The sequence below is a fragment of the Balaenoptera borealis genome (assembly GCF_965194805.1).
Source record: "Balaenoptera borealis genome assembly, chromosome: 13".
Lineage (NCBI taxonomy): Eukaryota > Metazoa > Chordata > Mammalia > Artiodactyla > Balaenopteridae > Balaenoptera > Balaenoptera borealis.
In genome coordinates this window covers 62,022,297-62,094,385 of record NC_138870.1, presented here as the reverse complement: position 1 = coordinate 62,094,385, position 72,089 = coordinate 62,022,297, and positions in this window count along the sequence as shown.

Genomic DNA, 72,089 nt, shown 5'->3' with positions numbered 1-72,089 from the left:
GTGTCCCTTTCTTATTTAAACTGAAAGTTATGAAGCTCCCATAGTAAGAAGACATCTATGATTCAAATCAGTCCATTTATCTTATTACCAAATTCTTTAGAATTATTTTAAACTATTTCTAATATTCAACAACGGAATAACTTTGGTAATTACATATATTTTCCATAAAATTAAAGAAAATTACACTGCTGCTTCATATCTTCTTAAAACAATTTGGTACAAATCATAAGCTTAGTAATAATATAAATTTGTATTTTACTTCTACTGAAATTAACCTTTTGGAATATCTACATTATCTAAAGCTTAGGATCAATTTCTTTAATACTCATACCAAATTTTAATCCAATACAAATTAAATATAATAAGAGACAGACTGTTTTAATCTATTTGTTTGAATAGTAGTAGCTCAGTGCTGATAAAAGCTTTTTTATATGATTATGTACATATATAACAATTAGCTTGTACCTATTAGTGTGGTTGTGGACACTTTTGAGCAGAGATGCATTGGACATTGGCATTTCCACAATTGTTGAGTCTAAAAATACTAAATGAGAATTTCTCTGTAACAAATTCTTAGAGAATATTTATTTCTACTCTGATATATTTTTCTCTGAAATCTGAGAAATTGAACCATTCTTGGTAACTGAGTTTAAAATGACTTAAATTTAAATATAATTTGAATTCATCTAAGAGAACACTCTCCACCACACAAAATGGTATGTTCTCAATAAATGTATGCCCAGCCATTGAATATGTGGGTTCAAATGAGATATGACTGGTTAATTGATTTGAAAGTTGCGAAACTCAAATATGAGGCAATTTTTTTCTCATACGTGCTTCAAAAACATTCATTTATTTTTAGACAATAGATTGCCATTTTATTCTTCTACCCTATAGATATAAGGGAGCTCTTTCAGTCTCTTGAATGTGTCTATTACATCCTACCTCACAGTCTGAATATATTTTCCCCATTCTTCACTTGTCCAATGTTTAGCTATTATTCAAGTCGAACATGGATATGGCTTTCTCAGGGGATTCTTCTTCTGACCTGAATATCAAGTTAACTCCCTCATTATACCTTCTTATGCACTCACCCATGACACTGACCATAATTTTGTGATTATTAAAATAATACATGTTTATTCCACAAGATATTACTCCATTTTGTACAAAGCTCCTAGTATACTACTTGACACACAGTGAGTGCACAGAAAGAGTTAATAGATAAGTTAATGAAAAGAATCACTCAAAAACACAATGAAGCTGAAGTGTATCATAAATAACTGAAATTACTGTAGACAAATGAAGTCTATATTTTGTTCTGTTCTAGCCCATCAAGTATAGACTGTCTTTAAATGTTTTTGTCGTCTATTTCATACGGAGATTTTGTGAATCCTCAGTAAGTTTTTCCTAAAATTGCAAAGGAAATCCAGAAGATTGAACTTTTTATGCCCAAAATTAATCATAATGTTCAATGAAGCATTGCACGTTATACTTGTGCTCATTGATATATTATTCTTGAGGTTAACCTTGGCAGGACGAGTTTTGGTATCTCAATTTGCCATTCTTAATTTTTCAAAGGGTAGACTAAAGAAAAGGTTAAATTAGTAAGATTAACTGTGATGACACTTTTATTTATTGAGGGAAAAGAAAATATTTGTATATAGAGCAGATGGATAAATATTTTATGATGTAATGAAAACATGCATGTTCATAATATTTATTCCAAGTTATCAAAATTGTGTGATATGTGTCTGTGTATAACCTTAGAATAAAACTGTGACATGGGTCATATATTTTAGAGATTATTTATCAAAATCATTTAAATAATAAAATATTTTAAAACATCTATTTAAAAATACCTTCTACTTGTGATAGAATTGTTCTCTAAACTGTGGTGATGGTAGTCATATGCATCTACACATGTGCTAAAACTGCATAGAATTAAATACACCTATTGCATGTAAAACTGGTGAAATCTGAGGTAAGGTCAATTTCCTGGTTTTGGTACAACAGTCATACAAAACATTACCACTGAGTGAAGTTATGAGATCTCTCTGTATTATTTCTTACAACTGCATATGACTCTACAATTATCTCAAAATTTAAAAGTTAAAAAAATTAAAACATTCTCCACCCACCATCCACTATAAATTCCTTGAGGGCATGGACTCTGTCTTTTTCACCATTGTATCCTAACATCTAACAAAGTACCTTGTAGTTTGTAGCCAATAAATAAATAAATAGCTGTTTAATAAATACATGAATTCCTGTGAAATAAGCATGTGTGAAGGGGGAAGCTTCAATACTGGAAAATTTAATCATATAGCATACTTCATTCCCTAAAAATGACCAATGTATATTCAAAGTTCATATTATTTAGTTCTGCTTTTTGAAATTATTAGGATTAGAATTGGATATAAAATAAAAGCTCTAGTTTTGAGACAAAAATATTTCTCTCTCATTTTTAAATTAATATTTCTTTTCTTTCAAAACGTGTAATAAAAAGAGAAAACATTTTATGTACCCCTAAAATTCTTAGGTGGGATATATATATATATATAAAACCAATAAAATACATTTTACATATTATAAAAATTTTATGTATTAATTTATAAATATATTTATATTTATAAGCCTAACATGGATATGGCTTCCTCAAGGAAACCTTCTTCTGATGGTTAAATTATTTATAATTTAATTTACATTTAATTTTATATACATTATTGGTTTTATATATAACCAATTATATATATATCTCTCTCCAATAAAAAAGCAAAACAAGACTCCAATGCTGTTTTACAACTTTAAATATAAACTGTCACATTTTGCTAAAGTAGAGCTCCTATTTTACTGGTGGTAGAATGTATTCATAAAAACTCCAAACTCCATGTACATCAAAATGCAAAGCCCTTAGCTATCTTTCTGTTATTTTTTACCAATTATTATTTTATCTGTTATTATCACTATTAAATTTTATCATATAAAGTGTTCCCTTAAATTTTTTACACTAATTGTCTTTCTATAACAGCAGAATAATTTTGCTATTCTATATACTATTTAAGATATTAATAAGTGATAACATCAGCCATCAGATTTCTGAACTTCAATATCAAACATGAGATCATGTCCCCTGGTATGAATCTTTTCTTCTGTAAACTTTTTACCTCTTTACAACAAAGATTATCCAAATTTGTCCAATGTTTCAATTTCATGTAAATATCAAAATGCTATTACATTTCTAGGAATCATTTTTCAAAGTTTTATTTCCTTTTAAGGTCCTTCATATTTAAAAGTTACATAATCTCTACACAGAAGTAAAACCATAAAGAAAAATATAAAACCATTTACCAGAACCCTGTTTATTTATCATACCCCCACTGTAAGCATTCTTATACCATGTTGATTTATTCATTTCCGATAATTTTTTCTGCTAACCTAAAGGTGACCTATATTTGTTCTTTTTTATGCATTGATGTTGCCTAATTTAAAAAGTAGTTAATAATCCAAGAATACAGATGTTAGATAAGCATTACAACATATCCATAATAAATTTCTGTGCTATTATTTAAAATGACCATTAACAGGCCTTGAAAAATACAATTTTGTATATGTTTTACGAAGTGAATAAGAAGAACACAATACCAAATGTGTTCTAAATTCTCTGTAGCATTAAAATGAGGAGGGATAGTCTATGTAGTGGGCTAAGGGCAGAGAACATTTGGCAATTTCACCCACAGAAAAAATATATATACAATATTTATATACTATATAATATGTATTTGCATATTTAATACCTGTTTGCATATTAATGTTTGCACATACATGTATAGTTACTTAAATATGTTTATACATTTAAATATGGGTATATAATACATAGAGAGTGAGAATTAACTTTTTGCAATCACATACCAGACTGCAAAAAATTTTTAAGTTAATTTTTAATTTACTAAAATTTCAAAAAATTTTAATCAAAATCAGTGTCCTATTATTAGAATAGACATTTAAAATATGAAGTCAATATAAAATCATATTGCTACAAATACTGTTGGCATATGGTGGAACAGTTTTAGTAAATTTCACATATTTAACTCAAGTAAGGGCGTCAATATTTTCTTCAAGCACCAAGCTATGTCACACATAAACACATTTATACAGACAAATAGAAGCTGCCACCCGTTGAGAATGGTCATTATAACTATTTCAATAAGGTTATATATGTGTTCTGGCTTGCTTACTTGATAAACACCCTTATTAAAAATGGAGGCAATACAAAGAAGATGAATCTTTGATTATGGCTTGTGTCTAGTGGAAGACAAATTATGTTTAAGTTGTGAAACAATATCTACTCTGGTTATAATTTAAAAACTTTTAAAAATTACTTAAAGAAGACCAAAGTGAAAAAAACAATTTGTTTGACAAGGTCGACAGCTGTATCACTTTGATAAGCACTGAAAAAGAGAAATCACAACACAGGCATCTTGCTGTTTTTGCCTTGATACTCCAAGTGGAGAAATTCATTTTGTGTCAATAAGAACCACAGAAACCTTACTCAGATTCTCTGCCAATATGACAATTCGTATAACATTACCCACAATGCCTCACATTGTGATTTTTGCCTTGAAAACAGATTTAACTGAGCCTTGCTGAGCTCCATTAATGTGTCCGTTTAAACTGAACAAACCTAATTATCTCACATGAAAGTTATGCCACCTCTGGTGCAGCAAAGCTAATGCAATTAAAGTCAGCCAGATGTAATAACTGAGTATTGTAAACACAGTCTATCTGGTAAAGAACAGTTCATTATACATTAGTACTGGGCAGTCTGTAACATATCCACACCAACTACAATATACCTTTCTAATGCAACATTATCTTTGGTATAAAATCCATAAACTCCAGAATGAGAGGGCCACCATGTCTTAGGAGTAAATATCTAGGTGGATTTAAGATGCTCTATCTCATACATTTTGGTTCTGTACTTTGAAAACCAAATTTCCTGAAGTATTCATAAAATATGTATTTTAACTCTTCATATTCTTTAAAGGAATTAAATCAAAAGAAACTATGATTTCTCATTTCTGTTGCACATGTAAGGAGCTTAGAAGCTATGACTCTACCCTAACAAGTAAAAAGTTAAACTGATGGGAAAATCAACAATTTTTCTAGGATCTCTAAGAGAGGGAAGGACACAGGACATCTGCTGCCCCAAGGTTTGAGAGGTAGACGTATAAGGAGTGAGCTTACAGAAGCAGAGACTCACAATTGGAAATCACTGTAGGAAGAAGCACCAGGATAGGAAAACCTGAACAGTAATCAATGAATTATTGGAGGTTCAATATGGATAAATCTGAGAGTTAAATACTCCAGAGACACCCAGTCATAGAGGGACCCCCACAATTTTGTGAGACTTAACTCAAGGAAGTCAACCATGTCCTCAAAGTAAATTATCTGAGAAAAATCCCCTCCTGCCTGGGTAGAATGAGGAAAAAAGAATCATTTTTGAAATAATACCATTTCACTCTATTCTTCTAATAAGAAATGTCTTCCAGAGGAACTAGCTAACCAGAGCCTAACCTGCTGGTGTCTTATCAGAGCCAAATACACCTGGAAGAAGAGGTATATTCAACTCCAGCTCACTCTAACCATCATGCCCCACCTGAGGAGAAAAAAAAAAATACGGGAAACACTTGTGAAGTTCACCATCCAGACATGCAGGCTTACTAGAAGACTGAGACCTAATCATAGGACTATAGAACACTTCCTCTCTCCCAACACCTCACATCCACATTACTAAAGACCTATTTGCACTTCCTTTTACTTGGCAGATCATGTCCAGCTACCAAGAAAAAATAACACGGTATGTCAAAAAAGCAAAAAACACAATTTGAAGAGACAGAGAAAACATCAGAACCAGACATGACAGGGATGTTGGAATTAGACTGGGAATTTAAAACAACTATGATTAATATACTAAGAGCTCTAAACAACAGAGTAAACAGCATGCAATAAGAGATGGACAATGTAAGCAGAGAGATGAATATCCTAGGACAGAACCAAAAATAAATGCTAGATATCATAAATACTTTTATAAAAATGAAGAATGTCTTTAATGCAGTTTATTAGTAGACTGGACACAGTGGAGGAAAAAAATTCTGTGCTTAAAGATATGTCGATTGGAACCTCCAAAACTGAAAAAACAAAGTGAAGAGAATTAAAAAAAAAACAAAACAAAACTAAAAACCCCCAGGATATCAAGGACTGTGTGACAACTATAAAAGATATGCACACCATGAGAGTACAAGGAGAGAAAAAAGACAAAGAACTGAAGAAATATTTAAAATATAGGAATAATTTTTCCCCAAATTGATGTCAGACAATAAACCACAAGTCCAGAAAGCTAAGAGAACACTAAACAGAATAAATGCCAAATAGCTAAATGTGGGCATATCATTCTCAAACTACAGAAAATTGAAGGTCAAGAAAAAATACTAAAAAAACAGAGGAGAAAATACACTATATAGAGGAATAAAGATAAGATTGCATCTGCCTTCTACTCAGAAATTAAGACATCAGGAAGAGACTGAAGTGAAATATTTAAAGTGTTGAGAGAAAAAAACCCCAAAAACCTAGAATTCTATATCCTGCAAAATTATCCTTCAAAAGTAAAGGAGAAATAAAGGACAAATTTGAACTTAACAACACCATCAATCGACTGGATATAACTGACATCCATAGAATACTTCATCCCGTAACAGGAGAATACACAATCTTATTAAGCTCAAATGGGACACTCACCAAGACAGACCACATTCTGAGCTATAAAACGCTGTTTTAGCAAATTTAAAAAAATAGAAGTAATATAATGTCTGTTCTCAGATCACAACAGAATTAAACTAGAAATCAATAACAGAAAGATAATTTGAATATTCCAAAATACATGGAGATTAAACAACACACTTTCAAATAACGCACAAGTCAAAGAAAAAAACTCAAGATAAATTTTAAAATATTTTGAACTAAATAAAAATGAAAGCAAAATTTATAAAAATATGTTGGGTGTAGTGAAAGAAGTGCTTAGAGGGAAAATTGTAGCACTGGATGCAAATATTAGAAAAGAAGATAAATCTGAAGTCAATATACCTCAGTTCTTACCTTAAGAAACTAGATAAAGAAGAGTAAGTTAAGTGAAAAATAAAGCAGAAGAAAAGAAATAATAAGACTTAGAGGGCTTCCCTGGTGGCACAGTGGTTAAGAATCTGCCTGCCAATGCAGGGGACACGGGTTGGAGCCCAGGTCCAGGAAGATCCCATGTGCCACAGAGCAACTAAGCCCGTGATCCACAATTACTGAGCCCGTGCGCCTAGAGCCCGTGCTCCGCAACAAGAGAAGCCACCGCAATGAGAAGCCCATATACCACAACAAAGAGTAGCCCCCGCTTGCCTCAACTAGAGAAAGACTGCGCGCAGCAATGAAGACCCAATGCAGCCAAAATTAAATTAATTAAATAAATTAATTTTAAAAAAAAAGCAGAAATCAATGAAATTGAAAACAGGAAATCAACAGAGAATATCAACAAAACCAGAAGCTGTTTTCTTGAAAATATTAATAATATCAATAAGCCTCCATCTAGGCTAAATAAGAAAAAGAGAAAATAGAAACTACTAATATCAGAAATGAGAGTGGGGCATCACTACGTATCCCATGGACACTAAAAGGATAAAAAAGAAATACTATGAACAGCTGTATGCCCACAAATTTGATAACTTAGATGAAACAGACAAATTCCTTGAAAGACACAGTTGCCAATAGTCACCCAAGAAAAAATAAGCTGTCTGAATAGGCTTGTATCAATTAAAGAAATTTAATAAAAAATTAATAACCTTCCAAAACAAAAAGTACCAGTCCCAGATAGTTTCACAGTAAATGTTATTTCTAATGTAGGAGAAAACCAAGATGACCTTAGGTATAGTGTTAACTTTTTAGATATAACACCAATGGAATGACCCATGAAAGAAATAATTGATAAGCTGCACTTCATTAAAATTAAAAGCGGCTGCTCTGTAAAAGGCGATGTCAAGAGAATGAGATGACTGGGAAAAATTATTTCTAAAAGGCACACCTAATAAAATATTGTTATCCAAAATATACAAAGAAATCTTGAAACTGAAAAATAATAAATTGATAAAATAGAGAAAAGCAAATTTAAATAGCAATGCATATTTATTCAACCTTTAGCTATTGTCAGATTTAATACATTTGACAATATAAAATGTTTGCACAGATGTGAGAAAGTTATTAGGCACTCTATCCTTCAAACAGTACTTGGGGGAAAAGTATGATGTATTTCATTTAGGGACAGTTTAGCAATATGTAATTCTACCAAAAATGTACCTATCTCATAATAAAGCAATGTGACATTTAGGAATTTACAAAGAAACATCTGGATCAGGGCTTTGAAGTACATTATTGAGCATTGTTTGAAAGAGCAAAAGTGAGTAACAACCCAAAATGTCCCTCAGAAGGTGAAGTGGTCAGTAAAGTACAGTATACGTGTACTATGGAATGTTAAAAGAAATGAAATAGATATATCAACATGGTTACATCTCCAAAACATAATGTGGAATGAAAAAAAAAGAAACAGAATAAATCAGACAATGTGTCCATACATTACTGAAAAACAATATTAAGTATAAACATAACTTAATAGGTTCAAGGCTGGAAGAATTCACCACAAACTCATGACTGAGTTTGCTTCTATAAAAAGTATCAGCAGGTGTGCGAGAGGCTAGGGAACCTCTGATTATATGAGCAAATGCATGAGCAAATGCAGTACTCTACTTGCCAAAGAGTACTTGGTTTTCAGGCATAAGGAAGATACTATGCACATATTTTTTGGTTCATTTTTTAGAATAGACTATTCATAAGAAAATTACCAGAAGAATGGATGTTAAACTATTAACAGATGTTACTAGTAGATGGGGGAAATTCATGATTATAATCTATTTTATTTTTCATATATTTAATTTTTTCACTTATATATATTCTGAACTAGATGTATATAAATTTAATTCTAAAAATTCTGAAGCTTTACATTTTTAATACTTAAAGACCTACCAATGACTTTGAAAAAGAAAAATTTGAATGTAACATACTTATCTAATAACTGGAGTTACTATTTCAGAAGGAAATTGGAGTGCAGAGTAAATGGAAATGTCCCTCTTTACTGAACATACCTCTGTATTTTTTTAACATGAGAGTGGATTGATATATAAATATATAATATGTATAATTAAAAATGCAATAAAACTATAATAAAGAAGAAAAACCACTTAAATTATGGCAAAAATGTACAACAAGGACAGAAATAGCTAGCGCTTCCAGAAATGAGGATAATACTGCTTGACATAATTTTATACCTATTTGCTGTGGGAAAGCCCTATTTCTGGCAATGTGAACTTTAAAAAAGATAAGGTGATCAATTGTATGGCTAACAATGCCTAATAAGCTAAAACCAAATCTAACTGCTTATGAGTACATCTTTTCTTTGTTAAAAAAACTGAGCTGAAAATAATCTTGCAAGAATTCTCATACAGAGGACTATTTGTTTTGTACCAAGCCTAGAAATCTGCATTTAACAAACATCTTACCTGATATATTTGAAGGTCATTGATTTTGAAGAACTGAAAGTGAATGAATGGCATAACTTTCACAAAATCCTATGTGAATGGTAACAATGTTGTAAGCTCTACTAATCAGATGTCCTCTCAAGATAAAATATATGTCAATAAATCAATAATAGGTACTACATATGATCAATGTTTCTATATACAGATTTCAAGATAAATAGATATACCTTGTGATAAATAAATGAGTTAATTTATAAATGAAATATAGTTGTATCATGTCTACATAAAATAATTTTGTCTTAGAAATGATAATATTGATATAAAGTCTTTCATGCAGACAATAATTACATATCAATTCCATCTGGTTATTCAATCTATTGTTAATGTGAATAAAAACTACTACTTACAAATAAAGATTATTTATATTCCTCTACTCTACAGCAAAATTAGTTTCAAGTCATGACAAGTGGTAACTTTTTAAAGGTTTGTTTCAGTGTGGAATGTGAAAGCATAGCCATGAACTTTTCATAGTCTATTTCATTATTTTGATATTTTATATTTTGAATGGGCCTGGTACTCATGCATGGTTTTGTACCTTGATGCTTTCTTTATTTGGAAAATATTGATATACTAAGTTACACAGGCATTCCAATGATTGAGGCATTTCTTATCAAATACTATTAGTTATTTTCCTTGAAATGACAGGCTCTCATTATTCACTTTAGAGAAAATGTCCACCAAATACCCTATCTGAATAACCACAGTGTGTCTGTTGGTCTCTTTCTACTAAAATGGTGTTCCATGCATAAAGCAGCTAGTCAGCCTGTAACTCAAAAAACAAACTGTATAAGTGATTTTCATCAAGACAAACATGGTAGTGTGGTATGTTGCAAACCTGCTTTCTGCACATTTCCTATTTTTTACACAGAATATTAAATGCATATACAATGAATGAATTTTAATAAAATTATATTTTTAATGCTTCAAGGGCATTTTAAAGGCAGGTTTTTAAAAAAATTGCAATTATATAGCAGTAAAAAATAGGACTAAGTACTAGTACCACTATGTTGATTCCCACTAGAGCCAGCATTTTTACTATTGCTTTTGTACCATTAGTGCAAATGTCAACCCAGAGAAAGAGGTAATTAACATCTTAATATTACTATGAGAATAATTTTGACTTCATGAACCTCCTGAAAGTGTCTCAGAGAACCCAAATATCCTGCAAATCACGCTTTGAGAAATCATGTCAGAGGGCAGCCACAATTAAGCTCCGCTTGCTGCCTTGAAGTAATGCTGGCAAAAAATGGCCAGATCTTTAGCTTATAGAAAAATTGGGATTTAAAAAAAAAAATAATGACACTTCTACAATACTATTGGCAACTAATTGAACTTACATAGGAGGTTTGTCTTCAGCAGCTGTAAGATGAGTAGATCTTCTGCACCCACCTGCCACGTGACCCCAGACAGTATCCTCAAATTTTATATGGAGGCATTAACTGGGTTCAGTCAAGTATTTGGTCCAGATGGTCTCAACCACACCTTATTATCTCAAGGCTATGTCCTTAAAACACCTCCAGCAATGGAAATGGTGGGTCTCAACCACACCTTATTGTCTCAAGGCTATGTCCTTAAAACACCTCCAGCAATGGAAATGGTGGGCAGAAGTTATAATCCAAGGACAGGGGAGGGAGTAAAGAGCCTCCATTGCCCAGGTCCAGCTCTCAGATCAACTGATAGTCACATCTTCTTGATGACTTCCTCCTACAAAATAAAGTACGGTATTGTAAAACAGGTCAGGATATTTGAAATCAGATTTGAACTAGTGCCCCTGATGGCACCTATTAACATTTGTATCTTTTTAGGTAAGTTGCTAATCCTTTATGCCTTGATTGTTCCACCTATGAAATGGAAAATGGGCCACAGAAAAAGGTAAATTATTAAACTGCAGGGTTTAAAAAAAATTTTTTTTTCCATCATCATTATGAAATTTGCATTATTTTCATGAATTCTTGAGTTAAGAAATGGTGGAGCAGAGTTTAAATCAGAATTTTTAAGTGGTGGAGTCAAGCCTAGATCTGAAATTTATCAGAATTTGCCTAGAATTATATAAAGGAAAAGAGCAATAAATGCTAGAAACCACCATAAAGTGTCTTTCCTCTGCTGTGTGTTTCTGCCTGAGATATGTATTCCTGAGTATTTCCTTAGTTGAATGTTTTTCTAGCTAAACTTGGTACTGAGAGTTTCTCAGAAAATATCTCTTCTCTTAGCAGGAGTTATTGCCCATGAAATATGCTCTTTGGTATGTTTATAAGCACAGCTATCTTTGATCACAAAAGACAACTGTATCATGATTTATTTTCAAAGTGTTTCATTACCATTAATTATTTTATGTAGACCTTTTGCAGAAACAAAGCTGTCTGAAAAATGGCAATGTCTTTGCTCGGTTGCCTTTATGATAATTTACTAAGTCAAAACAAAACAAAACCTAAACTAAACTACAAATAATCTTTCTTTTCCACATTTTCATCCTTCTAAAGTCATCAGAAACTTTAATTACAACATTTAGGATCAGAATATATGGGAAAAACGAGGATTTTTCCACAATTTATATTCCTCTTCTAGTCACAGTGTATGAAATAGGTGACATTCTTCTGAACCACCTGTACCATTTGTTTGCTCACTACCTTACTTCAGCAGTTTCCAATTTTTTTTTTCAGCGTTTCTTTATACTCTTAAAAGTAATTGAAGACTCCGAAGAACTTTTGTCTAGATGGATTATATCTTTTGATATTTACTGTATTGGAAATTAAAACTCAGATCATTTAAACATATTAACTAATTAAACATAGTAATAAAAACATATTTATATGAAAAATAAATGTCTTTTATGATACTGTTACACATTTTTAAAACCATTGTTTTACATTTTTGCAAATCTCTTTAATATATGGATTAATAGAAGTCATCAGGGTTCTTATGTATTCTTATATCTGCTCCTGTATTAATCTGTGGTGATATCACATGTTGGGAAGCCTTTGGAAAATCCCACTGTATGCTTGTTAAAGAGTAAAAAAGGCAAATTACATCTTTGTCTTATTTTAACAGCTTTATTGAGATAGAATTTACATACCATAAAGTTAACCTGTCTTAAATGTACAATTCAATGTTTTGTAGTATACTTTCAAAATTATGCAAGTCAATATACTCTAATTTCAGAACACTTTCACCTTGGCAATTAAGGTCATCTATACCATTTTTCTAGATTCCACAAATATACGTTAATATACGGTATTTATTTTTTTCTTTCTGACTTACTTCACTCTGTATCACACTCTCTAGTCCATCCACGTCTCTACAAATGACCCAATTTCAGAAATATTGACACCGACGTAGAGAACAAATGTATGGATACCAAGGGGGAAAGGGGCAGGGTGGGAGGAAATGGGAGACTGGGATTGACACATATACACTATTGATACTATGTATAAAATAGACAACTGATGGGAACATACTATATAGCACAGGGAACTCTACTTAATGCACCGTAGTGTCCTAAATGGAGGGGATATATGTATATGTATGGCTGATTCATTTTGCTGTGAAGCAGAAGTTAACACAACATTGTAAAGCAATTATACTCCAATAAAAATTAATTAAAACAAAACATATGAACAAAAAAACCCACTTTCATCAATGCAAAAAGAAATCCTATACCCATTATCTGTCCTTCTTCATTTTTCTCCCCATAGTACTTTGCAACCACTCATTTTATTTCTGTCTCTATAGAATTGCCTATTCTGGACATTCTATATAAATAGCATCATAAGATATATAGCATTTTTGCGATCAACTTCTTTCACTTGTCATACTGTATTAGAGGTTCACCCATGTTTCAACACATGTCAGTACTTCATTTCTTTTTATTGCTAAATAATATTCCATCTACACTACATTGTGTTTATATATTCATTATTTGAAAGGTATTAGAGTTTTTTCCCACTTTTTGGCTATTATAAATAACTCTGCTGTGACCATTAGTGTACAAGATCTTCTTCGGACATATGCTTCTATTTCTCTTAGTTAAGATACCTAGAAGTGGAATTGCTGGGTCTTTGGTAACTACATACAACATTTTGAAAAATTGTCAAGCTGTTTTCCATAGCAGCTTTACCATTTTACATTCCTACTATCAATGTATGAAGATTAGTTTATCTATATTCTCACCAACACTGTTATTATCTATTTTTATTTTAGCCAGTCTAGTGTGTGTGACATCTCATAGTTTTGATTTATATTTTCATAATGACTAATTATGTTGATCATCTTTAAATGTACTTATTGTCCATTCATATATCTTCTTTAGAGAAATGTGTATTTCAACTCTTTACCTATTTTTCACTTGAGTTATTTGCCTTTTTATTGTTGAGTTGTAAGAGTTCTTTATATATTCTGGACATAAGTCCTTGTGATGGTTAATTTAATGTAACTAGGCTGGGTCACCATGCCCAGATTTGGTCAAACATAATTCTAGGTGAAAATGTTTCATTAGATGATATTAACATTGAGTTGGTGGACCTTGAATTAAGCAGAGTACTCTTCATAATGTGAATGGACCTCATCCAATCAGATAAAGCTATAATAGAACAAAGACTGACCTCTCCTAAGCAAGAAATAATCCTGTCAGCAGATTCTGTCAGGATTTCAGTCTTTAAATCAGAAATAAGATTGACATTTTACTTGGAACACCATTACTAGTGAAGTAACTCCCTTTCCCTCTAAATGTCTATGATCTTCTAACTTTGTAGTCCTATTATTATGTCAACATTATAGTTTACTGCCTATTGCACTTCATTTTCTGTAAAATAACACATATGAAAAATATTTTCTTTCCAGACTTTCTTAGGGTCATGTAAACTGTGACCTCATTTTAGGCTTATCAAGCAACAACAACAAAAAACTCCTGAAAGGGCACAAATAAAGCCATCAATTTTAAATACTTACCTGACATACCAAGCATTCAGATAGGTACTAAGATGCACATTATTTTAATTATACCTGAGAGTAACCTGTGTAATCAATATTTTCCCCCTTAAAAAAAAAGGCTTTAAGCTATTATTTCTAGAAAGCTATTGTACTAAAACTAAAATATTGACCAGAGAATAATTCCAGCTAAAGACAACCTAAAAGTGAAAGAACTACACTGAGAAAGAAATGAGAAGAGATAAGACCCATTAATATGCTTTGTTTCAAGTAAATATGCCTAAAATTGTGTTAAATGAGATAGGCTTTGTCATTGATATAAGAAAACATTTTCTGAGATAGGGGTTTAGGGAAAGTTAGAACACTTGAAAACCAGAATGCTTTAGATTCTCATACATTTCCTTTCCTATCACTGCTGATTACAAAGATATTTGCATGTAAATAGAAATTTTCTTCTGTGTAATCAACAGGCTGTTCCTTCAGTTTGCTATGCATGCTCTCACCATGGATCCTTTTTTTCCTCAGTAATCAATTCAAATATCACAGACACTGTACTATGACATCATCAAATAATCCACAATTAGAAACAGTTATGAGATCAAAAAGGAGAAAACACTTTTTGTACAAAAGTCTCAGAAGTCTGCAATAACGGTCACCCTAAAATATGGGAAATTCTAATAGTTTAATGAGGCTTAGTCTATGCGGCTTAGTCTATCATAAGATGTGCAATCAGAATATTGATATTAATATTAATATGTGGATCTGTGCCTTACACAAGTCAAATAACTGCACTATTACTCTCAATGAATAGTTTATTCACATTTACCCTTCCTCTTCAGACCTCTTATAGGACTTAAATGAACTTTCCTATGGAATTTCTCCCTTTGGAAGAATATATCTGTGTCAGTCTCTTGCTCTAGTAAACTAGTGAGATAGCTTAATTAGTATAATGTAAGAGTAGTTATGTTTTAATACTCCAAGGCATCTAGTTGAGTATCTGGCCCATAACACATGGTAAATAATTACTTGCAGATTAAGTTAACAGAACTGTGTAATGTCAAACAGCTCAGTGGCTCAGTCCAATTTAATGTGATACCTGTTTTCTCATATAAAACAATGTATAAGCCATTAAAAACTAGTTATTCCATAGATAGCTAGTGGGAAGCAGTCACACTGCACAGGGAGATCAGCTCGGTGCTTTGTGTCCACCTAGAGGGGTGGGATAGGGAGGGTGGGAGGGAGACGCAAGAGGGAGGAGATATGGGGATATATGTATATGTATAGCTGATTCACTTTGCTATAAAGCAGAAACTAACACACCATTGTAAAGCAGTTATACTCCAATAAAGATGTTAAAAAAAAAAAAGAAAAAATAAAACAAAAAAAACTAGTTATTTCACAAATAAAATGTGCCTTCAGGAACAAAGAGGAAAATAATTCTGGCAAATTAACTTCATATGAATATCTGAATACACACATACTATTTTTTTAATATCAAAGCAGAAATTTTCAGAATAGACAGAATAAGGCATTAGCACTCAAAAATAATCAATTGTATTTTTTAAAAAATTTTCAGAACTATAAAATAAGAGATTGCCAGATGAACATTTTATGTTATAAAAAAGAAACTGAATGAATGATAGCCTCCTCCTAAATTTTAAGAAACCAAATTCTCATATTTGAGCAACCTCAAAAACAAAATATTATTTTGAATTACCTCCCACCAATTTTAAATACCCAGCCCTGATCCTTCTACCTTTGACTATCAGTTTACACAACCAACTACTTACTTGACATCTTGACTTGAATATATAATAGGCACTTCAAATATAAGCTATCCTCTCCCAAAACAGAATTCTTGACATGTCCCCAAACTTGTTTCTCCTCCTAAAAAGAAATTACCACCAAAAGCTCAGCTGCTCATACAAAAAACCATAAGAGTTATTGTTGATTCTTGTCCTACCTTTCATTTCTAATTCATCACAGTATTCTTCAGTATATGAAAAAAAAAAAAAAAAAAAAAATATATATATATATATATATATATATATATATATATATATATATATATATATATTCTATCCATTTTTCTGTCTCTACTGCCAGCCCTTTAATCACTGCAACAGAATCCTGAGAGTTTCCTCATTTGAACTATTTTGGGTAGTCTTGGCTTTCTTTTCATTTGTATGTTATAAATTTCATAAAATAACTATGAATTTTTGTGAAAATTTATATTAAAATAAGTTATGCCCCTAGAAAAGTATACACAGATGCATAACAGGAAAAGAGATTTGCAAATGCACATGTGAGTAGGCATCATGTTTGCATAGGATGTGTCACTGGCTATAGAGAAGTAGTCTGACTTTTAAAATAAAACACTTTGTGTAGTATATGTGGATGAAGGGGTGTGAGAGAAGCATCTTCTTTGGATTTTTTAAAGTAACTTCCTTATACATCTTTTATGAAACCCACTTATGTTGATTGCTGTGTAATTTACATGGAAAAAGGAAATGATTCATAGTCTTCATGACTGCTTGCGTTCATTTTTGTTTTTTTAAATCTTAATTGTCAGCAGAATTGGGTATTCTCTGCAGCTGGCTCTTAGTCCTGTGATGGTAGACACTGCAACCTAAAATGAAACCATGGCTTTGAGATCAGACAATCATGGAGACAAATCTGACTATTGGCTAATCTCTCTCTCTCTTGCTCTCCTCTTCTTCCCCATTTCACTCCCTTCCTTTTTTATCCCTTCCTTCTTCCCTTGTTTCTTTCTTTTTTTTAAAATAAGTATCGACCTCATTAGGTGATAAGACTTATGCCAGGAACCAAGTATAGGGACAAATAAGAACATTCCCCATGACCTCAAGGATTTCTAGTTTAGCAGGAAAATCAGATAGTTAGGGGAATATTCAACATGTCAGGAGATAAATAAGATTAACTCTGCTTATAAAATGTCAGAGAAAGCGTCAAAGGAAGAGGAAGAATTTGAACTCAATTTGACCCATCAAAGGAGGTTATCTCCCTGAGATACATGGCAGGATTTCATAAATATTATTTTCTTAATTATTACTTTTCCTCTCTAAGTAACATATTATCCTGGGAGATTTTCAATATTTCTTTCATGAGAATCAGGTTTCAAATTAAATCTAAGAATATCATGTTTCAGAAATTTAATTCAGCATACATTCCTGTGTCTACGTTTTTAGGTAATGATGGTGATACAAAGACTAATAACATATGTGCCGTACAATCTAAAAACTTTCAGTTTCTCATGTAAAAAAAAATGGGGAAACATGCAAATAACTCCATTAGCTGGCAGACTGGAATAAATTCTATTACAAAATTAGAAACAGTGCTATGTAAACACAGGAAAGGAAAAACTAATTCCAAATGAAGGATCATAGAAAGTTTTCCAGAAATGATGATCAGTTTAGTTCTTGATATATTGGTCGTACTTTGGTGAGTAAAAATGTGGGGACAAAAACTTATCAAGCCCTGAGTGCATGTTGAATAAAGATATAGAGATAAGCATAAACCAAATATATTCTTAGATACTTGACAGTACGGCAAAGAACAAGAGGAAAACTGAATCCAGTTTTGGGGAGTCTGGCGCTTATAGAACCAGGAAATGGGATCCTTAAGAAAAAACAAAATAAAACTTACAAATACAAGTTAGGTACAAATGTGAATTTTTATTTAGAAGGAGAAGAAAATTGTAACAAATTATATATTTTTAAAATAACCGACAAATATCACTTTTAAAGAAAAATCACTCTGGAGACTTGTTAAAAATTAAAAAAAAGAAGATTTTCTCAAGACTATTGCAATAGGGGAGAGAGACTGAACCCACTCTGCTGGGGAGAAAAAAAGGCAGGAGGATTATTAAATTCTGAGTTGAGCTAGTAAAATAATACAGGAGGACATTAGTAGGGAGGTTGGTCAGTGTGATAGGTCAATGTGTTTGCTAATTGTTGCTTATGGCAGTTAGGCTCCTACATTCCCATAAGGACAGGGAGACAGGAACCCTATCTTTCTTGATTTCCACATTCCAAATGCATGACTCCCATTTCTCCTTAAGGCATTTCTGGATGTAGAGGATTTATACCTCAAGGAAGCAGAGAAAAAGTTTACAGTTTTCTAAAGTAAATGCTCCAAGAAAAGGGAGACGGGAAGAAACCTGTCTAAAGTTTAGTCAAGAGTAGGGAATGGTAAGGCTGTCTTGTTCACTAAAAAAAAAAAAATCATCAAATCCAGAAAAATAAATTAACAGTTATTTTAGTTAAATTTCTTACAAGTTGTATATTACCTTTCTTTTCTATAATCATTAGATACATTATCTTTGATTATATATTCATGTGGGAACAATTTAGTGATACCATTTCTTATAGAAAAATTTCACTTTCCTTCCAGCAAGATTGGCTAAAATAAATTATTATTAATAGTTTAAAGAAGTTTATCTTATATTTAGAACTCATTTTTGGTAATATCAAGAAAATTTTAGGATGGTTGCCAAATTTAAAGAAATTGCTGTCAAATTTCTTTCATATATGTGCTATAAAATTTCATAGAATTTCAGGGTTTTTTGTGCAATAACTAATCCTAAATACTCTCTGAACTAATTACATTCATTCATTAATCTGCCAACAATGTCCTTGTTGTAGTTGTATACTTTGAGTTTTATATCATTTTTGCCAATGTTACTATTTCCTGTCAAATAAACAAGAAGTTAATAAGAATCTGAATAGTGTGATTAGGCAAGTCCAACTCAGGCCAGTGGAAAAAGCACGAGCAAGTCATGGTCTGGTATTGTCCACTTTGGCTATTGTATGGTGCGTAACCTGAGCACCAGTTTACAGAACACTGGTGAAGTATTAGGAAAACTTGGCAGACAAGGACCAGGAATGGTTAGTTGACAGAAATGTGTACAGTATGTTCACAAAGCTAAACTTAAAAACTCCCTCTACCTTTGAAATCACTCAACTGAGGAACCGAATATCAGCTGGCTATTTATGTAGGGACAGTGATCTTTTTTATTTAGTTATTTTTTCAAATAAATTACCAAATGGAAATAATAAGTCTGGAAATTTTTTTTAGAAAGACTAATTTTGTAACTGAAATTTTTTTTTTTTAATGTCATCAGAGAAATTGTTACAAATATATGCAGGGTAGATAATATTCTTGCCTTGCTGAGCAAATAGAAGAAAAGACTCAAATAGAAGAAACAAAAAAGTTAACTGAAAGCTAATCTAGGAGTTAGTTTGAACAGAGTCCCATTACCAGCTCTATAACTATGCCTTTGCTATGTATAGGGAAAAAATTTCAAGAACAGTATAGAGCAAAATGTGCATTACATGCTGTCTAAAGTAAGTTCCATTTCAGTGCTTGAATGGATAAAATGCTGCAAATTGAACGCAGTAGGAAAAGACCTACAGAAAGACATGAAATGATATTTAAAAAAGGCCTTTAATGTCACTGAGGTAATTACTTTTCTTATGAAATAAGTGCTATACTTTGCTAGTAAAAGGAAAGGATGACACTGTTTGTCTTGTTCATTGTTGAAACATGATTTATCACAGTTCATTTATGAGAGCCTCATATTTTCTTGTCATATTTTGACCATGATTTTTTTGGGCAAAAAATGATTTCACTTTTCAATTTAAAAGTAGTGTACAATCAGACTAGTCTGTAAATATGTTGAATACCACAACAACAAACTTGAAAAAAATTAACGTTCAGCTTGCCTTTTTTTTTTTTAACCAAACTACACAAGGGAAAATGAGAAGCTAAGACTGAAATGTCTTCACCTCGTCTGGAAAGAGTCATACACATTTAGAAAAAGGAATGATAGTATTTTAACCATACCAAATTCATAATGGCCTGATTTATCAAATCAATGTAGCTTATAATGTTATAATCTTAGTATTATATGGAAAATTAAAATCATTCTTTCCAAAACTATGTTCATACATAAAAGAAATTGCATTTCTAATCAAATAAGGAATAAGCTCCTCAAATATGTAAAAGAAAGATGACTTTAGGTTAGTATGTACCCTTTGAAATCACTGGCTGTTCTAGTCTTCAGGCATATCCTTTCACAGTTATATAGTTAGTTTGAGGTTGTTTATAAGTTTATTCAAGAAGGTTTTAGGTCTGTCACTTCTGTGTTACATTTTAAAGCACATTTTCTATTCAAGTGCACAGAGTCTAGAATATTCCTAATATTTTGCAAGTTAAGATGATTTACAATATAAAACTAATTAAAATCACATGTTGCATAAAAATACATCAACTGTAAAATCAAATTTAGCCAAGTCCTTTTCAACAAGAAGTTCCATCAAGTATTAATAGTACCACTGGGTCTATAGGTTGGTAGAACTTTCCTAGAGGGCCAATTTGGCTCCATATATCTACAATTAAAATGTACTTACTTTGTATCCTAGCAATCTCATTTCTATGAATTTATCACAAGGCAACAATTAGATGCACTTGCCAAATATGTGTACAAAACTTCATTCCAACATTTTAAACATATCAGAATATTGGATGAAACCAAAATGTTAAACAATGGTTAATATTCCAAAGTTTGGTGTTATTTGGCAATAATTAAAAATGATATTAATGATATATATAGAAAAATATGTCCATAATATTTAAAGTGAGTTATACATAAGTTATCAAATGTTATATTTCATTAGCTTATTTTTTGGATATGTTTTAAATGCACATAGAAAGTTTTTGGAAAGGACAGAAACCAAAATATCCACCAATGATTGACATATTACTTAGCAGTAAAACCCAAAATTCATTTCCAAATACATTATATGCACTGAAAAATATTTGTGACAGAATGAATAAATCAATGAATACAATAAAGACAATAATTAGACAAGGATGTGTATTCCCACCCGTAATGTCATTTTTCAATGATATTCCTGCAAATGCAGTAAATAAAATATTGCAGTAAGGAAATAGAAAAAAAAAAAAGAAACAAAAATTAGAAAGGAGTAAAACTATAATGATTTGTAAATGATAGTATTTCATACAGAGAAAACACAAGAGAATTAATTAAAAACTTAAAACTCTGTATACATTTTGAAGAGTGTGACTAGGATTAAATTTATGGAAACTTATAGCTTTGTATATAATACAAATTATGTACAAATACTACATACAGCAATAAAAGAAAATTAATGGGAAAAAAAGATGCTTACACTCAAAATGGTAATAAAATAAAGAATGAAATGCCTAACACATCTTACAAGTTGAGTCTAGGGCATATATAATTGCAACCACATAATTTTTTACAATACATAAAAGGAGATGAACAAGTTAAGCAATCTATCATTACTATGAATGAGAAGACTTGATATTTAAATACATCAATTCTCAAGCTGATCAAAATATTTAAAACAATTATAATATTTCCAATGGTGACATTTTTGGATTTGAACATAAGGTCAGTATACAGGAATCAAGTCAAAATAGTAAAGACAATTTAGGATAGAAAGAAAATGAATGGGACCTTAAACAATTAGTTTGTTACATTATACTTCAAACCTAAAATTATTTTAAAAGCACAGTACAAATTCAAGAGTAGGCAGATATATAAATAAAGAGAACATGTAGAGAACCAATTAATATAAAATGTGGTATGTAACAAAGTTAGCATTTTTAATATTAGAGAGATAATGGATTATTCAGTAAGGCAGATGGGATAGTAATTTTTAAAGATATGAGGTTAAATTATCCCACACATATATAACAAGAAATGCTAAATGGATGAACAGAATTTTAAAAAATAAACCAGAAACCAAAATGGCACTAGAAAAAAATATAACTCAATAATATACATACTATCGAAACCAACACAGAATATTTTAACATCACAGAGGACGTTAAACTATACATAAATATATATATATATATACACACATGTGAACAAATAAATTGTTAAATAACAATAAAAAAATCTTCAAAAGATAAAATGCAAACAACAGGGAATTCCCTGGCTGTCCAGTGGTTAGGACTCCACGCTTTCACTGATGAGGGCCTGGATACCATCCCCCGTCAGGGACCTAATATCCCACAAGACGCACAGTGTGGCCAATAAAAAAGCAAACAACAAGCTAGAAAATATTTAAAAGATATATGGCATGATAGGGTGCTGGAGCTGGCTCCAAAGGCTCATAAGCGGCCATTGTGCTCATCTTTTCCCAACTCTGCTTTCACAAGTGATGAGAGGTTGATAGCTTGAAATTGACTACAGTGGGATTGATTGTACCATAGAAACTAGCAAACACTACAAATCAGGGCCCACCTGATCAGGGCCCAAGCCTGTTAAACATTTACCAGTATACTACTACATATACATTAATATAAACATGCATAGCATAGCATGTGGTAGTGGTAGACAGGGGAAAACAAAAAGATTAGGAGGGGAGAGAGAGAGATAGAAAGAGAAAGAGAGAGAGACTGAATTACTTAATGTTAAAATAATTATGTCATTATCACATAGTATTTAGAATTTATTGTCTTTTTTTAATTATGAAAGAAAAAAGCAGTCGCCTTTCTGTATTTTCTAAAAATGTACAATTTGTGTCAGAAGAAGAAGAAATAATAACTAATTTCACTTTTAAAAAGTGCATATTTGTTCTGTCAGCTTTATTTCTAGCCAAATTCACCCTACATAAATTGTTACAGAGATGAGAAAACTATGTATGTATACATGTATATATCATATTTTTTTCAGGAAAGTTTATTCCAGCCATATTTATAACAATAAACTGTTAATGCAATCTGAATATAACACACTAGGGCATTTGTTGATATGGAAAAACATCCATACTCTATGGTTAAGTGAAATTAAGGCCAATTAAATATTTTCAATTAAATATATTTGATTGATTATCTGCCCTCATTGTACTTCCTTCCCCAAACTCTACTAATGACCATAGAGAGACTTGTTTTAATATTAAAATATATGAATAGAGAAAATAGTGGAGATAAAAAGTTGGAACACAAATTAACATAGCCTACTGTAAAATGAAGAATTATAGTAAGCCCAGAAAGACTCAGGAATTAGAGGAATTATGTAGGAAGCCAAGAAACAGGAAAATAGGGTTCCAGGGTGAGGATAGAGCACAGGAGGAAAATGGGGGAAATTTCCAGGAAAATATTGAAAGGATATTCGAAGATGATAACTTGGTGAGGAGCCAGTCCAAATTGGATTAGAAAGACATAGGGGCCTGGCGTGTGGGGTGTGGGGAGAAAATAAAGAATTTAATGGATTAATTATTACTTGAATGTGCTGAGAAGAGTTTCACTCTTCAACAGAGAGTTTGGGAATTAATTAATGATAGATCCATAAAAACTTAAGCATATAAACATATTAGACAGCTTTGGGAAGATAAAAATAGTGTACAAGAAAGGAAGTGAAACCCAGTCTTAGTGTATTACATGACTGAGTGGAAAATAATTAATAGAGTTACAAGAATATAAATACTGAATATTGGTCTAACCAAATCTGAAAATATGGGTAGAATTGGCTAATGGGAAGTATGTTTATGGGCATACGTGTATTGTGTGTCTGTGTGTATAGAAGAGGTAAGAAAGCTAAATCTTCATTTTTCATGGTAAGATGCCAAATGATAGTACACAAAATCAAAAAGTAAAGTGTGTTAAAAAACACATTACCTGGAAAACAGGGAGCTAAACATAGTGGGTGTGGGAGGGGAGTACAACTGAAAGACCTGAAAGTGGTTGCCACTGAGAAACGAACAGAGTGAGATAAAGAGGCTTCTATGTATTCGTTCTGAACCTTAAAGATCTAGTTGGCATTTAAAACCAAGGATGTTTATCTTTAATAAAAATTTTAAAACTAAAAACCTTAAATAATAAATGTTTAATAAACTTAGCCATCATTGACATGTCTAGATAATTGCCAAAGCCTCTTCACTGTTGCCCTGCTTTTGCTCTTGCCCTCTTTGAGTTTATTTTCAAAAGGGATCTAGAGTGATTCTGTAAATATATGTCAGATCATAACTCTCTAATGGCTCCCAAGCTATTCGGAGCCAAGGTCAAGAAGTGTAAAATGGTTTGCAAGGATCCAGCCACCTTTTACATCCCCAGCTTCATCCCTGCCACTTTCTCTCTGGCTCCCTCTCCTCCAGTTACACTGACCGCTCCTATTAAATGTGTAACACACTTACACTTGACACTTGTTCTTCCACTGATAGCCGCAGAGCTCGCTCCTTCACTCCCTCAGTTTTGTCCTGACACTTTCTCAGTTAAGTCCCTCCCACCTCTATTGCATCTTGTAAACTGCCACCACTCCAGGACTCTTGATACGCCTTCCTTGCTTTATTTTTCTTCACTAAACTTCTAATGGTACAGTTCATCTGTTAATTTTTTCATATCCCTTCCAGATAAAATGTACTCTCTACAAGAGCAAGGATTTTTCATTGCTTTATCCTCAGTGGCCAGAGCGGTGTCTTATATATACAATTCAATAAATAGTTTTTAATCAATGAATAATTGCAATAGCTATAGATTTAAGAATAAAGTTATTCAGCAATGTATAAGAAGTAGCTATTTCTGCTTATTTCTCTTATAGAATTTTAAGCATTTTTTTCTATTATCTTATTTTTAAATGTGTGTACAAATAACATACATTGTAATAAAGAGGTATATAAAATTAACTTTAAGAATAAACCTACATCAGCAAAGTGCTAAAAAAGAGTTCATACTGATATATGGTTTAGGTACAATGTGAAGAACAAATACAGAACAAATGAAATTTTTTAACGAGAGTTAAAAACTACATTACAATACTAATTTTAAAAAGAAAAAAGGAAAAGCTTTCCAACACTAGTATAACAATTTACATTATGTTGCCATCTGTTTTTTCTCCCTTATCCACAGACATAGATGAACACAATAATGGTATTATTATTATTGTTTTAGTCATACTTATTGATCACTATCTGTTTTCTTGGTCTCTTGCTATGTCTCTTATGTGCATCCTATGACTTAATTGTTATGACACGTTGTAGGCTCTATTAATTTTACATTTTATAGATAAAAATTTTGATAAAAATCTGTTTTCTTCTAGTTAAACTACATTTCATTAAGTCTAATTACTGTATCATCATTAAATTTTTCTCTTTGAATCCACTTAGTTGTGAAATATGTTTCAACCTTCATACGTATAGGCCCAAAGTCTTCAACCTTCCCCCAAATCTGCTTCCCCCACCTCTGTCACCAGCAAAGTCCATTAACAATTCCCGAGAACTGAAAATAGAATCTGGGTAATAAAATAAAGTCTAACCTTTTTTTTTTTTTCCTTTGCGCTTCACCTGGTTTCTCTTTCTCAAAGGGCGCGGAGCTCAGACGCCTGACCCCAGGCACTTCAGACCGGAGCTCCTCCCGTGAAAGGGCGGTGCCGACCTCTTACGGCTGAACTCCCGCCTCAGCTCGGAGGGCCGTGCGCAGAAGCGTTGCGCACCGCACAGCAATTCAAGATGGCGGCGGCGGGCTGTGCGCAGAGACGCTGTGGCCGGCACTTCCATCTGGGGCCCGAGCAGCACAGCTGTGCAAGACCCACCAGAACTCTGCCCTCTTCCGGCTGACAAGAAACCTATAAAGCAGCCTGTTGGGGAGAGCGAGTAGACTAGAGCGACTAACTAGAGCAGGAGCTCACACCTCTGCCGTCTCTGACCAAAGAATCAAGCTTTCCTTTGCTCCTGAACTGAGTTTGGTCTATTGGCGCGAGCAACACGGAGCAGTAGGACCCTTGCTGGGGACCAACTCAGGAGGGTAGGTAATACCACCTGAATCTTTTTTCCTCAGTAAATGTCAATGAATATTTGCAATTGCTCAGGCAAAAATCCTGGAGTCGCTTTTTTTTTTTTTTAATTTTTATTTATTTATTTGTTTATTTATTTATTTATGGCTGTGTTGGGTCTTCGTTTCTGTGCGAGGGCTTTCTCTAGTTGTGGCGAGCGGGGGCCACTCTTCATCGCGGTGCACGGGCCTCTCACTATCGCGGCCTCTCTTGTTGCGGAACACAGGCTCCAGACGCGCAGGCTCAGTAATTGTGGCTCACGGGCCTAGTTACTCCGCGGCATGTGGGATCTTCCCAGACCAGGGCTCGAACCCGTGTCCCCTGCATTGGCAGGGAGACTCTCAACCGCTGCGCCACCAGGGAAGCCCCTGGAGTCACTTTTGACTCCTCTTTATTTCTACTCCCACATCAATCCTGTTGCCCCTACCCTCAAAATATAGCCACAGTCTAACCACTTCTCAGTATTCCCCTGAACCACCAGAGTCCAATCACCAGAATCTCTTGACTAATTCTGATTTCAAATACCCTGACCTGTTTTTCAGTAAGTCCTGTTCTTTATTTTGTTGAAGGAGGTCATGGAGAGGACGTCAGCTGTGGTTGAATTGCCAGCTGGATGGGACAGTCTGAGGCTCCTCTCCCCCTCGCCTGTCCTTGGAATGTACCACCGGCTTACTCTTCCTGCACAAGGAGCTTTTCCAAGGATGTGGCCTTGAGAGAGTGAGTCAGTGTTGAGACCATCGGCACTGAATATGCGACTGAAACCCAGTTAAAGCGTCTATATAGACTTTTAAGATTCTGGCGGGCAGGTGCAGAGAACTACTCGTCTTAACAGCTGGAGGAGACAAGTCTCTTACGTAAGTTCCCTTGCTTATTTTTTTTATTTAAAATTTTTTTCGAAACACAGAGCTATTCCTTAACCACAAGGCTTTCTCTTGTGGCTCTTTTGAAACTTCACTCACCTCCCTCCCATTCCTACTGTTACCGACCCTTTCGGATCAGGTGGACCCTCAAGTGGGCACCCTTCCTTGCAGGGTGCCTCTCATGTCAATCGAAAGAGACCAGGTTCTGCAAAGCAGAGCAGAAAGCTTATTTGTGTATCAAGGAATGGGGAAGGGAGAACCGGAGCTGTAAAGAAGCCTTCTTGCAGAGGGAGGGAAGCGGGAAACTTTTAAGGGGTAAGAGGAGGGTGGGGCCATCTGAATTCGAGGAAAGGGAGGAGATTTTCATAAACAGCTGGAGCATGCGCAGTCCTTCCGGCTCCCTTGCACGAAGCGCTAGTTGTGCCTAGAAAAGTGCAAGTCCCTCTTTTGGGCAGAGATCCTAGCATGTGATGAAGCAATGGCAACTTATGGACACTTTGGGTCTCATCTATGCAGGGGCTGCCCTCGTGGTCAGGCTGGAACCGGTTCAGGGCGGTTGACTGTCCCCATCTTGGGCCTCTCTGTCTCGGGCTGGTTCTGTGGTTTTACTTACATGGCGTCTGCTTTCGTCTTAGTTTCTGTTAGGCAAGCACAGCTGTGGGAATAGACTAACAGATGTGGTGTGGGAATAAAAGGAAAGTAGGTGTGGGTCCTTTCCCAGTAACACTACCTCCTCCTCCTTAACCCTGGCAACGATTAATCTGTTCTCTATTTCCATAATTTTATTTAAAAAATATTATATAAATGGAATCATACAATATGTAACCATTAGGATTTACTTTTTTTCGTTCAACATAATTCCCTGAAGACAACTAAGTTGTTGTGTGTAGTAATAGTTTGTTCCTTTTTATTGCTGAGTAGTATTCCATGATATGTATGTACCATAAATTTGTTTAATCGTTCACCCATTGAAAGGTATCTGGGTTGTTTTCAGTTTTCATTTATTAGGAACAAAGCTTCTATGAATATTTGTGTACAGGTTTTTATGTGATTTGTTTTCATTATTCTGAGATAAATGAATACTCAAGAGTGCAATTTATGGGTGGTATGGAGGTTTCATATTTATTTTTATAAGAAATTACCAAACTGCTTTCCAGTGTGGCTGTATCAGTTTGCATTTTCACCAGCAGTGTATGTATAATCTAGTCTTTCTGCATCGTTGTCCGCATTTGGTGCTTCACTAATTTTTATTTTAGCTATTCTGATAAGTGTGTAGTGATATCTTACTGTGGTTTTAATTTGCATTTACCTAATGGCTAATGATGTGCTTTTTTGCCACCTGTATATCCTTTTTGGTGAAATGCCTATACACCTCTCTTTCCCATTTTCTAATTGAATTGCTTTTTTTTTTTTAACTGTTGAGTTTTGAGAGTTCCGTTTATATTCTAAATATTTGTCTTTTGTCAGCTATGTGGTTTGCAAATATTGTCTGCAAGTCTACAGCTTGTCTTTTCATTATCTTAATAGGGTCTTTCATAGAACATTTTAAAACTTTCTTTCCCCAGCTTTATTGAGATATAAGTGATATATGGCCTTGGTAAGTTTAAGGTGTACAGTGTGATGATTTTTTACATGTATATATTGGGGACTTTTTTTTTAACTTTGATGAGGTTCAATTTATGTGTTTTGTTTTGTTTTCCTTAATGGATCATGCTTTTGGTGTTACTTCTAAGAACACATTGCTTAACCTCTGGTCATGAGGACTATCTTCTAAATTTTTTATAGTTTTACATTTTACATTTATATCTATGGTACAATTTGAGTTAACTTTGTATATAATGTGAGGTTTAGGTTGAGGTTCATTTGGGGGCATATGGATATCCAGTTGATTCAAGATTATTTGTTGATCACTGTTCTTTCTCCATTGACTTGCCCTTGCAACCTTGTCAGAAATCATGTGGCCATTTTTTGGTGTGGGATCTAGTTTTGTATTTTCTATTTAATTTCATTGATCTATGTGTCTGCAATCTATCCTTTCATCAATACTACGTTGTCTTTATTACTGTAGCTATATAGTGAGTCATAAAATTGGTTAATATGATTCCCTCAGTGTATTCTTGTTTTTCAAAATTGATTTAGATATCCTAGGTCCTTTACTTTTCCAAACAAATTATAGAATCAACTTTTCTATACCTAAAAAAAAAAAAAAAAAGAAAGAAAAGAAAACTTGCTGCAATTTTGACTGAAATTTCATTAAATCTCTAGATTAGGGGAGAATTGACATTGTTAATACATTTACAGACTAGTACAAATAATACATTTACTAACTAAAATGATTGTATTTATGTAAGAATAAATATAGTAAACAATGTCAGTTCTCACTTGCTTATGAAACCTGCTACCTACAATCTGAAGTGGTCTGCCTCTTTCTTTGATCTCTCTGTTCCTCATTGTATGGGGGCCAGTTTCGAATTTTACCAGGTGAATACCTGTGGTTGCGAACCAACAGTCCCCCTTTCCTCTCTAATGATTTTTCTGTCTCAAGGTAAACACCAAGATTTGATTTGCCCCTTCCTCTCCTAGTTACCCTTCAACCTCATCTGCTACTATTTTTTTTTTCTTTGCTCATTCCACACAGCAAAATTGGCTTAATGGATGAATAAAATATTGAGATTATTTAAATTTAATTTATACTAATTTAACAAGTATTAAAAAACTTTAGTTTTATATATCTGACTAGTAGTGAGTTCAACATTTTTAATGATGTGCATTCCTCAGTGTTTGCTTATGAGAAATATCTGCATATAGTTGTTCCCCTTTATGTCTGTTAGAAGCCCATATATATCTTGCCATTTGTGTAAGTTCAGTTTTTAATAATAGCCCTTTGTCATATTTCTATTTCTTAAAATGAATTAATTTATATATTTATTTTTGGCTGCGTCGGGTCTTCATTGCTGCATGCGGGCTTTCTCTAGTTGCAGCTAGTGGGGGCTTCTCTTCGTTGCGGTGCGTGGGCTTCTCATTGCAGTGGCTTCTCTTGTGGAGCACGGGCTCTAGGCGTGTGGGCTTCAGTAGTTGTGGCATGCAGGCTTAGTAGTTGTGGCTCGTGAGCTCTAGAGCGCAGGCTCAGTAGGTATGGCACATGGGCTTAGTTGCTCTGCAGCATGTGGGGTCTTCCCGGACCAGGGTTTGGACCCGTGTCCCCTGCATTGGCAGGTGGATTCTTAACCACTGTGCTACCAGGGAAGTCCTGTCCTATTTCTGACCTACTTTTAATTTTAAATTTTGTCATTTTTTCAGAAGTTTTACTTTTTAAACAGAATGTTACCTTAATATTTTTATCCATTGTGTAAACTTTAATGATTAAAAACAATTACTTCAAATAGAACACTTTCCATTTCTATTGCCAATTAAAATTTATGCCACTTTTAGGAAGGTATTTCACCAGTATGGAATTTTTTGCCTGTATACAATAAGGTATGAATCTGAATGTGTGTCTTTCCAATTAATACTCAGTTTTGCCACCAACTTTTATTAAATTTTACCTATATCATCATTTGGTGTGTTGTATTTGTATGAGTATATGTGAAGTTGCCTGTATATAATAAACACTTTTTTAGACTGTTAGTGTATACGGCAATTATGTTTATTTATGTAAGTATCTATTGAATATTTTCCTTCATATCAAACAAATATAATTATCGTGTTAACTTAAATTTTAATATTTGGTAGAGAACAATCAATGTGCCATTTTGAAATATTATTTTATTGTTTCCACACATTTTCTTTTCTGGGTAAATTTATGATCCTTCTGAAATTTTGTTTGAAATTGCTTAATATTGAAATTTTAATTGAAAATTAATCTGGGGAGAATTTTCAAATTTCTGCTATTAAGTTTTCTAAAGAAGAACCATTGATCGTCTTCATACTGTTCAAGTTTATATTTTTTAAATTTAGTGATCCTGAGTACATCACTAAATATTTTAGTTTGGGCCAAAATAAATGGGAATTATTACTGTCAAATTTTTGTTGTATTTGCAATCACAATTGATTTTCAGGCTGATTCTTTTATTTATTCAGAGATGCGTATGTATTTATCCAGAAAATATTTATTTTGCTCAGACTATGTATTAGTTGCTGTTCTTAACATTGAGGATATTGCATTCCACTTGGGGAGAGATGAAAGAAATAATGAATAAACATCATAGTACCAGAGAATAATAGTGGTGCACAAGAAAACGAAGAAGGATATGAAGAGAATGATTCCAGATAGGGGTATTTTGAATACAACGATCAAGGAAAGACTCCCAGAGGTTTTCACAGTTTGCATTTCATTTCTAACATTTTAATTGGAATTGTTTATGGTTTTTAATCTCTTTTCTTCTAGTTAATAATCTATAATTCTACATTTAAAGTATTTTTATTCTAATTTAATTCAAGGCTCAAGCCTGCTCAAACACTGGATAAAGCTTAGAGGTTTTTGTAGTTTAGTTTTGTTTTTGTTTTTATGATTCTAGGCTATGATTCTCATCTTCCTGTTTGGTTAATATGCTGATATAACTACTGGATCTTCATCCTATTTCAGCTACCTGTAGCTCTTTTACATGACTCAGATTATATCAACCTTATTAGTGTGATTTATTCTTAGTTAATTTACTACCTAACCCTAAAGTGAGACAGAATTCTTAAATCATTATGCTGCTCTTTTTTCTGAACTTCTACCTTTGACATTTTTTTCTTAAAATGTTTATCACTTTATTGCATTGAAGGTGTACTGAAATGATAATAATAATATCTACTAATAATAATTTAGGTATTTGCTAGACATTCTTTGAGTGTTCCACATATTATGTTAATCACTTAATGAAATAGATTAATGGATGGCATCGTTACCCAGGTTTACACGTGAGGAACTCAGAAAAGTGGAGTAACTTAAGATAGTATCATAGCTTCTACACTACTGTGGATCTCACATGCTAAATGAAACATTGACACCTGAGAGCATAATTTTTAGTTTCACTCTATACTTCCTTTGAAAATATAGACTATTTGAATATATAATATTTTTAGGGCTTCTGATTTAAAATTGAGTCTAGAAACAAGATCCTTACACAATCTATTTTAACATTCACTTAAATAACCATTAAGATAGAATGAAAATAAGGAAAGGAAAATAAAATAATGAAAAAAATGAGCTCAAAAATAATAAAAATGAGAAAGAAAGAATCCAGGAAAATATCTGGTAATTCTAAAACCAACTAAACTCTATTAAAGAACAGTATACCCATTTTGCTTTTTGACATTGGATTTCACCTCATAAAATGGATGCTTCTAAATATATTTTTTAAATGTAAGGAGAGGAATTAAGCACTCTTCACGTCCCTAACTTAAAAACTAATTGCTTAAAACAAATGGAAAGTGAGGTAGCTATTCTCTACTGTGTGGATGCAACTTTTTGATCCATGTAAAGCCTTCGTCTCTTCTATATCTTTCCACATCCATTTAGGTTTTTTAAGTCCCAGAAAATAATGGTGGGAGATGGAAGTAGATAGAATGACTGACATGAACATGTTACATCCTGGAAAGAGTTCGAGGTAGATTTGCGTGTCAGGAAGGTAGAATTTTTGTCTGTTTTATTACCGATAAATCCCCATTATTTAGCATATGGAAGACACTAACCAAAATTTTGAATAAAAGGTATAAAGCGGTGTAGGTGATGTTGGAAACATGTCAGCTCTAGACACTAGAGATTTCAGTATTCCTTTATTCTGCACTGGAATATTAAGCCATCAACAGTAGAAGCCTTCACTCTTATAGAGCAGAAGAGGAAAACAATCTGGGAGTCTTCATCCAGCAACTCTTCATATTTAGATTCGTGAAACAATTTTGACTTCACTTCAGCCAATCCTCATACCCATTTCCACAGACCAACAATGGCTAGTAGTTCACCGATCAAGGACAAGTAAAGAATGAAAAAACTAGATGCAGTAAACAAACTGTAAAAATAATGTAAAGAGAAAGCTATATTGAAAACTCAGAAGAACATGTGTATTGAGTTCTATGAATTTAAATAAATTTTTCATATTTTTAAAATAAGAATATTTGTTCTCTCTGAAACAGAAGCAGAAAATTATAAGAGAAGTTCAATCAAAATTAGAAGGAAAACCAATAGGAAACTAAAAATGCGATTTCAGAATTAAAACCACTTTAGAAGTAGTAAAGCATTGAGTTGGCAAAGTGGCAATTTGAATTAGTGCTAGGCAAAGAACATCTTCCAGAACACATTAAAACATAAAAATACTTCAGAAAAAGAAGAAAATAGATTTGGAGAATATGACTTGAAATTAAGGATACTCACTGGAGTTATTTATATGTGCTCTCTAGTTTAGGGAGCTAATTTTTCTGCATATTGAATTTGCTGACTCTCAAGTTAGTTCATTTCCTCATGTGGTTAGGAGACTTTGCTTGTGATCTTTTCTTTACTAGGGTTGACAGTATGTCTGTATGTGTGTGTGTGTGTGCTTTCGTGGAGGTGTTTGTGAGTATGTATTTTTTGTAGGAGTTCCCAGCTGAAAGTTGATGTTTTAATTTACTTCTCACTAGGTATCAGGCTTTGTACATATTCTAGTCAACTTTTAAATTAATTCCTAGGTTTACCTAGAACAATCCATGTAGAAAGGTGGTATAAATTCAGACCTTATCTAACACCTTTTCATAGCATATACCAAGGCTAATTGATGGCATTAATCTAATTTCCATACAGAGTGAACTCTCAATTTTCTCTGATGATCATATATTTTATTTATAATAAAGTTTAATAAGAAATATTACTTTTAAATATGTAGACTCATCTGATTTTATAAATAGCTTAGAAAAGCACATAATAAAAGGTAGTCATTTCTGGTGATGGTTATAAAACATCTAGTGATTTATACTTTTCTCCATTTTTTATAATTTCAACAAGCATCATTTAATAAACAGGAAAGCTATTATTTTAAATGCACATTAATATGCTTTTACCGTCAATTCCAAATCTATGCACACACTTCAATGAAATATTTGAAAATTGTGTTGAGAGTTAATTCATTCAGCATGTATTTATTGAGGTTTACTAAGTGGTGACCACTGTGACAATAGCTGAGATACAGAGGTAAAGAGGGGAGACAAGATCCCTATTCTCATAAGATTCCAAAATGGTGTGGTAAAAAGATAATAAATGCAAATAAATATTCAGTTCTATTTCTAAAATAGGGATATATAATGCAATTTAAGAGTATAAAACAGGCCTAACTAACTTGGCTCAAGATTCATCTATACTTCCTTTCAGGAGATGTCATTTAAACTGACACTTGAGTTATGAATAGGAGTTTCCCAGGAAAAGTCAAGTGGCTTAGTTCTATTCTAAACTAGTCCTTTTGTTTTTGAGTAAGTTACCTAATGTCTCTAAACTTCTGTGACCTAATCTGTAAATATACCAAAGCATTATATTTAATCTACCTACTGCACAAAATTGTTGTGAATATTAAGTTAGTATTTTAGTCTGTGCAGGCTGCTATAACAAAACATCATAGGTTGGGTGGTTTAAACGACAGAAATTTATTTGTCATAGGTCTGGAGGCTGGTAAGTCTAAGATCAAGGTTCTGGCAGAGTTCCATTTCTGGTGAAGACTCTTCCTGGCTGCCTCTCACTGTATCCTCACATGGCAGAGAAAGAGGCAGAAAACTCTGGTGTCTCGTTCTCTTCTTATTCCTATCGTATTAGGGTTCCACCCTTTTAACTTCTTTTAACCATAATCCTTAAGGTTTAGGACCTCCTTAAAGGTCCTATCTCCAATACACTCACATGGAGGGTTAGGACTCCAACGTATGAATTCGAGAGCAATATAATTCAGTCCACAGTGATCACTTTTTTTTTTTAACTAGTAGGTTGACAAAGATTGTATATAAGATTTTCAAGAGTATTAGCTACTATTCTAGGTGTTGGTAGCTGGGATAATACCAGTGGAGGTGTTATTATATATAGCCAGAACAACATGTGTGAAAGCCCTGAGGTGGGAAGAAGTTTGACCAGTGTAATTGGAAAATGGTGAAAACTGATACGCTGATTAAGAGAATGGCAAGGCAATCGGGTCAATTCATGCAGTACCTGGTAGGACCTGAAAAGATTTCGAAGTGTTTACAATTGTCGGTCCCTCTGTATCTGTGAGGGATTGGTTACAGGACTGAAGGTATATGCCAAAACCCAGGATGCTCAAGTCCCATAGTTGCCCCTGTATCACAGGTTCCACATCTGCAGATTCAACCAACAACAGATCTTGTAGTACTGTAGGTATTTTTTTTTTTTTAAAGTGTATATGTGGACCCTCCTAATTCAAACTCATGCTTTCTAATGGTCAAATGTAAATCTTGGGGAAAATAGACAGCAATTAGGGAGGTAACAACATCAAGACTGAATTTGAAGATGACTGACTCCATATAGGAAATGCATTGAAAGGGGGAAAGCATTTATGCTATAGGACCAAATATAGGAGAGTAATAATGGGGATTTAGGGTTATCAGAAAGCATATGAGGTATTGCTATGCTGAAAGAAACAATTTAAAGTTCAGTCATTGAGGAATGGTTGTATCAATCTTGCTATATCAAATTTTAACATTTTTGTATACTTTAAAGATGATTTTTAGTAGTATTTTAAAAATAATTGAATAGCAGAAAAGTTTTCACAAAGCCATGCTAAGCTAGGGAGATAATATTTAAAACAATGTTTTTAAGTTTGTAAATTTTTTTATACATCTACGAATGCTACAGGTGCATAGGCACATGTAAAATATTACAAATATTTATGAACAATATGGTACACTTAAAAAGAAAATGAGTAAAATATAAATGTGAAATATTGCATATTTGTTATCAATTTTCATTATGAAAATAGCACTTAAACTATTAATAATTGTTATCTTGGGAAAGACTAATTATAAGAATGCTTTATTTTTTTCATCTGCTTTTTGTACATCTCCAAATGTTTTATAGTATTTATTATGTTACTAGGTATTACACATATTGTATATCTATCTTGATTTTATGGCCTTGATGAGACTAATGAAGTTAAAAAGTAAAGCAAAAAATAATAATTCAAACAAGAATTTTTTTAAGTTGTGATTTTTAAATTTTCTACTCTGATTACATTATTACAATGCTGAAATTATCGATATCTCACAAAGGTAGGAAAATGTTATGTATTAATGTGGTGGAAAAGAAGCTCAAGGTTTGAAACAGAAAGAACTGTAATTGATTCTAAATGTTCTACTAGATAGGCATGGGGTTTTTACCAGGTTAACAAGCCTCATTTTCATTATCAGTGAATAAATGAGAAAATAAGCCCCACTCTACCTATTGCATGTGGGTGTTGTGTGGAAGATTTAAAATAATGTGTGAAAGTTACTTGAAAATTATTTATTATGCAAATCTAAAAATCCTTGTTTTGGCAATGAAATTAATGATCACAGGGAGGCAAAGAAAACAATAAATAAATTATATTGAAAACTTGAAACAAATGATTAAGCAGTATATGAGGAAAGCCAAACACTAAATAACTTTCTTTTCTTTGGGGTTAACTAATATCTCATACTCATGTAGTCCTAATAATCACTAACAAATTAGTTAACTTTCTCCCTAATGGCTTGAAAAAAACAGGCCATTTGATCAAGGACTTCATTAGTAGATTTTAAATTATTTTTATTGTAGCACAGTATATTATTAACTCAACATAAGTAGACCAGAAATAAACTAGATCTACTCAGTTTAGATCTAAATCACACCCATATTTATTAATAATTAATAAACATCATTTAATAATATGCTAAGTGTATGCAAATATGTGTACACTTGGGGTAATTATAGTGGATATAACAGATAAAAAGAATGGTTTAAAAAAGTTTATAATAATGAAAGGGCATTTAAGTAACATTTATCTCTGAGTCTCTTGGTAGTCAGAGCAAAACTGAAAAATTAATTAGCATCATGCATTTCTGTTGTCAATGAGAATTGTGTGGCTTTAAATTGATTTCTTCAAGTCTCTCATAATCATACAATGTTCTGCTAGACTTCTAAAAATATGCGTGTAAATTCCTGAATTTCTCTTTTTACTAAGTGTGATCAAGAATGACAGGAAATTCTCTTTGCAAACTCACATGGGGACAGATCAGTAGTGTGAAAGAAAGAATGTCCATCCTGTTGCATCTGGTGCTGGCTTCTCTTGCCCTTGATTTTAGTTTCTTCCTTAACCCTTCTGGGCCCAACCTAACCCAAAACTTCTTCAGAGGCCCCAAAATGACTTTAACAGGGGACCATTTATTTTCTGCATCCTATTTCAGACTTAATAGCCTTAATACTTTTGAGGGGCCTAAAGTAATTTCTTTAATTTGTGCGTGGTCAATCAAGCAGAAATCTATACATGGCTCATTTTCTGCAAAATGAACAGCATCAGATTAAGATATCTAAATGCCGTAAGGATTGAAAAAATATAGATCCTTGTTTTGTGTGACATTGGAAAGTAAACACTAATCTCCAAAATGAGTTTGAAGAAATACCATATCATATCTCTCATGTGTTACTTAGCATGTTTTGCAATATCAACTATCAAATTCTTTAAAATGTTTCTAATTTTTCTGCTAATTCTTTTAACTGGCACACAAGTAAATGATTACCATAACAAATAGGTAAAGCCCCATGGGTTACTCATTATAATTGTATCTCTATTAATTCCACATGGATTTCTCACCCTATCAACATATACATTCAAGTAATGTATCCTTATGCTTGTGACAACAACTCTAATTTTTTTAAAAAAGAGTTTTGAATAGAATATGGAGAATCTATTTGTAGTAAATAAATACTTTTTCTCCCATAAACAAATCTTTTAAGATAGGCATTTGACTGATTGACATAAAACATCATTGTCAAAATAATTATGTCTTTTTTGCAAAGTACTAATCATTCAATCAGTACATTTTAATGTAGTGACAGGAAGATTTCTGAATTTGATTTACTTAAATTTTTCTCACCATATGTAAATTTATTTCTTCTGTCACACTTTTTTTTTTTTTTTCTGGAAATGGAAAAGTAAAACAAAACAAAACAAACTTTACCTAATTGTTTATTTTTAAGAGTTATATTATGCTCCTTGCTTTCAAGAGCCATCATGGAAAAAGGCACGATAGATTGTCACTATATTATCTTTAGCTATAGAACCGACAAACCATTTAATAATATCAAAAGTAAGATTTCCTACGTTCAAAGATTTAGTTTTCTGTTCAAGTTAGATCTTAGCTGATTAGTTAGGTGTATCTGACTGAAACATGCTTTTTATCTTCCTTTTCTGTGTGCTGCCTTGCATAGAATTCAGCTGAAACATTTTAAAACCATGGAATTATTACATAGCTAGTATATTGAGTCAATTAAATGGGTACTGAGAAATATGTGCTATTTCTTTCAATCTGTTCACTTTTCAACCAAAGAAAAAAGGGTGAACAATTGTCTGCGAAGTATTTGCTGGCTGTCCTTTGACTTATAAATTAAGGATAAATTTAGACAGAATCAAACTTATGTTTTCCCAAATTATGTAATAGCTATTCAGCAAATTTTTCTAATATTAAAGCAAAGTACTTAAATTTATCATTTGGAAGCCATAATATCAGAATATCGATTATGAACATGCAAACAATACATCTTTTTTGAAAGAATGGGGAAAAATACAGCCAACAATTATTTATCTACTTTCAACACCTAATTCTACCAATTTCATAATTACAGCTAATATTTATTGAGCTCCTGTGTGCTACTCATGATGCTAGGTACATAATGTGATCATTTTGCTTCATGTTGATAGTAATTCGATAACAGTGTTACTAGGCTAGATTATTATCCTTATTTTACATATGAAGTTACAGACACCTGTAAAGATGAAATAGTTTGTCCAAGATCACTCAGGTCAGAAGTAGGTGCTGAGGGACTCAGCTGGCTGGGACCCCCTAAACCCCTTCTGGGAGAAAACTGGAACTAACTCTGCCCTACCTCCCTGCACTAACCAGCTTTGAGGATGGCAGTGAAGAGCCCTGGAAGGGAACACACTTCCCATGTGACTCTCACATTGACCATTAAAGTTATTTTATTTTATTTAAATTTTATTGATGTATAGTTGATTTACAATGTTGTGTTAATTTCTGCTGTACATCAAAGTGACTCATTTATGCATATATATATGCTTTTTCATATTCTTTTCCATTATTGTTTGTCACAGGATATTGAATATAGTTCCCTATGCTATACAGTAGGAACTTGTTGTTTATCCATCCTATATATGTTTGCCTCTGCTAATCCCAAACTCTCAATCCTTCCCTCCCCTACCCCCTTCCCCTGGCAACCACAAGTCTGTTCTCTATGTCTGTGAGTCTGTTTTTATTTTGTAGATATGTTGATTTGGGCTGTATTTTAGATTCCACACATAAGCGATATCGTATGGTATTTGTCTTTCTCTTCCTGACTTACTTCACTTAGTATGATAGTCTCTAGGTCCATCCATGTTGCTGCAAATGGCATTATTTCATTCTTTTTGATGGTTGAGTAATATTCCATTGTATATATATAACACATCTTCTTTATCCATTCATTTGTTGATGGACATTTAGGCTGTTTCTATGTCTTGGCTATTGTAAATAGTGCTGCTATGAACATAGGAGTACATGTATCTTTTCAAATTACAGTTTTGTCTGAGTATATGCCCAGGAGTGGGATTGCTGGATCATATGGCAACTCTATTTTTAGTTTTTTGAGGATCCTCCATACTGTTTTCTATAGTGACTGCACCAATTTACATTCCCACCACAGTATAAGAGGGTCCCCTTTTCTCCACACCCTCTCCAGCATTTGTTGTTTGTAGACTTTTTATTGATGGCCATTCTGACTGGTGTGAGGTGGTACCTCATTGTAGTTTTGATTTGCATTTCTCTAATAATTAGCGATGCTGAGCATTTTTCATGTGCCTGTTGGCCATCTGTATGTCTTCTTTGGAGAAATGTCTATTTAAGTCTTCTCCCCATTTTTTGATTGGGTGGTTTAGTTTTTCATTATTGTGTTGTATGAGCTGTTTGTATGTTTTGGAAATTAAGCCCTTGTCAGTCACATCATTTGCAAATATTTTCTCCCAATCTGTAGGTTGTCTTTTCATTTTGGTTATGGTTTCCTTCACTGTGCAAAAGCCTACAAGTTTGATTAGGTCCCATTTGTCTATTTTTGCTTTTATTTCTATTGTCTTGGGAGACTGACCTAAGAAAACATTGGTACGATTTATGTCAGAGAATGTTTTGCTTATGTTCTCTTTTAGGAGTAACAGACCCTTTGTTAAATTCTCCTGAATATACCTGAATCATTCTTAATGCTTACACACAATTTCCTGAGAATTGAAGAGAGAGAGATCAAATTGGTGTGTTGTTACAAAAGCTGTAGTTCCCAGAAAGATTTGCTGGTCTCTCCAGTATTGTAGCCATTAGCTACATGTGTCTATTGAACACTTGAAATTGAAATGTGCTTTAAATGCTTCAAGTGAATAGTTGAAGTTGAGATGTGCTTTAAGTGTAAATACACACTGAATTTCAAAGACTTAGTATGAAAAAAAAGTAAGATATATCAGCAATATTTTAAAAATCTAATTACATCTTGAAATAAAAACATTTTGGAAATAGTGGCTTAAAAAATGTATTGATAAAATTAATTTATTTAATGTACTAGATATTTTGGTGGCTGCTTTTTACTGTTAAGTTGGTTCGTATATGTATTGTCTCTGCATATACTTTTGTATTCTTATGTACATTTTGATTTGCCCCAAAGCTCTTACATTTTTAAAGAGCAGAAATTGTCTTCTATTTAATTTTTAATAATTCATCTGCTGGCCTGAAATACTAAAGACAGGCTGGCACATGGCTCTGTGATAAACTGGCTGTGGGTGGCGATCACTTCCCTCCTTCCTTGGTGGTGTAATCTCATGATTATATTTGGGCAATCCTCCCTTTTCTAAACAACCATAGGGAACCAGTCATAACAATGCCATTTTCCTTAACAGTGATTTGTTTATATCTGAGCCAATGATGCAGTGCAATCCAAAAAGTTTTTTTTTTTAAAGATTTATTTATTTTTTTTTTAATAAATGTATTTATTTGTTTTTATTTTTGGCTGTGTTGGGTCTTCGTTGCTGTGCACGGGCTTTCTCTAGTTGCGGCAAGCGGGGGCTACTCTTCATTGCTGTGCACAGGCTTCTCATTCGTAGCTTCTCTTGTTGCGGAGCATGGGCTCTAGGCAGGCATGCGGGCTCAGTAGTTGTGGCGCACAGGCTCAGTAGTTGTGGCTCATGGGCTTAGTTGCTCCACGGCATGTGGGATCTTCCCGGACCAGAGATCGAACCCATGTCCCCTGCATTGGCAGGCGGATTCTTAACCACTGCGTCACCAGGGAAGCCCCAAAAAGTTTTTTTGAGAGCAAGCCTGGTGAGACGATTTGGGGATTTTTTTAGTATAAAGAGATTAATATGGTGGGGAAAGGTGTAATTAATTCTTCATTGATTGGGTACTTTTCTTGGTTAGGATGCCTGGAGCTGTGACATACACCCTCCTGCATCACAATGAGGTTAGCTAAGTTGACACAGTAAGATTAAAAGGAACCTGGGTTTCTGATGTCATTAGTTTTATTTTCTTTCCTCTTTATTTATTCATTCATTTATTAGTTATTTTCTTTATTCTTTATATATCCGTACATTGTCATGCATTTCCAAAATAAAGATGAAAATTGAGCAGTTTCAGATGGTGATCAATATTATCTAAAAATGATAGGGCCTGGATTTACTGTAAACTGTTATTAAAAAAGTATAAGATTATCTCATTCATAGATTTTCATTAACCCTAATAGTCATATATTTTATAGTTTTATCCTAAACATGCTGCAACTCCTGACGGTGTATAGATTCCAGTTGTATCTAACATCACCATGCCTTATATGTTTCATTGTGTATTTTCCTGATAATTATGTATATTCTTATTGTATTTCTCTGTCATTCATTTGGAACATTTTTTCTTTATTATATATATGCTTTTTTATATCTATGCTTTTAGTCTATCTAAATATTTATATAAAAATACGTATCTGAAGCCTTAAAAATAAATATATTTTCCCTAAACTACAATACAGATTCACATGATTCAGGGGTTGAAGGATTATAGGTGATATTTACTCTAAATTCCTCCTTTTATATTAAGTACATTGTCACAAAGAAGATTGTAGAGCTGGTAGTAGCAATGTTAGGATAAAAAAAAATCTCCTGATATGCCCACCTTAAAATTTTTTCAAAATAATGACCAAATCTCAGCTATCCTTCAGTTTTATACTTTCTAGACTATTGCAGATTCTAACATCATGCACCCAAATTTATGGTACCCATGCCCTACATAATCATCAGTCTATCTCCTTCACATAAGTTATCTCCACAACAGTTCTGGTTTTGACCAGGACTCCCCTATCTTTCCACATAGGCAGACCTCCTGGTGTGCTGAGACTGTGTTCTCAGTATTTTATTTATTAGTATAATTCATTAGCCAGGCTCAGGAAAGGTAGACAGAGATATGGTAATAAAGATGGATACAGAATCCACCTTTGATTGTAATTAATGTGATGAAACTAAAATGAAATAATTTTGACTCCCCAAAGAAGTGGGCTATTGACCTTAGAAAAGCTTGTATTACAGATGGCAACATTATATTGATTTCTTCTGATCATCTTAACTCACCTCTATTTAAGAGCTGAGTTATTTGCTCCATTTGATAGGTTTTGATATTTATTCCCCAAACCCTTAATCATTCCCAGCCTGTGATCATACTTTTGCTTTGCATGCAAAGAGTGTTAAGCTTCTTTTGCTTATTTGTTATTAACAAAAATAATATTTTACCTTACAAAGTAAGCTTATAACATGTACAGTGCACACAGCAAGTCAGCCTGATACAAATATGGTAGTTGAGGAAAAAGAAAGGGGTCTTTTCCATTCCTCTGCTTTAATCAGAATTACTTGCACTAAAGAAAAACAAAGTGGTTCTGAAGAACATAGGGGCAGGACAGGAATAAAGACGCAGATGTAGAGAATGGACTTGAGGACACCGGGAGGAGGAAGGGTAAGCTGGGACAAAGTGAGAGAGTGGCATGGACATATATACACTACCAAACATAAAATAGATAGCTAGTGGGAAGCAGCCGCACCGCACAGGGAGATCAGCTTGGTGCTTTGTGACCACCTAGAGGGGTGGGATAGGGAGGGTGGGAGGCAGGGAGACGCAAGAGGGAGGAGATATGGGGATATATGTATATGTATAACTGATTCACTTTGTTATAAAGCAGAAACTAACACACCATTGTAAAGCAATTATACTCTAATAAAGGTGTTAAAAAAAAAAAGAATTACTTGCACAGATTACCACATTGGTTTAGGAAGTCAGGCACTTTCCAAAAATCACAACTCTGGAGTCATTCATTGTAGACAAACCTCAGAAAAACCTTCAGCCTGAAGACATACCATAAAAACATAAACAGCCTCCTAAGTTGATCTCATTGCCTCTATTCTTATATAACATCTAGCCTGCTCTTATACTATAAAGTTAAGTTTCTAAAAAATCAAATTTAATCCTGTCTTTTCTTATGTTTAAGATATTTCACCTTTTTCATTCATTTCATAATAAAATTGAAAACCATATCATTAAATCCAAGGGCTTTCATAATCTGAACCTTTTGATAATTCTAGCATCATTTTTCAATAATTGCACTCCCTGAACTCTGTACCTTTGCCAGATTCAGTGGATGTTAGCTGTCTGACATCCCATGGCCTCTCACCTTGTGGTGTTTGTGTATGATATTTGTAACAATTTCCCAATCCTGGCTCCTCATGGTTATGCTCAATTAATTTTTCCTTACTCGTGTGACATCAATTCCTTCACAAATCATTTCCTGAAATGATATGGCCAGAATAGTTCTTTCTTTTATTTCTGCCCTAAGTACCTTCTACTACCAAATGTACTTTTACTTGTGTTGAGGGGAGAGTTCATAAAATAGCTATTTATTATTTGTCTTACCAGTTGTTACATATCTGGTACCTAGTTTTTATTATTTTTAGAGAGAGAAGTTGACATTTAAACATTTCAAGGATATTCTAATTTCTAGTAGCATAATCATCCTGGAAAGAATTATTTGAATGATAGCTTTCAGTTATGCATATGTGAGAAATGTAGACTAGACAGATCAGCCATTAAGTCAGAAGTTTTGCACTAGATACTATTTTTATAAGTCAGTGCCTGTGCCACAAGAGTAGTTACAAATTTTGCTGTCACACTTACATTAGAGCCTCCATTATTCTGGAGAAAGCCTGGAATGCAGAAGCCTGCCCTTGCTTCTCTCTCATTGTCAGAGGATTTTAAGATTACCGGGATGAGGTGGCCCAATCTGCATAAGGGTCAATGAATGCCCTGGGAGAAAAAATTTCAAGACTTCTACCACACCACTTTTGAGATTCAGTTTCATTAGAATATGTCTGGTGCATTGATATGATCTGGAGAAATGAGCCAGGATGATAAGTATAGGCCCAGGAGCTTCTAAAGGGGAATTCACCGTAAAAGAGAAAGGAGTCTGGACTGGTATCGTAAAAGATTGCTAAGAGCCAACCATTCTGGGGCTATAGGTAAGTATATTGTAAAGAACGTGGTGGAGTGTATCAAAATGTAAAAACTGAGAGAGTTGTATCACAAGAGTAAGACACCTTGGAATCTCAGGTCGATTTGGTTAAAGTGAGAACAGCACCCAATCGCTCTTATAGGATCTTTCAAATTAAAATTTCCATATATGAATGCTAGATTAAAAAAAATTAAGTGAAGTGAGAACAATCAGAATTGATTCTTTAAATAGGACATATAGAAATAAAGCACTCAAATATAAAGAATAACCTGAGTTTTAAGTCTCTGGTTTGGGTGAAAATTACCGCAGCTGCATCCTTCTTCTTGGACTATCAAGGGGGTGGTCTCAGCTTTGGTTTCAGCAACCTGGTATGGGAAAGCAGCTAATCTGAACCAGTCCTTGATTTCTTGGCTTTATCCATGTGGAAGAGAGAGAGAGAAAAGAAACAATGTCATTACAATAGGGATCACAGTTGTAATGATATAAAAACTGATTTTTTAAAAAATTCAGTCCTGTAAATATTGTTTAATATAGAATTTCAAAATATACGTATATTTATTTTTCTCTACCACAGTGAGGCAGAGATCATCTTTGTCTTATCAGTTGTTACGTATCTGGTACCTATACATAGTCTAGATCTGAGCAGACACTGAATAAATATTTGTGAAAACAATGAATGGTGTAACATATTTTCTGAATCTAAGATGCCTTAGATTTTTTAAGAGGACTATAATTAAATTATAGCTTTGATGAAAACAAGAACTAAATACTATCACATAAAATATATTTATAAATTATAAAACACATATTCCCTTTAGAAAAATTTAAAAAATAAAAAATATATCATTGATAATTAAGAAAATATGCTAAGTAATTTGGCTAAAATAAAACTTCCTGGCATGTAGAATACACAGCACAAAAATGCAAATCTGGTAACTTCTGTTTCAGAACCGAAATATGATCCATCACTTACAAGTTTTATAAATGTTTAAAATCCCATTTGTATCATCTCATTTCAATTTATAAACTAGATAAAGAAAAGTGAGATTCAAGGGACTATTTTATGAAGCTTGTACACTTCTCTAGGTGTATATGGAAGTGAAAATATGGTCCCCTTTGGTTGAGTAGTTTCTGAATTCCCCAATTGTTTCATTGAACATATTTGTTATCAAGAGAAATTTAGCTTTTTAACTATAAGAAATCATTTAAAAATTATACTCAGAGACCTGAACCAAGAACTTCTACACTAAGCTGGAGACGGGTATTTTCTCTCCTAGTTTGTGGAGCTGAAAGACCCTCTTCTCTGCATCTTGCAAGAATTTCATGCAGAAATTATTAGAGCCCAAGTGCTAGAACACCTCACAACTCCTACCCATCACATTATATCATCTGCCTACCTATGATGTAATTTACTAAGAAAATATCATTGCCTACCATGGAACAGAAAGACAAGTTAGACAAAGCTCATGCTTATAGGAAGTATAGCGAACTAAATATTAATAAGAAATGTTGTTTTGATGGAGAAATGTCATCAGCAAGATGGTGGAATATGAGTTTTCTGCTGTCATTCCCTCATAGAGCATTGACTTTGACTACCACCCACAGACAAGTGTACCTTTGTGGGAGTCTGGGAGCTCAGCAGAGAAGTTCCAGCACACTGATGGGGCAAAAAAAAAAAAAAAAAACAGAGAACAGACACATTGAAGAGGGTAAGAAGAACAGATTCACTTTATCCACATCATCCCTCCTTCCATAGCAGCACAGCTCAGTGTCAAGAGACACAACCTCAGCCTGTGATTTCTCCCATGGGGGAAAGTGAGAGAGTAGCAAGTGAGAACTCAGCTTCCCAGACATGTGGGATGCTGGCCAAAAATCCACTTCTTTCTTTCCTCACCAGCAATAATGAGGCAAGCCATGAGTAGCATGGCTGTGGATTGTGAGAGACTGAGAGTAACCAGGCTTGGAAAACATCTAAGGGCTATGCATCCTACTAAACACATCATGGACCCAGTCAGGGAACCTGACTACAAACTGCTTGGGACACTTTGCCTATAGACCCCCCAACTAGGCTACAGGAACCCTAAATGCTCTGAGTGTCTCACTCATCATCCCACCTCCCACCCATGGCAGACTTCCATGCACCACTATGGATAATGAGTGAGTCTTTGCAGATGGCTCATGAACACATGCAGAAAGCCAGCCCACTCTGTGGGATTGGGAGAAGGCACACAAAATTAAGAATTTAAGGGCATTACCCTATCAAAACCAAAAGCCTCTGAACCTAGCCTGGCCTTGGGGGATTGAGAAAAATCATACAATTTAAGAATTCTCGCACCAGAGGGAATAAGTGTTTGGCGGGTGGGTGAATCCATAGAAAAGGCCTGAGAGATGGTCAGAAGCTCTAGCTAGCCTGATTGGTGAAGGTAATTTTATTCCCAAAGGGAATCAGTAAGACTGGAAGAGATGACTATTTCTTTAAATGTGAAGACAGCAACATAAGATTTCAAGGAGCATGAAAAATTAAGAAAATATGACATCACCAAGAGAACATAACAATTTTCCAGTAACGGATCTCAAAGAAATGGAGGTCTACAAATTTCCTGACAAAGAATTCAAAATCATTATTTTAAGGAAGCTCAGCAAGCTACCAAACTGCAAATAAATCAGGAAAACAAAACAAGAACAAAATGAGTAGTTCAATGAAGAGATAGAAATCATAAAAAGAACAAAACAAATTCTGGAGTTGAAGAATACAATGAATGAAATGAAAAATACAATGGAGTACATCAACAGCAGATTTGACCAATCAGTAGAAAGAATCTGTGAACACAGATACAAATTATTTAAAATTATAAAATCAGAGGAGAATAAAGAAAAAAGAATGCCCATTCTAAGCACTTCTATTCAACATACTACTGGAAGTCAGAGCAATTAGGCAAGCAAAGAAATAAAAGTCATCCAAATGAGAAAGGAAGAAGTAAAATTGTCTCTGCAGATGGCATGATCTTATATATAGAAAAGCTTAAAGAAACCAGCAAAATATGTTGGAACTAATCAATCAATTCAGTAAAGTTGCAGGATACAAATTTAACTTAAAAAAATCTGTTGCATTTCTGTACACTATAAACAAAATTAAGATGCATATACTGTTACTGATGTCACAATTTTTTTGCCATCTTTCTAAAGAATTTTTCAAAACCTAGATATTTCCTGAATTCAATAGTGACCTAGTACAACACATCCATATTCTCTTTCTTTCTCTCTCTCTCTGTCTCAGTCTCACACACACACACTTACACACAAACACAAGTCTCCATTACTTCTGACATTCAGAATCTACTTAGCGAAAGATAAGTCAATATAGTTACATCTAATGCCAATGCCACACCCACACCCAACAGAATGAGGATCCATCTCACATAGCATGTATTTATTACATTTACTTTTTTTTTTCCTCTGGCCACTTGCCTTGCAGCATGTGGGATCTTAGTTCCCCGACTGACCAGGGATTGGACCCACGCCCCCTTCATTGGGAGCACAGAGTCTTAACCACTGGACTGCCAGGGAAGTCCTTAGCATGTATTTATTAAAAGCTAACTGTTATCTCATACCATGCTAGTCGCTCCAGGGAACACAAAGTCAACAGAAGTTACTTGAATAGTCACTCAAATTATTTCAAATGCGGTTAGACAAAGACAGGACATACTGTATATTATTACTATTATACCTGGTGGAAAATGATTAAACCAGCTGTTGATATAGTATAGCCATTGATCTGAACTCTCTCTGTCCCTTGAGGGGCATTAGGAAATATGTGAGGTTGCTAGAGGTTGTCATAATCACAAAGAGTGAGGTATACAGTGGGGAGGAAGCAGAGATTCTATATATCTATCAGAGTATGAGACAGTTCTGTACAGCAAAATATGAAATGATCCAAAATGCCAGTATAGTCCCAGAAATAAATAATACAGACTACTTATATACATACATATATGTATATATATTTGTGTATATTCAATATAACAATTTTATAGCATTTCTTGCCATGTAGAAATATATGAGTTATATATAAATATATGTATTTTACATGTATATTTTTCCTTCACTATAAAATTAAGGAAAATATCTTGAGAAATTTTATTTCAAGGAAAGAAATTTTACAGAAGAAATTTTAGAGTTTCTTTATATATTTCAAAGAAAAAGAGACAGCAAAGGCTACACAATGTTTCTGCTCTTCTAGGAAAAACAAAAGGAGCCAGATTGGGAAAATAATATCTCTATCAAAAATTTAAAAATTGTTTTCAGTGACTACCATTCACCTTACACATACTTACAGAATTCTCTCACCACCCTCCCCTATCGCTGGAGTATGCACATTAATGTCTTTTTCTCCAGATAGAAAATTAGGGAAATGCCTTCTTATGAAATTGAGCTTGGGTTTCCAGAATGTGGCTGCTGCCCCCTACGATACTGTGTGGTGTATGGATTGGTCACTGTTTTTGGTGAAAGAAAGCTAAACTTACCTGAACACTGAAGTAAAACATATTCTATATCTTTCTGCTGCAAATAAGCTTATAGGTATAGTTCTCTGGTTCAAACTAATGGCCAGCTATGCAGAAGAAACTATGCCAGCTACCTAAATTAATAAACCTATGCTTTCATTCATAAATATAACTGGACAACAAAAAATTAGCAGATATTTAGAAAAATCAGTACAAAAGTTTAATTTACTTAGGAAGAATAAGCAGACTGTGGAAGAAATTCAGAGAGGAGACTATAACTTCTTAAAAAAATTAAAATAAGAAAAGAAAAGCAAACAAAACATTCTAATCAGTAAAATTAGAGGAATATGAGAAGATAATATTTCTGCTAAACAGAACAAAAATTTATGATAAAAGAAATTAGAGATCAATAAAATAATTCATAAAAATTTAAATTAAAACTCCCCTATGAGTAAAAAAATTGAGGCTGTCTCTCAAAATGAAGAGTTAAAAAGAGGTGCAAAGCATGAGAGGAAATCTGAGGCATAACATATTCCATATCAGAGGACCAACAAAAGACTAATAGACATTCCAGAATAAGAAAATGGGGGGAAAAAAAAAGGCGGAAAGATATAATTGAAGAAAGAGTAGAAGATATCTTCCCAAAGTTGAAACATGTCATGAGTCTATTTTCAACTCTGGTTTTTGATAGAAAGAAATAACTTTCAGGTAAACTACAGTGAAAAAAAAAAAAACTAAAAGAGAATCTAAGAAATCTGAGGAATCTAGAAAGATTCCAGAGGATCCAAGAAAATACCAATCTTACATTATACTAAAATGGAAATAAATGTCAGGCCTAGAGGTAAGAAGATGTTAGAAAAGTCCAAGAATTTTATAATCAAAAACTGATCAAAAACTGAAAGTTCTTAATGATATGGTAACTATGGTATATGTTTTATCTGCCAAAATGAAAATGAAATTTAATTGGATTAACCAGAAAAAAAAAAAACCACCCAGAAAAGTAATACATTATTTGAATATAAAATAAATTAAGACTTGAAATAATTTTTACATTTTATGTAAATGTGGCTTATGGCTTTCATTCTCTGATAGATACCTGTTATATAGTGAGCATTTGATAAATATCTGTTAAAGCACTTAATTAGTTAAATATAAGTAAAGAAAATTCATTTGACGCTGGTGCAAATGATATACGGTTCAAGTATATATATTGTTGAAGAGGCTTTCTGCTGCTCTCTGGATGGAATTGCTGGTTTAGCAGTGAATCGTATTTGCATTGTCAAAGAATTATAAATAATGTATATTCTTGGGCTTCCAGTTTTTACACAGTGATCTATAGGCAAGACATAGAACATTGTATTAGAATTATAGAGTTGATTGTAAATGTTTTAAATTTATTGCTAATGTAAATGTGAAAGAATGGAGATTTAAAATTCTATTAGTAAAACTAAAGCTGCCTCTTACCCTAACTGTGTCCGCTTATGGTATACCAGACTGATGCTCAGAGCAGGAGAGAGAAGCATAGAGGAGGAGGAATGCAAAGAGACACTAGTTTCCTCTTCTCATATACTGGAGTGTCAAGCAATGTAATACATAATTGATAGGCCATAATATATAGGTATGCACATATTATAAAAAACCTATACAATCTTTTTTTGATGTTTTTGTTTGTGTATGTGTGTGTGTGTTTCCTGTGGTAACAAATTACCACAAACTTAGTGGCTTAAAATAACACGAGTTTATTCATTTGCAGTTCTGTAGGTCAGAGTCTGGTGTGAGTCCCATAGGGTTAAAATCAAGGTTGGCAGCAGGGTTATATTGCTTTGTGGAAACTCTGGGAAAAGTACTGACTTTCTTGTTTATTCAGATTGTTGGCAGGCCCAAGTTTCTTACCGCTGGAAATGACCAAGGTCACTGTTTTCTTGGTATCTGCAGGCAGTCCGCAATTTACAAGCTGTTGCATTCCTCAGCTTGTGGTTTCATTCCTCCATTTTCAAATCCAGCGATGGTGGGTTGAGTTCCACTCACATTTCAAAAATTTCTGCCTCTTTTTTAGTCTCATCTCTCTGACTGAAGCTTTCTTCCACTTTTAAAAGTCGTAATCACATTTAATCTACCTAGATTATCCAGGATAACTTTCTGATTTTATGGCCCATAAACTTAATTCTATCTGCAAAATTCTCTTTGTCATGTAACTTAACATACACGGACATAACACCAGGGTTAGTGTGAGGATATCTCCGGGGGTCTTACAGGAAATTTCAGTTCAGAAAAGTGCAGAATAATTAAGCAGATGCTGTGAATAATTGACTTTTTCGTTAGGAAGTAGGCAGAGGTATCTACCTCCTTTGAGGAAGCATTCATCATTATTCTAGCATCTAGTTCCTAGCATTCTATGCAAATACCCAACCCCACGGTACCCAGATATGTTTGGCTAGACTAGTACAGTATCTGTTTTGAGCATAGTTCCTTCATGTTCTCTGAATTGAGTCATCCACTGCTATACTAAATGCTTCATAACAGTCAACTCCCAAATTCTCATTTACTGTTCTCTCATGTTTCTTTGGGCCTTCTGGGGTAGATCTGCTTTAGACTAGGCCGTCAATTTTAAGTCCTGAATCTCCTCTACATATTTCTCATTTGAAAACCCAGGGTCAAGGAACAACAACTAATTGGGTATGTTCTTTTCATAATGACTGGTAGAATACCACCAGGCTGGCAGAGAATGTGTGTGTTGGCTTGTTTTGGGTTTTGTTTATTTCCATTTCTATATTTGTTTTTAACTAAAAACCTTGAATGATACAGAGGATACAGCATTACATGGCTGAATTTTCATTGAATGATTTTGGAACAAACTATAAATGCTTCTTATTGGTTATTTCACTTGAAAAAAAGTAATCCATGGACAATACTGCTGAGTCACACTATTTGAAGAAGAGGCAGCCTAAAGATATATATATATGTTTTTAATTTAATTTTATTTATTTATTTTTATACAGCAGGTTCTTATTAGTTATCTATTTTATACATATTAGTGTATATATGTCATATATTTTAAGCATGATCTTAAAACCCTTTTTCTCAGAATAACGTAGTAGTTATTTTTATTATTTTTAATTAATTTTTATTGGAGTATAGTTGATTTACAATGTTGCATTAGTTTCTGCTGTACAGCAAACTTATTCTGTTACACATACACATATATCCACTCTTTTTTAGATTCTGTTCCCATATAGGTCATTGCAGAGTATTGAGTAGACTTCCCTGTGCTACACAGTAGGTTCTTATTAGTTATCTATTTTATGTATAGTAGTGTGTATATGTCAATCCCAATCTCCCAATTTATTCCTCCCCCCCTTCCCCCTTGGTAACCATAAGTTTGTTTTCTACATCTGTGACTCTATTTCTGTTTTATAAATAGGTTTATTTGTACCATTTTTAGTAGTTATTTTTTAAAAATCAACAGAAAACTCTTTTGCCCTATTGGAGATCTACTTAATAAGAATATATGGTTGCTGTGCCTGAGATTCTGATTTCAAATTAATTTCTCAATGGCAATTTCCATGCACCTTTTAAAACACCTTATTACTCTTGAACTAATATGCATTCAATTAAGTTACATCATTGCTTTCTTGTAATGAAAGCAATTGATTCCTAATCTTCTAACAAAAACTTTGTTAAACTGTACTATCTTTCATTCTTTAGTCATAGTAAATTATTGTTTTAGGTCATTGTAAAGTGTTTATCATGTATTCATATATTTGATCTCATTTTCTCTACTCACAACACTCCTCTGTATTAGGCAGAAGAAAGAATAGTGGATCTAAATTTTTCTACTCTAAATCTCAATCTATAATGCCCAGATGCTTTAGAAAATATTGTAAATTCCTAAGATTCCCTTCAAAACAGAGTGCTTAACTTTAAAATTATCTAACAATTTTTGCTTTGAAAATTGTTTTTATCATAAATTTTAAATATTTAATCTATTTTAGGTTGTAGAGTGTAATGTGTAATGGAGAGATGATTGCCTCTTTTTAAAGAAATATCTTTAAAATTACTTTGATGGTGTAGTGGTTAGATGCAAGACAAACATTGGCTCAAATCCCAGCTACTTCACTCACTGGCTGTATGATTAAAAGGATTTACTTAATTCTTAACATTTATCCTTTTTCATCAAAGGAGGTTAAAATAACCATAATATTATAAGAATTACTTTAGAACAGTCATGTAAACTTTTAGCATATATCCCAACCCCTCAGCTATTATTCCTGTAGCTCTGGCATTTTTTTTTCCTGTTAATGGCATAGCATGCCATTTAGCCTGACATGAATTTTGAAGTAAAAAATAATGTTAAAATCTGAGTATCTGAGTTCAGTTCCACACTTCCATCTAGATTTTAAAGGTGGTGTAGTATATTGCTTAATACTGTGGATCCCAGAGTCAGGGTTTCTTGTTTAATTTTTTACATTTTCACTTAGAAGATGACTGACTTAAAGAAGTCACTTATCACTCTATTCCTCAATTTCTGCATCTGTAAAATTAAAGGAGTAAACATAAATTAATTTGTAAGGTTATGAATCTTTAAGACATAAATTATGTAAAATGCTTAGGAACATGTCTAAGTTAAGGGGGTCACTCTTCTAAAGTTGGTTCTTATTATACAAATTTTTGTACAAAAGGGAAGTATTTTACTTTTGTGTGATGTCAACATTTGACATTAGGTATAATGTTGTAGTCTTGCCCAGCAGGGATGGGAGATATGAGAAAGAAAATTGGAGAAGTGCTACCAAAAAATCCTTATTAAGTTTTCTTTGGACATAAATGGCTTTATGTCACTGTCAAATATATTTTGAGTGTACAATTATGTTTATGATTCATGAACCATATGAGACCAATGACAATATTATTGCTATAATTTTACTTTGCATTTGCATAGCCCTTTAAAATTTAGAAATCTTATTCAGGTACAAAATTGTGTTTAATATTCACAAGCATAATGTGTGAGATGGGTTTACTTAAATACGTTTACTGATAAGAAAACTAAAGCTCAGAAACATTAAATAATTTGATGAAGTTTAAACAAACAGTAAGTGGAAGAGCTTAAATTTAAACCCTGGTCTTCTGACACTCATAAGGGCAAGTTTTTCTTTGGAATCTAAAAGAAAATATTTTATTTAGAGATTGATGTTATCTCACTTTTTATGACAGGAGTAGAATCTCACCATACTAACTTTATGTAAGCCAAAAAATCTCAAAAAACATCCAAAATAAAAAACCTGATAACTATCAACAATGTCCTAAAATGAGGCCATACAGTCTCCAGAAAAATTAAGCCATTTTCTTTGTGACTTCTTTGTTTTGGTTTTTTTTCTCCTTGAGATGAAAAATATTTATACTTATAGCCAGAAAAATTTACTTGCACTATAAAAACATAGGCCATGTGGCCCATTTGGCTCTGCTAGAAAACCTCACATTCATGTAAGCCACTTATTTTACAGATGTACAAAGCAAGCTTTATTTCCTTGTGTCATGGATGAGAAATCTAGCCTGTTGCTTTTAAGAGAAATATACAGCAGATCTGGAGATATCAATGAATACTCCATGTTAAGAGAAGAAATATAATATTTAAAATAACTCAAAAAAAAAAGCTACTAGGCACAAGTACTTTTGGTTTCCCATGTAAAATAAAAATTCTCCCTGAAGTAATTGTGTGTGTGTATCTTCTCTGGATACATATAATTTTTTTTTTCTCTAGAGGAGGTCAAACTACAGCCAGCATATTGTGAAATTAATCAAGTATCTCATTTATTGTGTCTGATTGAATTTTTTTTGTCTGATTGAATTTTAATGGAGCTGATAATCTAGTTTGACAACTTGCTGAATTATTGTCAGACATATTAAACAATCTCTTCTCATTATGTATGACAGTTAAGTGCTGTAAATTATGGGGCTCTGTAGGAGTTGGGTGTGTTATAAAGCCAAATGACACACACTTCTGGAGAGGGAGGAACTGTTCTTAAGCGACCTCTTATAATAATTCCCAAAGAGCATTCACAGGCAATTCTACACAGCCTCTTTTATTCTGGTCAGAACAACAGCTGCTTACTTGAACAAGAAACAAAGAGCTAGACAGATAGATAGAACTCTTTTCTAATATTACTTGAATTTTATCCAAACTTGAAGACCCAGTTTCTAGCAACCTTGTTCAACTATTTCAGCCCAAAATTCACAAATATAATAAATATTTGTTGATTTATGACCTGGTAAATTGAGGTATTTAATAAATGAGAGTTATTAATATATTTTTATTTTTTATTATTAAAGGAAAGAATCAATTGATTAAGTTTTAAGTTAAAGAAGTTAATATTTTAATTTAATGACATTAATATATTATAAACTGGTAATTATATTGGTAAATGTTACATATAATAATTAAATTATATATAAATGTAATTGTGTATAATTTTATAATTACAAATATTTATTATATAATATGCTTGTTATATATTATAAGTATTAAGTATTTATGAAATGTATTTATATATAATTATATAGAAATATAAAATTATAAATGTTATATATGGGTAAATGTTTTATATATATATATATAAAATGATTATAGTTTGTAATGTGTGACAATAAATTAACAAGTACTCATTAGAGGGCAGTTAGGGCAAAAATGATGTAACATTATCTCGAATAATATCACTACCTAGAAATAACTGCTAGTTTTGTATATTTCAGTCCTTCTATAACAACTGTCTTATATGAATGAGATCATGCTTTATACATTTTTTTCCTTTTTTTAACTTTTTAAAATTTTATTTATTTTTAATTTTTATTTTTTTATATTTGCATATACCATTTTATGTCACTTTTTTGATTTAACATTACATTGTAGATATTTTCCCATGTCACTAAAAATTACTCATTAATAATTTAAGTGTTTTAAGATTAAATAATGATGACTTTCAGTTTCATATCTGGCATGTAAAGAACCTGAAAGTTGCCACTCCCATTCTTACTACAAGAAAAAGCAGGTCAAACTGAAAATTAATGACTTTTCTTTGATCTAACAGAAAACTAAGTTTCAGGGCAAATTACTTTCCTGAAATCTGGAAAGACAAGTTCATCCAGAGAGACATAGCCAGGTCGGCTTACCTGGAGCAGGAGCCTCTGGAGCCATAAACTGATAGGAACACTTAAGTGGTAATATTGACGAACAGCTAGAGACTCAAGGTGCACTAGTGTGCAAGTGAAGAGCTATTGGTGACCCTCATTTTTCTGAGCTTAATATCAAGTGACCATGCTTGGTTCTCAAGATAAAGATCTCCCAAATGACCTCTTTGGGACAGGGGAAGGGGAAGGGTAATTGTGGAACAGACCTAGATACTTCTCCAGTACAAAGGCCTATGTTCATGGAAAGACTGCTGGAGCACTGTCTCATTTGAGGGAAGGGCATTCTTCCAACCTCATTCCCCTCTAGCTTCCTGTCTCACCTGAGTGGGGGAAAAACTCCATATTCAATTTTGGTCAGGTGTTCAAGGAATTAGAGAATGCCACAGCAGGGAAAAGTAGAGGATGGGGGCGGGGGGCGTTATATCCCTGGATAAACACTTGTGATTGCCAAAGCTCCAAGACACATGCCCACTAAAACTCTGAGATTTAATGGGAAGATTATAGTGTGTAATATAACAGGACTCCAGTATTAAAAATGTCAATTCAGCCAGTAGAGCTACAAGATATAAACTCTCTCTGAGAAAGATTAGTTAGGGAAACCCAAAGTCAAAAGGGGAAATAAAAAAAGGCCACCAAAGGAAATTGAAGACTCTGTCACATATAGCTATAGCAAATATTACACATAGCCAAACTCCTAGACACATTAACTTAAATCTTCACACTAAAAGCTTTTTTAATCTCAGTTCCTATCACCCAATACAGTATGTTTACTTCTCAACAAAAAATTATGTCATGCCAAAAGGCAAGAGAAAACACAATGTGAAGAGACAAAATTAAACATCAGACCCTAAATCAGATATTATGTTAGAATTATCATACAGGGAATTTAACCATGCTTAATATGTTAAGGCATCTGTCTGATGGAAAAAGTGTACAATATGTATGGACAGATAGGTAATTTAAGGAGACAGAGAGAAACTATAAGAAAGAATCACAAGGAAATATTAGAAATCAAAATGAGAGTGTTAGGAAATAAGAATGTTTTGATGGGCTTATCTGTACACTTGACAAGACTGGGAAAAAATCACTAAGCTTGAAAATAAGTCAATAGAAACTTCCCAAACTGAAATACACAGAAGGAATTAAGAACAAATAAACAAACAAACACAACATCTAAGAGCTATGAGACAATTTCAAAGGTATGACATACGCATGATTGGAAAATCAGAATGAGAAGGTAGAGAAAAGATTAAAAGGTGTGTATGGAATATTTGTAATAATAACAGAGAATTTTATAAAATTTATCACAGGCACCAAACAACCTCAGAAAACAAAAAAAGGATACTTCCAATAAAACAAAATAAATAAACAAACAGAAAACCCTGGGCATATCATATCAAACTGCAAGAAACCAAAGACAAAGAAAAAATCTTAAAAGAAACAGGAGGAAAAACCGGTTTTCTTATAGTCAAGTAAGGCAAGAATACTACTAGTGGACTTCTTGTCAGAAACCATGCAAGCAGAGAACAGAGTGAAATACTTAATATGTTGAAAGAAATAAAAAAGAACAAACTTAGAATTGTATATACAACAGATCATCCTTCAAATGTAAATGAGAAAGACTTTCTCATTGAAAAATGAAAACAAAACTGAAGGACCTTGTGACTAGCAGAAGAAACGTAAAAATAAGTTCTTTGGAAGGAAGGAAACAAGCTTGGATCTATATAAAGAAAAGTAAGATGTCAGAAATGGGAAAAAATGTAGGTAAATTAAATATTTTTCTTACTCTTAATTGATGTAAAAATAATACTGTGCAAAGAGATAACAGTAAAAATGTGTTGGTTGATGATAACATATGTATAAGTTAAATGAATATCACAAGGGATGAAAGTGCAGAATTGGAAATTATGATAAAGGTCCCTGCACTACATGTGAAATGGTATACTGCTATTTGAAGATACACAATCTCTCTCTCTCTCTCTCTCTCTCTCTATATATATATATATATATATTAGTTAAAAAATAACAAAAACCTACGGCAATGACTAAGAAAATGACTTTAAAAAGTCTGAAGAGAAATTTAAAATATTCTGAACTAAATGAAAATAAAAATACAACATTATAACTTCTGAGATGCAGTTAGTGCAATGCTTTAGAGGGAAATTTTATAACACTAGGTAATACATGTATTAGGAAAGGAGAAAGACATAAAATCAATACCTAAGCTTTCTCCTCAGGAAATGAGAGATACACAAGCTTAAATCAAGCAGAAAAAAAGAAAGAAAAATCTGAGCAGAAATCAATGGAATTGAGAAAAAGGAAAACAATTGAGAAAAATGATAAAATCAAATGCTTGTTCTTTTGAAAAGATCAGTAAAACTGACAAACCTTTAGAAAACCAAGAAAAAAGCAAAGATGAATATTACCAATCTCAGAAATGAAAGAGGACCCATCACTACTGATGCCATGGATACTAAAAGAATACTTAGAACTACTTTCTGATAATAAATTGAATAGCTTACGTGAAATGGACCACTTCTTTGTAGGACACAAACTATCAAAACTCATACAAGGAAAAATGGATAATACAAATAGCCGTATATCTATTTAAAAAATTAAATCGGGAATTAATAACCTTCCAAAAGAAAACATCAGACCCAGATAGTTTCATTGGTGAATTCTACCAGAACTTTAAGTGATAAATTCTACTAATCCTTCCAAAATTCTTCCAGAAAATGGAAGCAGAGGGCATACCACTAAACTTATTCTATGAGGTCAGCATTACTCTAATACCAAAATCATATAAAGACAAGAAAGGAAAACTACAAATCATTATCTCTACTGAACATTGATGCAAAAAATCTTCAACAAAATATTAGCCGAATCCAAAAATATTTTAAAAGAATTATACACAATAACCAAGTGGGATTTTTTTCATATATACAAGGCTATTCCAACACTGAAATACCAATTGATGAAATTTACTACATCAGCAGGCTAAAGGAAAAAATATATAATCAAATAAATTGACACCAAAAACTTAAAAAAGGAACAAACATTTGACATAATTCAACACTGAAATACCAATTGGTGAAATTTACTACATCAACAGGCTAAAGGAAAAAATATATAATCAAATAAATTGACACCAAAAACTTAAAAAAGGAACAAACATTTGACATAATCCTAAGCTCATTCATGACAAAAACTCAAACTAGGAATAGAGAGGAACTTCCTCAACTTGACAAAGAAAATCTACAAAACCTATAGCTAACATCATACTTAATGATGAGAAATTAAACATGTTCTCCTTCCAATTGGGAACCAAAAAAGTATGTCCTTTTTATTGCTTCTATTCAAAAACATACCAGAAACTACCAAGATTTCTTTCAATATATGAATGAATAAACAAACTGAAGTACATCTATACAATGGAATACTATTTAGCAATGGAAGGGAATGAGTTATCAAGACGTGGAAAGACATGGAGAAAACCAAAACATATATTGCAAAGTGAAAGAAGCCAGTTCTAAAAGAGCACACAATATATGATTTCATTGATTTGACAATCTGGAAAAGTCAAAATTATAGAGATAGTAAATACAACAGTGGTTGCTAGGTTCAAGGAGAGAAGGAAATGGTGGGCATTGAACAGGTAAAACACACAGGAGTTTTTAGGGTGGTAAAACTATTCTGAATAACACTGTAGTGGTGGATGCATGACTCCATGTATTGGTCAAAAACCATAGAACTTTACAGCACAAAGACTGACCTTCGATGTAGGCAAATTTTTAAAATTATTTAAGAAGTCAGGGCATCCTAGGATGGAATGCAGAATGGATCAGAAGAATTAATTTTAATGCAGCAAAAGGAATGGTAGTCAGAACTGTACTCTCATTGATAACATTGTATCCCATGGAAATATAGGATAACAGATTTGAAACACACACATACACACACATATAGGCACACATATGCACACTATCATTGAACACTTAATTGGTGGATGGTGGGGGTCAGGTTTCTCACTTTTGGAACAGAAATTTACAGATAAAAAAAGAGTAGACTAGCATGATTTATGTGGTAATGGATTAGAGTTTGAAACATCAATATGAACTCATTTTCACTTAATATAAATACAGATATATGGAATTATTTATAAATTTATATATATGCATGAGTTAGTATATGCACTTACATTTCCTTGCTCTCTCAGCTGAGAGAGCCTAGGAGCAAAGACAACCCACTAGCAACAAGCACACCTAGCACAAAGAGTTTGTTTTCTAATAACATTCTCCAGCAAAAATAACCAGAACACCTTGGAAAACTAGCTGATTTTAGAACTGGGACAGGAAATACCCAAGATGAGCCTGGAGCTTCTTGTAGTACCAAAAAACAAGGAAGTGCTAAAAAAAACCCTACAATAATTATAGTATGTCAGATGGACACAAGAGTAAACCTAAAGAGCTCCCAACAGCCAAAGCTGGAAAAATTTGAACAAAAAATAAAGGAGTGTTTAATTGACTTATAAATGAATTATGAATTATAACACAAAATATATAAAAATCCATTAATACATACTAATATATAAAAATAATTGAGTAAGTGGGAGAGAATAGACAAATATTCCATATAGAAAAATTCCAAATAATTTATATAAATACTTCACTATCAAGAAGGTGGAGCATAACTTCCAACTCCTTAAATATGGGTTGCATATAGTGACTTCCAGAAAGTACAGTATGAAAAGAGGAGAAAAAATCAGATTAATTTTATAGTGGAGAAACCTGAAAGACACTAACTCAACCAACTGATCAAGGTTAAACTCAACAATGTTGATAATATATACCTTTGATGTGGTATGATGAGAATGGTACTTCACCTCTGTGATCTTCCTCCCAAAATACTATATAACTCCATTCTAATCATGATAAAGATATCGGAAAAAATCCTCATTGAAGGACATTCTACAAAAGACCTGGTAAATACTCCTCAAACTGTTAATATCAACAAAACCAAGAAAAAATTGAAACCTGTTACATCTAAGGGGAGTCTAAGGGGACATGATGACTAAATATAATGTGCTTTCCTCGGTGGGATCCTGGCACAGAAGAACACTCTGTTAAAACAAAACAAAACAAAAAAACCTCTGAATAAAGTATGAACTTGAGTTAATGATAAAGTTTCAATACTATTTCATTAATTGTGATTAATTTGCCATACTCATGTGAGATATAAATAACAGAGGTTACTGGGTTTATAGGGTGTATTTAAACCTTTGTGATATCTTTACCACTATTTTATGAATCTACATTGTTCTAAAATAAAAAGCTTATTAAAATATAATATATCAGTGGGACTTCCCTGGCAGTCCAGTGGTTAAGACTTCACCTTCCAGTGCAGGGGGTGTGGGTTCGATCCCTGGTCAGGGAACTAAGATCCCACATGGCTCACAGCCAAGAAACCAAAACAGAAAGCAAAAGCAATGTTGCAACAAATTCAATAAAGACTTTAAAATATATGTATATAATATATTCAAATTAGTTACATATATATTATTAGCAGATACATATTAGGCTGTCTTCAATGCCTTTCTGGTTTTTTTGTCTTTTGGTTTTTATTTTGCTATATAGAAAATTATTATCTATATGTGGGTCTGCCTGAATATTTCAGACTTACATTTCTTTTTGAGAGCCAACATTACTTTCACTAATATTTTAAATAGAATTTTAAAATATGTAATAAGGTAGCTATTAGCATATTCCAGAAACACAATCTTTTTTTAAAATGGGTCAAAAGTTATATAAAGAGAAAGATGACTATAGTATGATGACTTATCTACAGAGTAGGTATAAGTGTGGTATACATTCTTCAAAGCAACATTTGTCTCATTCTTCAGTGCTAAGAAACATTTGAGAGACGCTCAATATCAAATTGTCCATGCAGCCTGGGAGATGATACGGAAACTAAAGTTCTACATAAGCCTGAAGTTTAAATTTTACATAGATATGATTATTCCATTGAGTGTGTGTGTGTGTGTGTGTGTGTGTGTGTTTGAAGAATATTTTTTCTATTTCTTGTTATTCTTTCTCTTCCACTTTTTCTTTCAACTTGTGTAAATGGAATAGAAAGTACAAAATTGTGCACACCCTCAAATATGTATGGTTTAGCAGGAACTGTCAGAGAAAGAAGTTTTAGGTTCATTCCAGGATGAAAATAATGGAAATGCCAAAAGGAAAAAAAAAGGATGTTGAGATTCCATGTAAAAATTACATTTTGATGGCTCTGATTGTGTGCCTTCATAAACCCTGTGATTTCAAAACGCATTTAGATAGCACTTCTTTTTTCGACAATCCTCCATAATTCTTGAGAAGTATGAGTTATCATTTGTGTGTGTGTGTGTGAAGGTGGAGGGAGATTTTGTAAAACAATAAAAATTTACATAAATTATCATTTGTAGAGGAAGGGAGAAGGGAGATTTCATAAAACAGTAAAAATATACATACCAGAAATGTATAAGGCAGGAAGAAAAGTGGAACCTACCTCTCAGTGTTAGGTAGTGAATGTTTCTGCACTATTCTCCATGCATTATATATAAATCATAACTCAGATTACATTGTCTATATAGATCGCTTTGTACAGTATTTTGCAAAAAGCAGCCCATGCAATGCTATTGTTATATACCTTGCTTTATTTTGATTTTACCATATAAGATGGTGTTTCCCATGGTGAATTTTATGTTATAATGAAAGTTTTTATCCTATCTACTTGCATTTGAAATTTTATCTCTTCTTGCTTTCAAAGCAGTTTTGGCTACAACTATTCACATTTCTTTATTGGTCACATATGTTTGTTTATTTTTTATTAACATTTAATTTCTCTTTGCCATATATTAATTCTTAACTTTTAATGTTATTAAATGTGTTCTTCCGTGGTTCCGATTCCTTGATTTTTATCTTTTTGTATTGTTTGGTTTGGGTATGTTATTTTAAGTTTCTGTGTTTTGATGATATATTTTTCAATCCAATTTTGAGTTACTTTTTCCTCCTGTAAACTGAGAAATTCTACCAATTCACATTTACTGTGCTCACTGATTTATTTAGTTACTTGTCTGCTATTTCTTGCAACATATAATTCTTTCTACTTTCTTCAAGATTAATTGGATTTTTAAAAATTTTCTTTATACCCTTTTCCCTTGTAGTGTGGAAGTTCTACCTCTGTTAATGGGCTGAACTGTGTTCCCTGACCCCCAAATTCAGATATTGAAGCCCTAACCCCTATTACCTCAAAATGTGACTGCATTTGGAGACAGAGCTTTTAAAGAAGTGATTAAGTAAAAATGAGGCCCTTAGGGTGAGCCCTAATCCAATCTGACTCGTATCCTTATAAGAAAAGGAAATTCAGATTCAGGAGAGACATCTGTGCAGTCACACAGAGGAAAGACCACGTGAGGACACAATGTGAAGGTGGGCATCTGCAAGCCAAGGAGAGGCCTCAAAAGACACCAGACTTGCCAACACCTTGATGTTAGACTTCTGGCCTCCAGCATGTGTGAGAAAATGCATTTCTGTTGTTTAAGCTACCAAGTCTGTGGTATTTTGTTCTGGCAGCCCTAGCAACTTATTACAACCTCTATTAAGAGTTGTTCTTAAAGCTCTTAATTATTTAATATCCATATTTTAGCCTAAATTAATTTTTCAATATTAATAATTAAATGCTATCAGTAACTGCTTTTCCATAGCAACAACGGTTTCAGCATGCTTTTACTTAGGCCTTTTCCCTTCCCCCAGTCTGATGGAGTTGTAAATCCAGATATTATGTTTTTTTTTTTTTTAATAAATGCTTCTGTTTTCATAATGTTTTCTTATTATTTGCATTAAATTTCACATCTGCATTGTCAGCTATTATTGAGATTCAAATATATTTTTAAAATCTTATTCCTAAAATATCTTTCATTTCTCACATTCCTAAATTTAATATATGTTTCCTTTGGCTAAAGTACTTTCTCTATTCATGGCAATATTAATTTTTAAGAAAAATATATGTGGCTGGTATAATTTATTTCAGTCTTTGTCACAAAATAGCTTTAATTTTCAATCTTCCACATAAGAGTATTTTGCTTAGATCCAGTTTTTTAAGTTAGCAATCTTATCCTTTACAATTATGTAAATTCTGATAAATTCTAAAGGTTAGAAAGCCAAAAGAAAAAGGAAATCTGGTCTTAACTGATAATATTAAAAAAAAAGAAAAAGCAGTGCTTTGTGATTACTGTCTCTATACCAAATGCTAGAAAATTTCTTGTTAACTTGAAGTAAAAAAGAGGATTTTAATATTATGACCATCTTTTCACTGCTATTTTTTGCAAACTATTTGCCCTCTGACATGTATACTCACATGAAGTGGTTTTTTTTTCTTCATCATATTGTCATTCCTTTGTGTACCACAGAAATCCTTTCCTAAGTAAACTAAGAAGAATGAAGTATATTTCATCAAATTAAATCTGACAAGAGTGATAACATGCTGCTTCTTTAAATTATGGTTAATAGATGCAAGCATGCTGATTACATGATAATTACAAAGTGTAGAACACTAAATATTAAGTTAAACAATTTAAATTGTTGACTGTAACAAAGTTAATGTAATCATAGTAGTCACTTAAAGGAGGTCCTTTTACATTTAAATAGCTTTAAGCTAAAACATAGTTCTTCATAGATTTTAGAATATAGATAGAAGTGTTCATTTACATAATACTTTATAAGTATTTCTTTATGCAAATAAGCACTTCTTTATTACTGAATTATTTCTTCAAAATTTCCAAATCTGTGCAGGTTATAGGGAAAACATGAGGTACTTCTTTTTTTTTTTTTTTTTTTAAAGTTTCATTTTTTATTTATGGCTGTGTTGGGTCTTCGTTTCTGTGCAAGGGCTTTCTCTAGTTGTGGCAAGCGGGGGCCACTCTTCATCGCAGTGCACGGGCCTCTCACTATCGCGGCCTCTCTTGTTGCGGAGCACAGGCTCCAGACGTGCAGGCTCAGTAATAGTGGCTCACGGGCCCAGTTGCTCCGCGGCATGTGGGATCTTCCCAGACCAGGGCTCGAACCCGTGTCCCCTGCATTGGCAGGCAGATTCTCAACCACTGCGCCACCAGGGAAGCCCAACATGAGGTACTTCTTTCCTTGGAATAAATTATCTAATGTTTTGAATAAATAAACATTACACTTTAACTTGCCCACCTACTACCACACACATGCACGTGTACACGTGCACGCCCACACACACACCCTTTAAGCACTCAGAACATCTATTTCACTAAAATTTTAAGTCTTACTTAAACCAGTGATGAAAAAATGGCTATATTGAGGCAAAATGAATCATACTGAGAGATGTGTATAAACTTTCCGTAACTGTTAGTGGCAGAGAATCCCATTTGGCTTCTGGACCACCTGACATTGTTAATGAGGCACAGCTAAACCATCAAATGCGCAGGTTGGGATTATTCTGTCTAAATGCACATACTAATAAATGAGTGTCTTTATAAATGTGTTCTCAACCATGCAACTAGTGTCAGAAACATCAAATTATATTTCTTTTACGAGAGTTCTTACGCTCTGGAGTTGGAACTTAATAAACCCTACACGCCTTACCTTATTTAACTGGACTATTACCATAACACTGATCGGATCCGCTCAGAATTAGACACTAAATTAAATTTGTTCTTTGCCCTTTCATAATAAGTATTTAAATGACAAAAGGCAATTGTCAGAAAGTGTTGAAAATTCAATCAAGAAATTTATAGTGAGATTTTATATGCTTCAGTGAAAGTGGTAGACACTAATGGATTTTGTTCTAAATTATTATATTAATACAAGTGAGCAGAATTTATCTAACAAACATTCTCTTTTTCAGAAATTTTGAATATAAGTAGTTGTTCTAATCTTCAATTTTGAGCATTTTGAACTCTGGCAGCAGAATTCTGGTGCAGAGAAGTAAGCTAGACAGGGAGTATCACTGAAAATCTTCATGAAAGAATGATCCAAATATTAAAACATCCTAAGGTAATCTTCAAAATCAAATCTAATAACTTATGGGAATGAATCATAACTTGAGAAACCCCTAATAACTGACTTTATGGTTTTCTAGTCAACTGCAGTGATCCCACTGATTCTATTCTATACACTTATTCTACACAGAGAAAGTATTGGATTGGCCGAAAAGTTTGTTCAGTTTTAAGTAAAAATAAAGCACGCATTTTTCATTTTTCACGAAGAACTTTACTGAACAACGTATTCACTAACGGAACGAACTTTTGGCCAACACAGTATCTAGCTAACTTAAGTTTGCAAAATGCATTGCCAATGGATTCATTAGAGCCTCAGAAGAATATTGAAACCCTGTTAAAGCTATGATATTAGGTATTTTCAATACCTCACTAGTATCCTATGGTATGATCAAGATAATAGACGTATCCAAAACACAATACTTATTATATTTTTGACTTATAAGTAAAACATATTGTGTGTATATATTTCTCCTAGGAGAAAAATGAAGCAAGTTGATTTTGAATAAATTTTTATTTGAAATATGTATTATTATATAATCAGTTATACTGTATAATAAAGATAATACAAATAAAATGGAAAAATATTAAGTCTACAAATTATAGATCACCACAATTTTCTGTATATAGGCAAGGACTCTGGCACAAACTAGTTTGTGTTCAAATTCTATTTTTGCCAAGTACTTGGTGTATAACCTTGGTTTCCTTATATCTAAGTGACGAAATAATGTTTCTTAGAATAGTGAGAAAGAGAATCATACAATTATTTTCGAACATGCTTTTTCCACTTAACATGGCATAAGTTAATTTTCATACCATAAACATACACCTATGTCATTTTATTTATTTTGCTTCTCTCCAGTTTTGAGATAAAATTGACATATGGCATTGTATTAGTTTTAGGTATACAACATGATGATTTGATATGTGTATATATTGTGAAATGATTACCACAGTAGGTTTAGTTAACATCATTCACCTCACATAGTTACACAATTTTTTTCTTGTGATAAGACCTTTTAAGATCTACTGTCCTAGCAACTTTCAAATATACAATAAAATATTGTTAACTTTTGTCATGAAGCTGTACACTATATACCCAGAACTTATGTATCTTATAACTGGAAGTTTGTACCTTTTGACATATGTTATTGTAATGGCATTCTGTTATATAAGAATATCATGCTTTAGTTTCCAAGTGGATTTTTAGTTTATTTTGTTATTTATTAGTGATTCACTGCATTTAGGTGAGATTTGGTTAGTTTGTTGTTGATTCTTTAATATTTGCTGAAACAGCGTATGCTAATAAATAGCCATTTTAATCAATATTGTATACATGGTGCAAATATAAGTATATTTTATTTGATAGGGAAATCTTATTCAATATTTTTTAAAATTTTTTCAGCTTTATTAAGATATAAGTGATATATAACGTTATATAATTTCAAGATGTACAACAAGACTTCATACACGCATATATTGTGAAAGAATTACCACAGTAAGGTTAGCTCCCACTTCTGTCACCTCACATGATTATCGTTTTTTGTGTGTGCGTGTGGTGAGAACATTTAAAATCTACTCCCTTAGTGCTCAAGTATATAATGCAGTATTGTTAACTACAGTCACTATGCTGTATATTAGTTCCACAGAACTTTCTCATTTTAGGATTGAAAGTTTATATCCTTTGACCAGTATCTTCTCATTTTCCCTATCCTCAGCCCCTTGGCAACAGCTATGTTACTGTCTGTTTCTGAGAGCATTTTAGATTCCACATAGATGTGAGATCATACAGTATTTGTCTTTCTCTAACTTATATCACTTAGCATAATTTCCTCAAGGTCCATCAGTGTTATTGCAAATGAAAGAATTTTCTTCGCTTAATGGCTAAATAATATTCCATTTTAATATATACCATATTTTCTTTTTTTCCCCAGCTTAATTGAGTTATACTTGACAAATAGATTTATGACATTAAAATGTGCAGCTTGAGGATTTGACATTCACTGTGAAAATTCTCTCTGTGGAGTTAATTAACATATCTATCACCCCATGGAGTTAATTAACATATCTATCACCCCACATATTTACTTTGTGTGTGTGTGTGTGTGTGTGTGTGAGAGAGAGAGAGAGAGAGAGAGAGAACATTTAAGTTCTACTCTCTTACCAACTTTCAATTATATTATACAGTGTTATCAACTATAAAAATGTTAGAATCTTAGACCTTATTCATCCTATAACTGAAAGTTTGTATTCTTTTACCAAGCTCTTCTTATTTCCCCTAATCCCCCCACACCCTGCCTCTGGCAACCACTTTATACTCTTTATATGTGTAGAGTATACGTTTGAATTTGGGGGCTTTTCTAGATTTTACATACAAATGATACCATGCAGTATTGTCTTCCAGTCTGGCTTATTTCACTTAGCATAATACTAAGCATAATATAATACTAATTATAGCATAATCCATATTCATCTATGTTGCTGCAAATGACAGGATCTCCTTCTTTATAAAGGCTGAATAATATTCATATATATATGATATATTGGAGTTATATCAAAAAAATGCTGCCAAGAATGATGTCAAGGAACTTTTCCCCTATCTTTTCTTCTGGAAGTTTTATGATATTAGGTCTTACATTTAAGTCTTTAATCCATTTTGAGTTAATTTTGTATATGGTATAAAATAGAGATCCAATGTTTTTTTTTTTTTTTTTTTTTTTGCATGTGGATATCCTGTTTCCCCAACACTGCAAATTAAAGAGAATACTCTTTCCCCATCGTGTGTTTGTGGCACCCTTGTCAAACATTAGTTGACTATATATGCATGGATTTATTTATGGGCTCTCTATTATATTGATTGGTGTGTCTGTTTTTATGCCAGTACCATGCTGTTTTTTTGGTTATTTGTGCTATATAATACAGGTTAAATCAGGAAATATGATGCTGACTACTTTATTCTTTTTCCTTTGGATTACTTTGGTTATTCAGGGTCTTTTGTAGTTCTATATAAGTTTTAGGATTGTTTCTTCTATTTCTGTGAAAAATACCATTGAAATTTAAATTGAGATTTTATTAATTTCATTGATTGCTTCGGATAGTGTGCATATTTTAACAATATTAATTCTTCAAATCCATTTAACATGGGATACCCTTCTATTCATTGATATAGTCTTCAATTTCTTTCATCAAAGCCTTATAGTTTTCAGAGCACAGATTATTCACCTCCTTCATTAAGTTCATTCTTAACTATTTTTAGTTTATGATGCTATTGTAAATTGAATTGTTTTCTTTATTTCTTTTCAAATAGTTCCTTGTTAGTGTATAGAAATGTAACTGATTTTTGCATGTTGACTTTGTAGCATGTAACATTACTAAATTCATTCATTAGTTCTAGCAGTTTTTTGGTAGAGTCTTTAGAATTTTCTATACATAAGATCATATCATCTGTAAGCAGAGACAACTTTACTTCTTCCTTTTTGATTTGGATGCCTTTTACTTATTTTTCTTGCCTAATTGCTCTGAGTAGAACTTCAAGTACTATGTTGAGTAGAGGTGGTGTAGTTGGGCAACCTTGTTTTGACCTGCTCTGAGTTTGGAGCTTTCTTTTAAATTCTTCAGTTCAGTCACTATATTCTTCAGCTCTAGGATTTCTTTTTTTTTTTTTTTTTTTTTTTTTTAATGCTTTCTATTTCTTTTCAAACTTCTCATTTTCTTTATGCATTTTCCCCCAATTTTGTTTAATTGTGTGTTTTTGTAGTTCACTGAATTTCTTTAATAGGATTATTCTATTTGTCAGACAGTTCATAGATGTCCATTTGCTTATGATCATTTATTGAAGCTTTATTAGTTTCCCGTGGTGGCATCATGTTTACCAGACTTTCTGTGATCTTTGTATTTTTGCCTTGATGTTGGTGCATTTGAGGATGCAATGTTCTCTTCTATACTTTACACACATTCACCTCAGCAGGGAAAGACCTTTATCATTCAGCCTAGCTTGGGATTCTGAATGGATTAGTTGGTAGTGTCCACAGGCAAGATGGGATTGCTGTCAGATTCTCTAGTTAAGTGAGGCCACTGCTCATGCTCTGAGGTCAGGGGGTGTCACTATTTCAGCTGCATTGTTGGGTGGGCCTGCTGGCTGAATTCTGTGTTCAAGTAGGCATGCTCTGTGGTCAGGTGTGGCCATAAGTAGGGCTCTGCAATTACCTTTGTTCATATGGGGTTGCAGGCTGTGCTCCCCAGTAGGGCAGTGCTGCTAGTTGGACTCCATGATTGGACAGGTCTTTAGCCTGAGTTCCTGGTCAGGTAGGACCTCAGTCTATGCTCCCCACCCAGATGGTACTGCTGGTTGGACTCTGCATTTAGGAGGTGCTGCAGGCCGGGCTTCCTGTTCAGTTGGAAGCCTTAGGCTATGCTCTGCTATCAAGCAGGACTGCAGTCTTTGCCCTGAATTCAGCAAGGCTACTGGCTGGGCTCTGCAACTGAGCAAGTCTCTGTCTTTGCTCTCCTGTTGGGCAAGGTCATCAGCTGTGTTCCCTGTTTAGGTGGGACTTTCAGCTGTACCCCACAGTTGGATGGGGCTGCAGCTGTTTCCTGTGGTTGGACCAGGGAGCTGTCCAGGCTCCCTTGTAGGGTGGATCTGTAGGCTATCCTCTGTGATTGGGAGGGGTCACTGGCTGAGTTTCCTGCCTGGGCAAGGATGCAGGTTGTGCTCAGCAATTGGACAAGACCATAGGCTGGGCTCTGTGGCTGGGCAGTACAATCGGCCAGACTCTGAGGCTACCTGAGGTCACTGTTCAAGCTCTCTGATCAGGTGGGCCAGAGGTCATGCTCAACAAATGGGCCTGAGAGGGTTGTAGGGTGGGTTTCATTGCTACCTGGGTTCTCTGGCCAGGCTTCCTGATTGGGCTATACTGGAGGGCATGTTCAGCAGTTAAGCAGGGCTCTGAATTTGCTTCCCTGCCTGGGTGGGATGAAGGATGTACTTTAAGACTGCCCAGGGTCTCAGGTCAGGCTTCCTGGTTGAGCAGATCTGGAGGCTATGCTCAACAATTGGTCGGGGATGCTGATTTGCCTCTCTACTCTGGTGGCCATAGGATGTGCTCTGAGGCTGCTGGGCATTTGTGGCCAGGTTTCCTGGGGCTTGGGAGTGAAGGGTATGCTCAGCATTTGGTCCGGGCTCCAAATTTGCTTCCCTGCCCAGGTAGAGTTGTAAAACGGGCTACCCAGCAAATATGGTCCATAGGCTGGGGACCCAAGCCAATCACAACTGCCAACCGAACTCC